This window comes from Mizuhopecten yessoensis, unplaced genomic scaffold (genome assembly GCF_002113885.1).
Source record: "Mizuhopecten yessoensis strain PY_sf001 unplaced genomic scaffold, ASM211388v2 scaffold10479, whole genome shotgun sequence".
NCBI lineage: Eukaryota > Metazoa > Mollusca > Bivalvia > Pectinida > Pectinidae > Mizuhopecten > Mizuhopecten yessoensis.
In genome coordinates, this window is record NW_018408567.1 from 921039 (window position 1) to 993127 (window position 72089).

At 35.6% G+C, this 72089-nt stretch overlaps 6 protein-coding genes across 12 annotated transcripts in view; 3 read left to right on the forward strand and 3 right to left on the reverse strand.

Annotated features, from left to right (window-relative positions):
• The window catches only part of LOC110460768 (cilia- and flagella-associated protein 77-like), a 15335-nt gene extending 8632 nt beyond the window's left edge, over window positions 1–6703 (reverse strand). For 5 of the 6 annotated variants that reach the window (XM_021513888.1, XM_021513887.1, XM_021513886.1 and 2 more), the window contains exons 1-4: window positions 6471–6703; window positions 6013–6115; window positions 1189–1441; window positions 591–693 (exon numbers count right to left, since the gene is read on the reverse strand). In XM_021513888.1, coding sequence (XP_021369563.1) covers window positions 591–693; window positions 1189–1441; window positions 6013–6115; window positions 6471–6572 — 561 coding nt within the window. In that variant the 5' untranslated portion in view covers window positions 6573–6703. The remainder of the gene's footprint in view (window positions 1–590; window positions 694–1188; window positions 1442–6012; window positions 6116–6470) is intronic. The other variant, XM_021513889.1, reaches the window with a different exon arrangement.
• Window positions 6704–8666: 1963 nt separating this feature from the next.
• LOC110460785 (zinc finger CCCH-type with G patch domain-containing protein-like) lies at window positions 8667–39751 on the reverse strand. Its single transcript, XM_021513933.1, has 13 exons — window positions 39503–39751; window positions 37900–37996; window positions 37227–37348; window positions 34975–35199; window positions 33912–34006; window positions 33394–33456; window positions 32908–33065; window positions 32430–32596; window positions 31327–31435; window positions 30715–30903; window positions 10881–11008; window positions 10590–10672; window positions 8667–9796 (listed from the first exon to the last, which is right to left on the reverse strand). Exons 1-13 carry the CDS (start codon window positions 39548–39550, stop codon window positions 9658–9660), a joined length of 1623 nt encoding a protein of 540 aa, XP_021369608.1. The 5' UTR covers window positions 39551–39751; the 3' UTR covers window positions 8667–9657.
• Window positions 16823–29729, forward strand: LOC110460784. Its single transcript, XM_021513932.1, has 2 exons — window positions 16823–17650; window positions 25175–29729. The coding sequence occupies exon 2, from the start codon at window positions 25210–25212 to the stop codon at window positions 27415–27417; it is 2208 nt and encodes a 735-aa protein (XP_021369607.1). The 5' UTR covers window positions 16823–17650; window positions 25175–25209; the 3' UTR covers window positions 27418–29729.
• Window positions 39752–45170: 5419 nt separating the features above from the next.
• Window positions 45171–60302, forward strand: LOC110460753. Of its 2 annotated transcripts, XM_021513864.1 has the most exons (10): window positions 45171–45302; window positions 50488–50826; window positions 51055–51133; window positions 51796–51969; window positions 52167–52197; window positions 53677–53739; window positions 54510–54584; window positions 55141–55194; window positions 59384–59443; window positions 59906–60302. In XM_021513864.1, exons 1-10 carry the CDS (start codon window positions 45264–45266, stop codon window positions 59946–59948), a joined length of 957 nt encoding a protein of 318 aa, XP_021369539.1. In that variant the 5' UTR covers window positions 45171–45263; the 3' UTR covers window positions 59949–60302. The 2 variants fall into 2 exon arrangements, with proteins under 2 accessions (XP_021369539.1, XP_021369540.1); XM_021513865.1 differs by lacking the exons at window positions 54510–54584; window positions 55141–55194 and having other exon boundaries at window positions 45174–45302.
• Window positions 60303–61570: 1268 nt separating this feature from the next.
• On the reverse strand, window positions 61571–67941 carry LOC110460810. Its single transcript, XM_021513969.1, has 4 exons — window positions 67773–67941; window positions 63819–63953; window positions 62618–62671; window positions 61571–62427 (listed from the first exon to the last, which is right to left on the reverse strand). The coding sequence occupies exons 1-4, from the start codon at window positions 67907–67909 to the stop codon at window positions 62277–62279; spliced, it is 477 nt and encodes a 158-aa protein (XP_021369644.1). The 5' UTR covers window positions 67910–67941; the 3' UTR covers window positions 61571–62276.
• A 2762-nt stretch (window positions 67942–70703) lies between these two features.
• LOC110460804 (neuronal acetylcholine receptor subunit alpha-2-like) overlaps window positions 70704–72089 on the forward strand; it is a 4559-nt gene continuing 3173 nt past the window's right edge. The window contains exon 1 of the mRNA XM_021513961.1: window positions 70704–70792. Coding sequence (XP_021369636.1) covers window positions 70720–70792 — 73 coding nt within the window. The 5' untranslated portion in view covers window positions 70704–70719. The remainder of the gene's footprint in view (window positions 70793–72089) is intronic.

Here is a 72089-nt window from a genome sequence, read left to right on the forward strand (position 1 = left end):
TGATACATTCCCAGTGAGGTTAAGACTGCTGCACCATGAGATTGACATCAAACATATTTTACAACTGTTGTTACTGAGCAAAATACAAAATTCATGATTGACAGTTAACCCTTTCACCCCTATGTAACTTTAGAAGACTCTGCCATGCATTGATATGGATGAGTCCATTTTGATCTACAGTGGTGAAAGGGTTAACTTGGTGAATTCCAAAAGTAGGTGCTGTTAACAATTTTAAATGATTTTACTTTATGTCAAGTATGGCACAAACAGACATTTTTTTAAAGACCCGAGCCCAGCTTTTAATTTCTGCTGAGGTGGATCGACTAATAAAATTACCTTAACATTGGTGCTGCATAGATCTGTGAGAAAGACCTACTTCCCACAACCAACAGATCAGATGGTAAATATAAACTACTTCAGATTGAAATTATAAAATCTTGCAAAGTACATACGTAGTATAACTGGTCAATCTCTGAGAATTACTTTTCCTAGATAGAAGTCCTAAAATTAATGGCGGTTTCAATTCTGAACAAACATAATGCTTAATGCAAATCACTGGTGAAATTAATTACACATATCATATCAATTACCTTGGACTCTTCTTGTCTCTTTGTGAGCTCCATTTGACGACGAGACATCAACCACTTATCTTGGTATTTGTGTTCTAGGAGGTCAAAAATTGGTGTAGAAGGTCTGGAAAATAAATCATCCATGAATATATGTGTTCATTTTTTCAAAATATAAAATTATCAATATCAACATTGTAACACTAGAATAAAAGAGGACTGGGTAAGTAAACCAACAGAAGGCACTAATTTTGACATCCTACAGGTTATATAGTGGTCTGTGGTCTTTGGTACAGGAATCGGCGGTGGATACCAAGAGTATTCAGTACAGCTCCTCCTATGTGAAATGAACACCAAGGATTCCTTTTCTGTAGATGATTTAAACAGTTCCAAGGAAGGTTTGCCAATACCTTACAAAACACATTAAAGCAACAAAAAGTCAACTGTAACCTGAACACATGTATAGCTATTAACCCTTTCACCACTGTAGACCAAAATGGACTCATCCAGATCAATGCATGGTAGAGTCTACTTCAGTTACATAGGGGTGAAAGGGTTAAACAGCAATGATACCTAGTAGTACTAATCACATATACATGTATATATCAGCATCGTTATATACCTTGTGGAGATTCCAAACACCATTGTGGGGGGTATCCTTCGTGTACGGCTTCGTGTGTTTTCATCGCCAGCTGTCTTCCTCCTTACATCATGAGTTGCTCTGAATTTGTAGTTTTCTGATGAAGTGACGAGACCAGCCTGTACAGCAGCTTTGTTCAATACCATGAAATCTCGGTCAGTTTTCTTCTCCTTACGGCTGAAGGGCAGTGTTGTTGTTGCCATGTTTGGTCTCATTGGCGGCCATCCATGTAAAGCTGGAAAGAGTTGGAGAACAAATTACATTTACAGGGTCTAAAAGTCTATAAAATACCAGTGATTTAACATCACTTAACATTAGATTGACATAATGCCTCAGACGTTAAATTACAATTCAACAGTGCATAAACATGCACACACATTGGAGAATTGCTACTTTCTGTTATTTTTTAAAAATGTATTATGTGATGTCTGTTAACATTTTAAATGTAATTAGGATGTCAACAAGATACAAAATGCATTGCAAACCAATGTCACCAATTTAAAAGAAAAGGAAAAAATTATTGAGAAACCTATGACCTTTTAACCCTTTCACCCTTAGGTAACTTTAGTAGACTCAACCATACATTTATCTGGAAGACAGTTATCAAAGATTTATAAGCCGGCCCATACATAAAACACACTGCTGTTGATCTTTCAAAAGGATAATTCTTGTTTACAAATACCTATTCCAATGAAAGGTCTCGACTTATGTTATCAATTATATTACAGTTTGTAAATCAAAGGAATAGTTGCATACATATCTAGTTGCCTAGTAATATTCTTTCTCATGACTCATAATACAGCGGGAAAGTGTCGTACTGTTATAAAGTAGGAAAAGTTACTGCACCAATGTAACAAGTATTTTAATAATAAAACTGTAAAATCTTTATTTCTCCCCTCAGTATATTAGTTTTAAACATCTTTATAACTTTCCTGCTTAACCCTTTCACCCCTATATAACTTTAGTAGGCTCTACCATGCATTGATCTGGATGAGTCCATTATGGTCCACAGTGGTGAAAGGGTTAATGTCAAACTGAAGAAAAATGGTGATCATGCTCTATGCTGTTAAGTTCCCCTAAGGCCCTCCTATTGGTTACTTTAATAAAAATAATAAATAATGATAAATCTTGAATAGGGACATGTTGGAAAGAGGGGAGAGTAGGTTGACTTAGATAGGTACACAATACTGTATTGACACTGTACTTATGGACTGATATATATATATACTTGATAAAGCTGATAATAAGTTTGGAGAGGCATCATATTTCAAACTGTACTGGGAGCAAAGTAAACAGAATTACATTGACTATGGGGATTAGGGTGTTGACTTTTGCTTTTAACATGTTGATCATATTTACTGTAAGTATTAACTATCACAGTTTTAGATGTATACATTCTTTGTATACTTTTAATTCTTTTTTATTGCAACAAATATAATTTGGTTAAGTTGGATGGAGGAAAAATCTGCATAAAGACCTAATTTGGTATTTAAGGTATATATATAAAATTACTATCCAGGAAATGATATGAAAACATTTTTCATAGATTTTGTCAAATTCAAATAATTCATTTTTCGTCTCAAATGTGTTCTAAATACAGCAAGGTCAGGTACTTTTTATAATTCTTAGAAAGACACACCGGTAGTCATTCAAATTTCAAGGTAGGAGTCCAGATATATTTCTCCTAGCTACATGATTTCAAGATTTTAACCTTGTTTTATCTGTTCTTAAACATTGTAATATACTCTCAGTTATGAAAGCAAAAAATAAGTATGTACATGTATGTAACTAACCAATGTAAAAATAGCATTTTATAAAAATAATCAATATCTGGTATGTTCAGTGAAGACAGTATTATGGTATCCCGTGATGTAGTTTCCCCACAGTTAACCTTTTTTCTCAGTTTGAGAATGAAAAATATGACTGCATCAATTGTATACATCATAATTTCCAAATGGACCAACAAAAACAATGGTTTTTTTTCTACTGTTATACATCTCTCTCTCTCTCTCTCTCTCTTAAATTTCTTAACCCTTTCACCACCATAGACCATAATGGACTCATCCCAATAAATGCATGGTAGAGTCCATTAAAGTTACCTAGGGTTGAAAGGGTTAACTACTAGATTATGAATAGAAAAGATCATAATGGGATACTTGTCAAAGAAACATCCACATAAGAGAAATGACAAGGAACCATCTAAATGTTTGCAATCATCAATATCTTGATATTACAGGTTAAACTTTGATATTATTCTCTCATAATTGTCCTTGTCTCATGATTGGTGTTCCTATGACGTGAAAGTATCAATCTTGACTGGAAATAGCAATCATTAAGGCACAAGAACATACTTATCCGTAGATGATACAATCAGGTGGCATTGACTAGACTTACAAGTTGGAGGATTGAAATGAACTTCTATTCACAGATAAATAAAAAGACTTAGGGAACCAGTGTCACTACTAAACTATGGATAACAAACTTTCATCTAATGCTCATATAGCTGATTTTTTTTTTATAAAGCCAATCCAATTATGCAAGTGACTAGAAGAATGATGGAATATATGGACTGTAGTACATTCGAAGCAATATATATACAAATGACTACAAATGTCAGGTCTACCTCATTTGGAATATGGCATGCGACCAAGTGTGGAGCCTGCATCTAATTAAACATATTATAAAGTTAATTGAAAGGGTCCAGAGAAGGGCCCCTAAGATAATACTAGGAATGGCAGACCTGCCCTATGCAGACAGACTTAAAAACTCTTGCAGCTCCCAACTTAAGTTTTAATACAGACATATCAGAGGAGAAATTATGATCAAACTTATTAAAATCCTGACAGGAAAATATGATCCTGAGGTGACCAATTTCATAATATGCAATAAGAATATTACTGCTGCAAAGAGCCATGAGCACAAACTATACAAAGAGAGAACCCGCGTCACCAGTAAGTTGGATACATATCTTTATTAGCTGACTAGTAAGTTTCGCCTCTTGGTACGAGGCTTCATCCGGATACTTTTACACATCAATCTTCCCCCGAAGTACTTTTTGGGGGATTCAGTTTGATTTGTGATGTGTTATACGATAGGTGTGGTTTTACAATTGATATGGGCAGATAACCCCCCTTATTCATAATTAAAACTTTACAGGACTATTCTTTATCTGTTGATTGCTATAGAATTTTTGTGTTAATTAATAAGTTCATCTTGTTAATAAAATTTATGTTAATAAAATGGTTCATATAATAAATGTGTTTTTTCCTAATTTTTGGCAAAGTTCTCTCTTCACTTTTAGTTCATCTTGGCATACTGTGGCATTGGGTACAGACGCAGGCGCCAAAATCTAGTAATCCACCCATACTTCCAGTAGGTCGGTTGCACTATTGCTTGCTATAGAGGTGTCAAAGGATGAGTCATTGCTCAGCATCAGGTCTTAGGATATCCATAGGATCCTTTTGTACATTAGGAGGCACGGTAGTCTAGTGGTAGGACGCTGGGCTTGTGACCGAAGGGTTGCGGGTTAGAGTCAGGGTACGGCACTGTGTTGTATCTTTGAGCAACATACTTTACTCCGCTTGTTCCAGTCTACTGTAAATGAGTATGTGATTGGGCAGTGCTAGAATTGTTGAATGCTAGCTGTAAGCGCCGAAATGGCAACTCCGGCTGTATGCTCCCCAAGGAGTCGAGAAAGGTATTGGCTGGTTGCAAAGGCCCTATAACCACAGATAATAATTTGTGAACCACTTTGAGACAACCTACGAACTAGGTTGTGATAAAGCGGTATATAAGAACCTTGAATTATTATTATTATTATTACATGTGCAGGTTTCTCACATTTTGGTTCTGGTCCCTGGATGGTAGTGTTGGATGCCGATCTAACTAAATTTAACGTTTCCCAATGTTACTTTGTAAATGCCTCAATAGGCTTATGCCATTTGTTCGGTACTGCAGCTTCCTTTCTGATGTTGTCCTTGATGATCTCTGGTTCGAATCTGTGGAACGATTGTTTCTCTACGAGGTGATGGTCGTAGAGATCCCCCGTCCATAAGTACGTCTGCACATTTATAGCAAGTGCTGATTTGGTTTCCGTGGATACGGCTTGCATGTCTTTTTAATGAGCTTTGTGTACGTAGGATGTGAATCCAACTTTCCTCTGTACGTAAATGTGCTGCGACTGAATTTCGTTCATCTTCGCAGGCTATATCATATATGTGGTTTCGTATGCAGGTGTTAATAGTAGTTGACATTTAATTTATCCTACATATTGTAACTGGAATTTCTTACAACTGATGAGATAGATTGCATTGGTGGTGTGACAGTCTTAATCTTGTGAGATTTTTGTGTGGTATAGCTAATATACAAGTCTTTAGTGTTCATATGTCTACATATTCTACAGTTTTTACTGCACGGGAGGCTGCCCGAGGGTCCGTGTTCTTTAAACACATTGCTGTGGACCAGAAAGTTCCTCAGTTTTCCGGGCTTAGTATATACATGTGTGCTACTATTTCGAAGTAAAGGACACGTGTAATGACTTGAACTGTCAATACTTACATCCAAACTATTATAATCTGTCATTCAGAATCACTGCTGAAGTGACATGTCCATGATTATGTAACAATGATTATATACTCATTTGTCTTTAATTGTACTGAGCCGACAGCAGGGGATTTTCTAGTCCTATACAGTAGTCAGAATAAATCTTTGTATCTGTATGACACAGTCACACACACCCAATCCAGTTTCAATTGACATCTTAAAAAGTGGAAGTTATGAGAGGACAATTTAAATGTGATTATTTACCATCATCAGCACCTCCTAGACGGGGTTCTAGGGGTCGACCGTAAACAAAATGGTCTGGTGGAGCCGAGCTGTATCCTCTTCTTTTGGGTCTTCCTAATTGTGTCTGTTAAAGAGAATGTTAATAAAACACAATGTCATCAAAAGAAATTTACCATCAATAAAAATATGTACATTTCAAGGAACAAACATGTTGTGCATTCCTAGGTTTTTTTGGATTGCACATTTAATGTTTCTAATATATATTCAAGTCGGATGAGGAAGACTGTCTAGTTCTGGAAATAAAGACAGAGTAACATTTCGATCAGGTGGGAATGGGGAAAAAAGTGAAAATTCACATCATTATACTCTGATCGTAATTACTTAATCAAAAAGCAATTCTTTAGAATATTATATCATCATGGTCGATCTAATGATTGAACGAAAGCATCTGTCGTGATCCGTGAAAAAAATAAACTTACTCTTAACAACAATTCATTGCTTAGCATCGTGTCTCTGTTTTCTCCAAGTTCTCCTGTCGCTGTGTAAGCGAAGGGATTCTGAGACATAATCTCCGCTGCCATGTCTGATATTATCTGTGAAGTTAAATGCCCTCCTGTTGTTAGAATGATTGTTTATAGAAAATATTACACCGTACAGGAAGCCATGTACATTATCACCATAGTGACAATAATCAATCTCCAACTTCCGGTTGAACGCCACCTGGCTGAATCGCCGGTATATGAATCCCGGTATATATGAAGGGGAGTAACTCTAGATCTGCTAAAACCTATCGGGGTGGTAATACAGAGAAACCCAGCTAACATCTCTGCTGATCTGTCAGCAGGCTTTATATATTTATTGTGTGACAGGGCAAACACTTTAATTGTTCCAACCACATACACAATGGAGTTAGCAGAAAACTTTTAATTTACGTTTGCAAATTGCCCTAGACGATATCAATAAACATTAAAGAGCACAGGAGCCTGTTAAACATTAATAATTACAGAATCAAATACAAAAATACCTATAATATGCTAAACAAATAGACGCATATTATAGGTATTCTTTGTATTACTGTTAATATTAATATTTGACAGAATTTCAGGCTCCTGTGACAATAGGAGGCTTATAGAATCGCAACATTTAACGACGAAAAGCTTTTCGGCAAGGTTATTCAAATCAGAGACGTATAATGTCCCTGTTGAAATACACGTAACACGGTTATATATGACGGAATACTCTGTATCATGCTTTTTAGTGTTCAACGTAGAATAAAAAGATACCATGATGTAAAAAAATAGAGCTTCTAAATACGAAATTACAATTATAATTATGTATATTTATATTATGAGATGGCTGTAAAAGGATTGTAATTCATGTACATATTTTATGTATGTTGTCAGAACAAACCTGTGCATCTGTAAATATAAGATATATTTTCTATAAATCAAATATATCCAACGACATAAACTTTTAACACATTTTGGGGAACATGATAGGTGTACATTACAGACTATAACCTATAAACGTTCACACTAAATACAAACAAAGACACTTTGCTCGTGTTATTATTGTTTATCCAAATAAGCCTTCTAAGATAATAATACTCCACGATAATGACATCATGATTTGCCCATTTCACCTCCGTTAAATATCAGAAATGTGTATTAATGTACAAAGGATTAATTACCTCGCTCCGAACTGTGTCGCGATGATGTTCGAATTATGTCAAATATATGCCACTTATGAACACAACTCTCTATGCCAAATGTATGCCACTTATGAACACACCTCTCTATGTCAAATGTATGCCACTCATGAACACAACTCTCTATGTCAAATGTATGCCACTTATGAACACAACTCTCTATGCCAAATGTATGTCACTTATGAACACAACTCTCTATGTCAAATGTATGCCACTTATGAACACAACTCTCTGTGTCAAATGTATGCCACTTATGAACACAACTCTCTATGTCAAATTTACTACTCATGAACACACTCTGCTTAGTTGTTGTCCAAACTGCGCGTCTTTTATAGGAAATAGTTTCTTCCTTATAACTTTGTTGTAAATATTTGGTGTTTATTCTATTGTAATACATGCTTGACTGCATTGTTTTTTCAAATACAATCGTACGTAAAATGCATTTTGGAAGATCCTAAAACGTTTTTAAATAAAGTTATTACTAAAAGCACAATAAACATCATCAGTTGTTATATAGATATATGGGTGGTCGGGTGGTGCAGTGGGTAGCGCACTTGCCTTTCACCAAGGCGGTCGGGGTTAGATTCTTTTGACATTGAAAATGAAAGGCTAGTGATCTGTTATCTAGTCTAAAAAGATGTGAGAGCAAATCCACAATGTGTAACAACTATTCGCCCAATACTAGTTTATGTCCAGTGCATTAGCCAACAATTCCCTGCTTAAAGTTTCGCGTACTATATCATACAGTCAACTGTTTTGCTGACATGTATAACCACCTTTTAAGTATATGATTCTGTAAATGTTTATAGAATACATTTTCACACCTGTAGCGACTTTCATTTACTACACAACAATGTATAGAGATGCACACATACAACTAACCTGTAATGCGTTCATGATACACACAGGTGACTAGGTCGCCATACTCAATATGTTCTTTACAGAGGCTAGGAAGACTAAGACCATTTCAAGTTGATTTTATTTACACATACATACATTTAAATTACGTTTACTCAGATATATAAAAACAAAGCACCTATACAGTCAAAATCTTTTCCATACAGTTCTTATTTCTAAACATCCTCACATCAAGACAATCAATATCCCATCCGTTACCTTTTTACATTTTTTCTCAATACTGAGTGTCAATGTCAATAACATATATTTTTTGTCTTTTTTTTTAATGTGAAATATCCACGAAATAAAACAAGAAACGTTGACAAAAAGTGGTCATCTGGCTGTTGTAAAGTTTTCGTGTGATCTTAAATATCGAGAGAAAGAGAGTAAAAACATCAATAATTTCCAGTATGGGAGTCCCAAGTGTCATTGATACTATGTGCTAGTAAGTCGTTGATGGAGTTCAAGCTTTGGAGTACGGCATGTTCTCGTCATAACGTCGACAGACCTTTGTCAAGTCTCTGTTAAAGATCTCAGTACTGGACCAATGAGTGTCGTCCTCACCAACTGTTTATAACATTACAAACAGGCCTTTGTTAAAGTTCCCATTATGGAGTGTTCTCATTGACAGTTTAAAATTGTGGCAGATCTTTGTTAAAAGTTAGTAGTACAGGATCAGCGAGTGTTTTCAAAGACTTGTATAACGTCATTAGGTCTTTGTTCAAGTTCCCAGTATGGCACCAACGAATGTCCTCACTGACAGTTTATACACATTGCAGATAGACGTTTGTTAAATGTTATAACGGTGACAGTTCATTGATAAAGATTCCAGTATGCGACCATCGAGTGTTTTCATCAACAGGCCCAGTATGGGTAACCAAGTGTATTCATCGACTGTTTATAACGTTGGCAGGTCTCTGTTATGTTCCAGGTAAAGGACCACGGAGTGTTCTCACTTCACTCTCATTTAACGGAAGCCGAGTGTCTCTTATAACGATACAAGATACTTAGATAGTATTAAGACAATGAGAAACTATCTTCACCTAGACAATGAAGTCCTGCTAAAAAACTGTAAGCTTTTTATGATTGAAGCGATTCTGTTTGTGTTGTTGGATAGCACTGCCTGACGTCATCAGACGCTGTAGGTAGTTTTCCGTCGACGTGATCTTTTGTCGGACCCTGCTGGCCATGTTCTTGTCTCTGTAAGTAGACAACATCACCGATCGCATTTACACACTACACATAGACTTGCTGTTAAATGATTCAAAGAGGGACCGAGAAATGGCCAAAATGACAGAAAACCTATCACCAAGTACCTACTGCTTACTGACTAAACCACCAAAAGATGGATGCAAATGAATCAAAATCCATTCAATCCTATACTTAATCAAGTTGACATGACAAGTTATTGGAAATTTGGCGGAACACTTTTAACCTTTTCTCAGTGTTTCATAATGAAGTGTCAAGCGTATGTGACCTCAAATACGTACCTACGCCGACTTATCAAGTAAAAAATTTATAAAAGAACGCTCGACCAAATAAGTTTCATCTGCTGTCGTGAAGGACGATTCCTCTACCACGATAGTGAAAGGGTAAATGCTCGGGGTAGGAGAAACTAGGACGGGGGGACATACAACAGTCATTTTAAACTGGACGATATATAGCGTCAATGTTGTAAGGAATTCACAATCATGGTTGTTCAACACTATTTCTGAAATTTTAGAAACAACAAGAACTCTTACTTTTTTTTTTTTAAATTTGAAAACCTAGTGTCTTTATACAGTTTGAAACTTACTTAACCTTTTCACCCCTGTGTAACTTTAGTAGACTCTACCGTGCATTGATATGGATGAGTCCATTATGGTGTACAGTGGTTAAAGGGTTAACAAGAGTTAGATAAACATGATAATCAACCATTACGAGTTTGGGGAACTTCTATTTATCTCAGTCATGTACTTAGTGGTGGCAATAAGCATATCCAGATTAAACGTACCTTAGTTCGTTCCGTGCTAAAGATACCTTCAACTTTTCTAATTCCCTTTTCACATTTTTTATTTCTTCGTCTGTTTTCATCAACTGAAAAATAAATATACAGTATAGCAATGCTGTTCTCCTAATGACTGACACGAATAGCCACATACTACACGTAACTGGGGTACGCGTCGATCCAAATGAATGTATACAATACACGAAGCACCGGATTTTATAAGTTTAAAATCAGAAAACGGAGAAAACGAATGAAATAATGGTTGAACGATAAATCTGCATAAAAAGCACGACTTACTTGGATGTTTAGATGCCTCTCAGACTTGGCTTTAAGGTCCTGCTCGGATATATTGCGGTTGGCGCTACTGGAACTTGACTCACTGCTGGGTTTATTCTGATCATGTGACACCAGGTCCTTCAGGTTTCCTAGAAAAGATATATACGATTAAAGGTTAACTAACTCGAAGTCTGTTTGGTATGCTTCCGGATGCTGATTGCAAGGTGCCCAGTGTTCAAATATATGTAATGCCGATAGCCGACAATCGAATCGTCATAAAACGTGACACCAGTCCTGCCAACCACCTAACGCTACGACTATAACACCACGAACACGTACTTTTCTATACAAGAGTATGTACACAGCACACAAATTAGTCTGGTTAGCCTCAGACTCGGGGGGGGGGGGGGGGGGGGGGGGCACAGATTGTTATCCATTCTACATATTTAAGAAATTCGCCAACTTTAAAAAAAAAAAAATCGAGAAAAGAGTTTTAATTCCCCAGCGTTGATTTTCTGTCCTTAATTTCAAGACGACTCATCGGGTCATAATTAGGACTCACAATACAGGGTCTGAACTACATATACATACAAAGTGCACGTTGAATAACATATACTTTTAAACTGTATGACGGACTGTTGAACACTATTTATATTGTACATTGCATGAAGTGCTTTTGAGTATTTTCATAAAGTATAAAGGGCACTAGGTAGAAGATGTGTTAAGTTCTGTGTCACTTCAATTTTGTCCTGTTTTGTTTTACTGTGTTATCATATGTTTTATAACAAATAGTCTGAAGACAATACAGTCCGTAACAGCAAGGACAGTCAATATATTCTCCCACACTTCAAAGATGCATTCCAGCTTTGCTAGTGGAAGGACAAACCTGCTCTTACCTACTTCATTAAGGACAGTAACACGCGTAATTATTCTTAAACCGTCATCATCGCGTTATCACTTTGTGCAGCATAACCAGGTTCGTATCATCAAGTTTTTAACCAAAGCATCATCCTTAACTTCAAAGTATTCACCCTCGGGTTGAGGTTTCTCTGCCCACATCACCTAAGATTGATATATTCTATAAGTTACACTGGTGCAGTCAGCAATAGCAAGGACTAATATACTTAACCCTGAGTCTGTAAACAACAGCAAAATAAAAGGACAAGTAATTTGGTCGCATTGACTCCCCACACAATACAAGGAAAGCCATAAGAGCGCACTGACTCTGTCCTCAGGAGTTGCACAGATAAGTAAAGTAAAGGATATATAGTAGCACTGATTCTGTCCATAACACCAAGGAACAGCAGCACTCATCCCACTTAGTACGTTAAACGTAGATTGCAATGAGGGTCTGGTACTTCACATACATATCTGAACGTCCCAAACTGAATAACAGCACGGCGTTAATGTATTCCTGTCTGCTGTAAGGTCTCAAGCTCAGCAGATTCATGTAACAACATACTATCGCGTCTGGAGACGTGATCCTTCCGAGATAAACAACACCTCTCCGAGACAATGAAAAAATGAATTTTCCAAAGCAATGCTAAAAATTACATCTCTACTAGATAATGAGTTAAATAACATCGCTCCGAGATAATGAGATAGATACCGTCTTGATAACATCGCTCCGAGATAAAGAAATAGATACCGTCTCGCCTAGATAATGAGATAAATAACATCGCTCTGAGATAAAGAGATAAATAACATCGCTCCGAGATAAAGAGATAAATAACATCGCTCCGAGATAAAGAGATAAATACCGTCTCGCCTAGATAATGAGATAGATACCGTCTTGATAACATCGCTCCGAGATAAACAAATAGATACCGTCTCGCCTAGATAATGAGATAAATAACATCGCTCCGAGATAAAGCGATAGATACCGTCTTGCCTAGATAATGAGATAAATAACATCGATCCGAGATAAAGAGATAAATAACATCGCTCCGAGATAATGAGATAGATACCGTCTCGCCTAGATGATAAGATAAATAACATCTCGCCTAGATAATGAGATAAATAGTATTTCGTCTATATAAATAAGATAAATTACAACTCTCCGATACAACATAAGTTATATCTTAGAAATGATTAAAAGGAATAAATGTCAATGTGAAGCCTGTCAATATAGATAAAATAGGACATTATCGACCGCAGCTTTCATCCTTCGAAGGGCTCTTCAGGTTTATTTCAGAAGGGCAACGTCAGGATACCACAGTTACGTGTTATCCCACTACAATAGTAACGTGACGTCACAATGTACTTATTTTTTAAGTAACAATACAATTTACAACACCACAGCACCTCAAGAGAATGAAATAAGAAACACTTCGCCTAGAAAGGGAGACTAAAACACTTCTAGGAGATAATAAAATCAACAATATCTCTCGGAGATTGTGTGAGAATAAATAACACCCTTCTAACACATCCCTTTTGAAATAACACCAAATAAAGAGGCAGCAGGCAAAATCTTTTAAGACATTTTTGTCCAAAAATATCTTATTCATTCGACGCTTGTTTTTATTGATCACTAAAGGAACCTCATCTCATTCACACAAAACAACCACGGGTTTGCATTATGTATGTATCTTATATAGAGTACGCAATCAACAGCATAACGGGATTAAATATTCATTGATGTATGACTCGGTGACCTAATTAGTTCAAGTGCACACTGTTGTAATATGTTGGCATACTATGGCTCAAAATGTTACCCCATATCACTACCACAATGGCCAGTGTTCATATTGGTGGCAAAATTAGTCGTTCTGTTGCCTTATCTCATTATTCCGGGGTTTTCACAGCAATAGAGATTGCAGAACGTTCCCATAAATATTTTTTAACAGTCAGACACGGGGCGAATAGCGCATGTACTGGCCAAATACCACAACCCAGGGATTTAATGAACTGTAAATATAGCCCACGTTGGCATTTTACCCTAGCCAACGTTCGAAGTTGACATTGAAACTCAACACAATAAAAGAATAATAAAAAAAGGTTTGTCTACATAATATACCTAAGTATGATTTTTCTAGACATTGGTTTCCGTCAGTTAATGTTGTTTGTCAAGGTTAATTTTATTAAGACACACTTAAGTAATCCATCAAAAGTACCTACTAATGGCTAAAAGTCGGGATCCTCGGTATTATGACACTGAAGATTCTTTTTAAAACCTTTAACCTTGTAAAGCCCATGTTGACTTTTGACTCCAGTCAGCGATCTCTAGATGCTCGAAATCAATTCCTAAATTAATATCAACTACGATAGCTATCCTAACCGTTTGTTTCGGCTGCACTCTATTATCCCCCAGTTTTCTTATCGTGCGCATACCGTGCAGACTTGCTCCACACACCGCATATTGGGGAATGTTTTGGATCCAAAAACTATAGATCCTATTGTGAAAGTCTTTCAACATATTTGACCCTTGTGACGTTGAAAATAGGTCAATGTCATATATATATAAAGCAAGTTTACAGCAATCCATCCTGCTGGCCAAATACTCTTAGTGTTATAAAACTAAAGAAGATTTAAAATTTTATACTCTCTATAGCCATTGTTGACCTTTGTCCCAAGCAAGCGCTGGGTGTGACCATTTACAACCAATAACTAAAAGATTCACATTGCTGATCTACATATGGTACGATAGTACCATGGCTCTACACCGTAGATATTGACTCTGGGTATTTTTGTTTTCGTGCCAGGCGAGCTGAAACATTACATTTTGAAGCGACGTTGTTAGAACGGTAATATTGTACCTTGCGTTTCATCTGATAACACCACGAGTTAATAATTGCTCAAGTACATGACAAAGAATCATAATTTATTAAGTTATTAAAAGTGCCGATCACCGTTACACACATATTCAACTGTAGCTTTTTCAATATTGTCTCTTCCAGCGGGTAAAAGGCCCAGACAACAAACTTCAATATAAGCGACTTTCATTTGCTATCTCCACCGATCCATTCTTTATGATTAACTTACATAAATGTATAGCAACATTTCAATGGGTTATTATATATCCCCAGTGGTAAGGGAAATTCAATGCATTATTCTAGACAAACATGCTCACTCATAATTTATTCTTCACAAACATACAAAGGTATACAACACAAATATTCGTCCGTCTACGTTTACATCACAAAGAGGAACAAAATCAGTTACCTTGATCTCTAGATATCTATTAATGTTGTACAACATTAAACTACGTTTTATGAGCCAACGCAATACAGTGCACAACCCTTTACTTTGATTTAAAAGGAGATACAATGTATTCATGTTTGTTTACTTAGAGACAGGATTTCTTTTCATGGGAACTTTCCTCGTGTGAATGAACCAGGACAATAATGCGAAATTAAATATATAATACCGAGCAAAGTCACTGTGAAATGACATTTTCGTACGCACTACTCATCTTGTTGTAGCTAACATGCAGTGTGTCTTCAGAACATTCACATTGCAACACGAATCGTTCTACTGTTTTAATATTAGAGTATAATTCGAGTAAGCTCACTTGGAAACATTCCGATAATTATGGAAAGTTTAGATAATATATTAGGATTCATCTCAAATGTAATGGGGATGACATTTCATCGAGGGATGATAGCACACAATGTAGCAGGCTTTAGATTGTTAAACCACATTCGGTTAAAATATTGTACATATTTCTCGTGGAACTGTTAAATAACAAGGCACTACAAACGATACAAATCTCCTTGCTTAAATAGAGTGATTACGTATTAGATACATTGAAAAGCACTTAACTAAATATGTATCACAAGGTATATTAAGCTTCATCATCTGACAATAAAATCCGTATTCCACTATTTGATCAAAATCAGTTCACAAAATATTTTCTAAAAATACTGTAGCAATGACTTTGACCCTGGTCTTGACCTTGATATCCTTAAAAATTATTCATTTTAATACACTATTGCCTGACAAAGATAGATACAAATCTGTTCAAAAATAAAGTCACTAGAGAGGCAAAACTTTTTTTGATGAAAAATAACGTTGCTCTTAACCTTGACATTTTGAAACACAAACTCGTCCGATGTTTACTTGTTTTGATATTTTCATGAAGTTTTGTAATCTGTTCAGAAATTAAGTCATTAGAGCGATGACAAAAGGCACACATAGATAACATATACGAAAGGAAAGCCTCGACGACCCTTTCGCCTCGGGAATTACATAGCTCATTATTTAATAATAAATAATACAACATCCACCATTATTGGGAAGAAGGAAAGGAAAAGGATACTACACTGTAGTACCCAGCTGTAACTACCAAGATACCAATTGTAGTTTTGCTACCATATATACATCTTGAGGAAAACACTCAAAATAGAACTGCTGACAACTTCTATACGGTATCAATGATAACGCTGCTACAACGAAATTACTTCGAAGATTGAGAAGCGTTAGACTGTAAGTAATGGCACCAGCATACAGCCTCATGATATATGTATGTGGCAAGGGCCGTTGTACCAAACCGTTCGCGCGTGAACTGAAGGCACTGACTGGGGAGCTGCAATCATGCCAACAACGTAGTCGATAATCCATTCACAGGTTAGGTGACAGCGTAAAAAAAATCTATGACTGCCTTCACACTCCTTGAATGGCTGGATTGATATGATATTATTTAGAACGCTGTTGAAACCTCTGACCATGCGGTTTATTGTGTTGCCGAATAAACAGTGCTACAGATAAGGCCGACACCCTGTAGGAATCGTCAGTTCGGAGGAATAAGACAGAATGCCTAATAACATTTATATTAAACGGATACATTTTGATACAGATTGGTTCTTTTGCTTGCTTGATTTCCCATGCATACTTTGCACAAACCATTGTACTGATGGGCTCTCTCTAACGCACAGACAGACCACGTACCCCCTATCTCAGCAAACAGTGCAAACGGCTTGCATTGCGACACACAGCTTTGACCAATGGATAATAAGGGCCAGTAGCCGAAAACACATCCAGATACACAGGATACCGTGCTGGAGACCCAGGAGACATCATGGACTCAGTGTTTCTGCTTCCAGGTTATTATGTATAAACGAATAGATTCAATCATTATATCTGGAGATGGACAGTGTGGTTATAATGTACTGGGTATTTATCGCTGGTAGACGCGTTCGACGCTTTGCACACACACACACAACACCATGCTATATTGATGTAAACCGCCCGCTCATACTCAGATGGCTTCGACAAACAGCGCGGACATCGTATATATTTATTACTTTATTACACATAAAGCTTAAGCAAAATGGACATCACCGACTTGGTCTACCTATTGGACGCGTAGGAAATTTATTTTGCGTTGCATTATCCTGACAAGTATGCTTTTTACTATGTGGAATATCATCTTACAGTGATATCGACTTTATGTGATGTCATAAGCTGTCGAAATACCTTATGCCAACTAGGATTTGACGATCATCATTTGTTTTAATTCATTGAAATATCATGAAAACGACGAACAGACAGATCACAACACGGAAGCAGCCGACTGCTCACATTACCACTGTGGATATCATCTGGGAACAGCTCGGAGTGCACGGAAGCATGACAGGCCTGTGTGCCACCTGTGATGTTCCCTGCTGCAAGATCCAGATAAGCGGACGATCACTTTGTTAATACTAGCCTCCAGTATTGACGTGTGATATTTATACGTCAACGTTATACCATCACATTGAACGGGCATTCTATAGGATCTGACTCCGGACATAGGCTTCTCAACTCCTATGATTCCGTACAGGACGCAGCAGTCACGGAGTACTTTAGATTAGGTAAGAATAGTGTTTGATCAAATATACATAAAATTGTTTAAGTGTTAAAAATTCTTTGATGAATGTAATAAGTAACAGGGTGCTTATAATGTCTACGTTAAGGTGTGTAAATGTGTACATTTTATTAAGTTTGTTCTCTCAGTGATGATGGGCGTGTCAATGAGCGAATATACTGGATATTACATTGACAATCCTGCTAGTATTGACACTTATGCACAGGGTTACTAAATAACCCAGACTAAGTGTGGTATTAACCAATATCGCACATGACCATATCAATAATAATCAATACACACAAAACGAAGTCTGCGACGCAGTAAAGACTTTGCCCAGCATTATCTACCGGAGATGCCCCAGCTCGGGTCACAACTGCTACTGTATATAATCATGCAGTGCAAATACGGGGGACGACATTAATTTTGCCGTCTTGTTCTAGTGGCAGGTTTACATTAAAGAATCTTGTTCTGGTGGCAGTAACATTAAAGGAATGAAGCAAATGAAGCAAATATATTGAACGAATTTCGCCCGACACTCGCAATTTGTTACCAGCAAGTATCAATGACGGGGGAAATCGATAGCTGTTCCCTCTATATATAATCTATTTCAGGCATTCTTTCACCTCGTGATTTAACATATAACATGGCTTGGGGAATTGTGAAATATATAAATAAATGTCACAGAACAACAGTTGATTCCAATGAGATAGTGATAAATATCAGACACGCCATATACGTGTATTTCAATATGCATTTACCTCCTTAGCTCAAAAGTGGATTAAAATAACGCACAAAATATGGACTTGCTTTTGAAGAGACAAATTGAAAGTAAAATACGTCTGGGTAAATATTAAATTACACCTTAAATCATAATTAATTATTCCACGGCATCTGTAGTCTTTCATTTGCGGTACAGTCTGTGTTTGAATAAGACATACTGACGTGACTAAATAAGCAAACACGCACAAGTTTAGATTGGAAAGCCTGATAAGCAGCAACTACGGAAATAAATGATAAAAAAATAACGAAATACTATCAGCGTGGAGCGACAGTGAAAAAATTGTCAATTGTATCTAGAGGCGGATAGAAGGATATATTACAATCAAGGATAGATTACGTAAAACAAGAGGCCCAATGGGCCTGCATCGCTCACCTGTTATTAATCTAACACTTGTAATCTTAAGATTTCATAAGAACCTAGTAAAAGGTTTAAACATATGACGCCTCTGACCTTGATTGTCGAACAAGGACATTAGGTTGAAAGTGGATCAAGGTCCTTCATTTGAACAAACTTGGTAGTCCTTCATCCAAGCATGCTACAGGCCCAATTTCAGTACCCTGGCCCTTTTGCTTATTGAAAAGAAGTCGCTTGAAGAATTTACGACATTTGACCCATGTGACCTTGAAAGTTGGTCAAGGTCATTCATTTGAACAAACTTGGTAGCCCTTCATCCCAGCATGCTACAGGCCCAATATCAGTACCCTGGGCCTTTTGGTTATTGAGAAGAAGTTGTTTGAAGATTTTAAGACATCTGACCCCAGTGACCTTGAAAGTGTGTCAATGTCATTCATTTAAACAAACTTGGTAGCCCTTCATCCCAGCATGCTACAGGCCCAATATCAGTACCCTGGGCCTTTTGGTTATTGAGAAGAAGTCGTTTGAAGATTTTATGACATTTGACCCCTTTGACCTTTGAAGGTTGGTCAANATCAGTACCCTGGGCCTTTTGGTTATTGAGAAGTTGTTTGAAGATTTTAACATATTTCAACCCCTGTGACCTTGAAAGTTGGTCAAGGTCATTTATTTGAACAAACTTGGTAGCCCTTCATCCAAGCATGCTACAGGCCCAATATCAGTACAATGGGCCTTTTGGTTATTGAGAAGAAGTTGTTTGAAGATTTAAGACATCTGACCCCTGTGACCTTGAACGTGGGTCAAGGTCATTTATTTGAACAAACTTGGTAGCCCTTCATCCCAGTATGCTACAGGCCCAATATCAGTACCCTGGGCCTTTTAGTTATTGAGAAGAAGTTGTTTGAAGATTTTAACATATTTGACCCCTGTGACCTTGAAAGTGGGTCAATGTCATTTATTTGAACAAACTAGGTAGCCCTTGATCCCAGCATGCTACTGGCCAAATATCATCTTCCTAGGCCTTTTGGTTACCGAAAAGAAGTTGTTTAAAGCAAAAAGTTGACGCCGGACAGACGGACGACGGGCGCCGCACCATAACATAAGCTCACTTGCCCTTCGGGCAGGTGAGCTAACTAGTTTGATTAACTACATATGAATTACATCTGTATACCCCAAATATGGAGATATTACTTCAGTTCTCTATCCTATAAGATAGAAAATACCTAGTACTTGATTAATTAATTAAAGCTAGACTTGACGACAATAGAGAAAGAAAATATAGTATTCCAATAGTAACCTCACAAGTGATATATTAGGTTCCTCAAAACAGGCCCTGTGGTCAACGGTAACCGCTATCAAGTTAACCAAAGTTCGTAATTTCAAGTACACTAGCTCTTTTAGAAATTACCCATTTTGAATTGTAACAATCATCAAGAGTTCACATTCTTTTTCTTCTTCTACTTTTACAAAGCTATCCTGTATTTTACTAAACAAAAATTCCATGCAATCAAATTTGTAATATCGAAATCCAAGTAAAACAAAGTTTTCCGATGGTATAAACGAGTGTACAGCATATACAACTGTATGCTACCAACTACCATACTATTTTCAATGGATATTTTTTCCGCAATAAATGCTTTTTATGCAATTTATTTATCTCCTGACCCAAAATGATAATATTTTCGACAGTGTACCAAGGCCATGTCTTTAAATGGATGTTTTATCAGTATTTGATTATCTAAGAATTTTGCTTTCATGTTTGGGACATAACAATTAAATCACTTTTTTCGAGTTATCCGGGTCGAGTGTCCTGTCTGATTGCAATCTATGTATAGAAAGAAGGAATTGAAATAGAGGCATTCAAGTTAAAACTACCAAGTAGATAGTTGAATATAATTATAGTACTGCAACTATAACGGCTGCAGTTTTATAAATTGAAACAAGGAAATGCATTGTACACTCTATATACTAAAATCTTCTAGTAAAGCTACATTGGCTTTGTAAAACGTGCAGGTCTACGAAACGACTTTACATACATATTCGATTATAAATACATGTATAACTAAAATTCTATCTAACATCAAATAGATACATGATATATGGAGTTTACAAGACGTTAAAATGGAAATCAAGATGACAAATAAATCGATGACATGTAACTCTAGAAGTAGTTCATCCACTGAATGGCTAGCAGGTTCCATTAGATCTCTGCTGCGATGTGAAGCGACGTCATTAAACCATGGCCAGCCATCGTAATAAAATATATCATAGGGTTGTTATACAATTAATTTCGATCCGGCCAACTGTACAGTTGGTTACGAATGGAATTAGCAGCTACTAATTTTCTCTACAGTTAGAAACATCAGGCTAACGAGCCTCCTTTACATTAGGAACGAAAGGCCAACGAGCCTTCTCTACGTTAAAAACGTCAGACTATAAGCCCCCTCTTCATAAGGGACGTCAGACTAACGAACTCTCTTTCTAAAGAGCCTCCTCTACAGTTAGGGACGTCAGGCTAACAAGCCCTCTCTCTGAAGAGCTTCCTCTACATTAGGGACGTTATGCTAACATATCCCCTCTTTACTAGGGACGCTAGGCTAGACATTTTCTCTCGGGCAAACGACACTTTCCCTGTAGAAGGGATATGGGACTACAGTGACATCATCTAGGAACGTCAGGATAACGAGATTTTTTCTTCGTTAGGGACGTTAGGTTAACAAAACGTTCTCTACAATACGGACATCAGACCTACACGATTTTCTCTTCAGTAGGAATGTCAGTCTAACGAGATATTCGCCGACAGCAGGGACAGGCTTATGGAACGTTCTGTACAGTAAGGATGTCGAAATAAGATTCTTTTAACGGTGAGAAAATCAGCCTTACTGGATTTTCTCTTCGTTACGATCGTAAGGCTAAGGAGGAGGTACCAACGTCATGCTAACATGAGTTTGCCTTCAACAGGGCCATTAGGCTAACACAATTTTCTCTTGTGTTGATACATCAGACTAACGATACTTCCGCTATAGAAGGGCGATCACGATAACAAAACAGTCTCTATAGTAAAGACATTTGGCCAGACAGTGCTGTCACGAGAATATTACAAAACAAAAACAAAAGCCATGTCCTTATTGTATTGCTGACTGGTGATCTAACTGTAATAATTACCAGCTATGGTCACTGTAATGGCAGTCAAACCTATTAAATTACCATCCAGAGAGATAATCATTTCCTCAAAAATCCATTCCAGATTGACCCATGGGAGACCGAATATCTCCCGTTCACAGAAAAGAATGACGTAGTACAGACCCATTTAGTGATAATTGGCGTTTTCTGTTATCCTTTATTATCCTTTAACAGTGCAGGATGTTTACATCAAAGGTTTAAAGCAATTTTACATAACCTTGGTGGAATGGGAGTGTGAAACTCATCAGACGTTTAACATAGAATATGAAAAAGTCAAAATACAGTTCATGTGCTTTTAAAATCAGCATAGAATCTGTAGGATAATGGAAATGTCTGCAGAATAATGGAATATCATGAAAACATTGTAAAACCCCAGTAATGAATAAAAAAGTAAAGTTTCATGGAGATTATTAATAACTAACGGGAACAGTGTGTATAGGTCCAGGAATTCCGTAGGAATAAGCACTTTAGTGGCGACACTCGCTATGTAAATATAGGTTAAGTACAAGTAATGCTGCGTCCTGCAAATGAGATCCGGGGTACAGATAACGATGCTACAAGGCACAATAATCCACATAATAAAAAGCATCGCCCTTTTTAAAGGGATGCCATGTTTAAGAAAGGGACAGTTCACGATCGGGAAATCGAAACCAATACTCTTCTCGTTCATCGCAATAGTAAGCCGTCTCTGTTGGTCATCTGGTTATAAAAGAGATCGAGTTGAGCAGCTGTCGTGTTATAACAAAATGATCGGTTCGCCATTTGCCTGTCTTGTCAGAGAAAGCACCCATTATAAGAAAACGAAGGTATGATAGTTAAAAAATTGAAAAGTCTATAAAGTTCTAGGAGAAGGAAACACGATTTGAGGTAAAGATGCTTAAAATTGATCAATTGTCATTTGAGACCGTCTAACAACACACAATCAATTCCATGTCTGGAGTATACCTATTTTCAATACGAGTGTAACCTTTATTCAATGGTAGTAAGAATAATATAAAAACTGTTGATGATAGCCTTAAAGCACCTTGCAGATCTAGAGATAATAAGTTGTTTAATATATATATGGATTCTTGTGAAGTTTGATAATCCAATACTAAGGAGACAGTGTCGGATGTTTATCATTGATCGGTATTTGGAAAGATGACAACACAGACGTTTGATTTGCTAGCTAGTGTTTTGCCTGTCAAAACTGTAATAGCTTGGCACTTTTAGGAAAAATTGTTCAAAAGAAACAATGCATTTGTACCTTTCATGTTCAAAGATATCATTTCATACACAAGATAAGACAGTAACACAAAAGACAATATGTCATTTTACTCGGAAATGTTTTTTATCTCTCTTTGTCATTTTATGAACATGTCCGATGGGTCTGTATCGCTCACCTGTTTTTCATCTTGCATCCACGACATAGACCAGTTCGAATGTATTCAAATAGGCTAAAATAACCCCTACTTTACAAATTATAGTTCTTTGTTTGAAAATCGTACTATCTGATAGTTTTACACTTCTGTGGAAAACGTTTACTTTCTGTCATAATCTGACCTTCATAGATGGTTTGGGTCATTCATCCAGATCCAATACATCATAGCTACAGGTAAAACATAATAGCCTTTGGACTCTTGGTTACTCAGAATTGGCCGTTTAAAGATTTAAACACATTTGACCTTTGTGACCTTAAAATGTGTCAAGGTCTTTCAAAAGAATAAAGTTGATAGACATCTAATTAAAAACAAATAGCATCACCCTATGTCACTTGGTTATTTTGTCGGGCTCCATCCTGGAAGCTAGCTACTTAATATCATGCCTTTAAATTCTTCTTAAAAAGTCATTTAAAGGAAAAGTTGACGGACAACCGACGAACGCCACGCCATAGCACAAGCTCACTTGCCCTGCAGGCAGGTGTGCTAAATGTACTATTCTCTCACTGGTATATGTACTTTTTAATATTTAAGGTTACTTGTGACGAAAGTTACACACAATGGACATTTCTGAATATAATTATATTGAAGAAATAAAGATGAACCTTAAAGCAGTAAGGATAGACATCAGTTACAGATCAACACACTTTCAGAAAAATCCATACCACTATAACATACATGAAAAGGGTTTCACGAATCTCCGATATAAACAGCGTGAGATATTCAGCATGTGAATCTCCTTACGAAGCTGGGATAAACTTTCTCTATACTCCGAGTTATGTAAAACTGTCAACAATTTGTGGGCGAAAACAAACTTATCACTACATCATATTTTGAATCCAAATGTTACAAAAATGAAACCACGATAAAACGTGATGTGCATTCTAATATTTACATGCATGCTTGAAATGTCAACAGGAGTATTAAGCATGCATACAAGGGGGAGTTTGCACGTCAATAGGAAACCTTTCTCAATAGTAACAAGATAGTACGTAAATATTAACTCTTTCATAAGCATTTGTTCTTCTCATTTGTTAACGTGTTTATAACCTAATTTACTGCAGGGGAGGACATTAATAACAAGGCATTTTAACTTGGAATCAAGAATCATCGACATTTTTCCTACACAGAGAAATCCCTTTATGAACAGTGGGTTTAATTTAGGGGTTTTACGTACCTGTCACTGTTCCACCGGTAGCTTTAACTATTTTAAGTTAATTATAATATTGCATATATTGTAATTATGTTGTATGTAATGTACGTCTTTTAATATGCTTGACCATATGGGAAACGAGTATTTGACTCAATATGTAAACAAGTTTAAATAAAGACTATTATTATTATTATTATAAAAAAATTATGACGTACTGCCTTTCAATAGATGTCTCGGCGTGGGAGTTATTTCGGTATAACACGTTGACAGTTTTAAGCAATCAACGTCAGTTTTGATATTTAATATAGGATCAACAGAAACACGTTCGTATATTGAGTACAACAAGGTATAAGACGTACAACACACCAGCGAAATCGATGATTTCACCATTTAGGAAGGAATTACATTCATGCTATTGTTCCATAGTAAATAAGAAAAAAAGATATTTTAGCTTTAAGAAAAACATACACATTGCTTATCAGAGTATGATCACCCGCTTACATTTTTAAACATTTACAATATTTCACTTAATTTTCATCATCAAAAAATTCAAACAAGTAGTAACTGCCATCTTTGAACGATTTATATGAAGACATTAATTGTAAAAAATTTAATAAGAATTTTCATTTCTCTTTGTAGTCCGTTTAACTGGGAGTTCATCTTTCATAAACAACATGGATCACCCGCCAACCTCCGACCCCGGCTGTACAACTCCTCCATTGTCGCAAATCATCTGCTGCAAACTCTGCTTCAGCGTCTATAAAAGTCCCAAGCTGCTTCCGTGCCTTCATAGTTTTTGCTGTTTGTGCCTGTCCAACCACTGTGATCGCAATGTCTCCCAGGGCAAGGCCACGGTATGTCCCTCTTGCTCCGAACCCTTCGATGTGCCGGAGCAAGGCATTGCCAGCCTGCCTAATAATGTGGTGCTACAGAGGGCAATTTTATCAAATGTAAATCAAGTGAAGATAAAATCGCCCCCTCACTATAGAAATCGGTCAGTCACCAATTCTGACTCGTTGACTTTCAGTGATACATCCATTGGGTCAGAATTAAAAAAATGTTCTTCTAACAGGGGCAGTACAGACATCATTTCAGCTGAGGGAATGTTTCAAAGGGAAAACTCTTCGGAAAATGCTGAAAATGATCAGAGTGGAAAAGCAGCTGAAAACGACCTCGTTTTCATGGAAAATAGTGTTGTTCAACATGATAACGTTACGACAGTGTGTCAGTCAACACAGGAGAATGATAAGTCAAAACTCGAAGACAGAAGACAAACGCCAAATCAATCGAATCTTACATCACCGTCTACAGAAACAGACGCTTCTTTGTTTCAACAGGAACACCAAAAGATGGTTAAAAGTTGCTCGGAGTTTAGCAACTTTTCAATAGGTAGTCTAAAGTTTGAGCCCCCACAAGATTATGCGGACATTACAGAAGATTGTTATACAGATAATGACAATACTGCCATCTCTTCAGTAAACCACGACCCTATTATTGAAGAACATAAACAACGCGATCGAATAAAGGATGAGTTGGCAGGTTTTCAAACCGAAGCACTGGGCATTGTTTATTCCATCGACAATTTGAATAAAGAAAAAGAAAGATGTATTCAACAAAAACAGAACCTACATTATCAAATACAACAGCGGTCAGCTCGCTTACAAGGCTTGATAAAGGGTTGGGAAAGACAACTTCTGCTGCAGGTTGAGGCCCATTGGCACGATATAAATATGACTGAAGTCATTGAGAAGTACAAGTCTTACATGCACAACAGATTAAAAGGCATACTAGCTATGACAGACTTGGCCAGAATGTTACTTGATCACGGTCTCAGTGAAGAACTACCTGTATTTGAGGAAATGATTAAAAACAGAAAGCAAAAACTAAACGGACAGAAATTATCGTTTGAGAAGCCTTACATGAAATTCAGTATACCTGCAGATGAGGATGTGGTTGTGGAAAATCTATTCGGTAGTCTTAATGTTCTGAGGAAATCTGAAAGCTATTGGGAGTTCTGCCCAGCTACCCAAATCCCAACGGCAACGTCCGGCATTGATGAACAGGTGAACAACAGGAGCATATCGGAGCCTATATCCGGGAAGATTATATCACAAACAGATTCCCAAACATCAAAATCTGACATTAAGGGCAAATCCGTTGGTTCTACATTAGCATGCAGATCACCGTCAATAGAAAAATTAAAAGAAGACCGACTTTCTACAAAACGAAGTAGAAGCTCATCAACAAGACGAAGTTTCTCGAAGCAAATGAGCCCTTCTCATCCCAGAAGCAGACGACAGTCTATGGAATCACCAACATCTGAGGATGTTAAAATTTCAGGTGGGCCGTTTACTAAGCCTGTCCTACATGCAAAAAGTCCTGTACGTCAAATGCACAGAGGAAACTCTAGGGGATATCAAGTGTCAGATCAATCTGTGTTTTCACCTCCCTCTTCTCCAACTAAGCTAGGTAAAACATCTGACTGTACACTAGATTTCTCATCAGGAAACCGACGAAATACCGAAGGAAGCATTCAAATTGACTGGGAAAGAGACTTTATAAACACAATTGAACAAGAAGCAAACCGCTATTCTGACAGCAGTAGAGACACTGCTGTTTTGAATGAAAGTGATCGACGTGGCCAAATTGATGACGATGTCCAACACACTCGACGTATGCTTGCCATGTGCAAAAAACAGCTTCTGGAAGCACAGACGGAGTCCAACCCTTTGTTACAATTTTCATCACACGACGTTCACACTGGAAGTCTTCCCTCATCTCCAAGAGAACGTTTCGATCATTTGAAATTTTCTGCTCGTAAAAAGTCTATTAAGTGGAGATCAGAGTCACGTGACAGTATATCCAGTCTTGATGGTGATTAAAATAACGTATATAAGTGTACTGATGTATGTTGACAAAGAGAGCATTCTGTATTATATTCTTGTATACAGGTAAATTACACATGATTATTTACTGCGTTACATGCTTCATGCTTTAAAGAACTAAATATTTCCTCTCAAATTAATATATTCTCAAAATATTAAAAAATATATTAAACAGCACACAAAAAATTATGTATTTTTAATGTAAAACTTCTCAAGTGCCTAGTGCAAGTTATGCTCTTTGCAATAGAAATTACTATTTATCATTGATAGTCATACAAATCAATCCGTTAATGTGCCAAAAACCGATCATAACCAAAAAGATGACTTTTTTTTAAAAAAAATATTGAAATATTGAACTTAATTGAAAACATCTGAACGAAATATGTTAAAACCTAATACCAGTATCAATATTAATTCCACTAAGTGTATTGATCAATGTTGTTGTTTTCAATATTTTACCAGCTTTTTATATAAAACAAATAAAGCAACTAAATAAAAAAAACTGTTTCTACTATGGGTCAAACTGATATTTGACTTTTAAATACGTTGTTATCATGCTTTTTATACATGAAAACAGGCAAAGACATAATCAATGCATTAATGACATGGTAAACTAGTATTGCCAAGTTGTGGTTTTATTCTTTTGGAAATTATTGTTTTACTGGTGGTGTTTGTAAACTTCTTTGAATCTGGATAGAAACATATAACCAATGCACTTTCTGTATGTTGGATAATGAAATATTGCCGGAAATCTCACCCATTCTCCAGTAAAACGGTTATAACACGATGATTATAATGGGATCACATCCTTAGCCATATTATCCTTGAGGAAAAAGTTGATGATTATTTTTCAAGCTATTTCACCTCTTTTTGTTAGGATCTTATAATTTTCATACCATCAAACTTACACCTATCCGATGATATTGATTTGAATAATTTTCTAAAGGAATTATACAAATTGTCCCCAAAAGTTTTGTTTTTTTCCTCGAACAATGTGTGTATTATACTATATTATATTATACGTTTTCGAAATGGGAATGGGTAACTCAGGTGCACAGAAATTCCCTATATTGATAAAGCATGTTACCACGTTTTCATCCATAAAGAGAACTTGATACAATTTGCTTTTGTATTCATTATTCATACACATATAAAATTGTATCAATACTGAGCACAAACCAAACAAATACTTGCAATATACTTAATTCATCTACTTCACATATAGTCAAATCCCAAACTTTTTGATCATTGTATTTCTTCAGCAAAATAGAAAATAAGTTACTTCATTCATTGATATTTTTTTCTCGTAAAAATATTCAATGTGATGGTGTTTTTCTCAGCAAATGGAAAATAAGTTATTTCATTTTGCTATTTTAAATTCCTGTAAACTAATTTGTTTTTGTTAGTTTACAAAGCATGCTTTCCTGTAAAGAAAATCAATACGTAGTTCCTTAAATGATACGATGTGAATGAGTACTGATTTCGGATGTAATATTCAGACAATCTGATATCATCAGTAACTCTATAAAGTTGATCATTTCTGCATGTGTAATTTTTTTTTTCACTATTGGAAAACATGACCATATCAAATTAAGATGTGTGATGAGTCTACAGTTCTACTATGTGTACTACAACAGCTAATACACAAGATAAGGTCATTTTGATAACGGGGTGTATTTCACGATGTCAAAACAAATAGCGGAAAATTATTGGACCATTTACTTCCAGGTGATGCCATGGGTGTGTATACGTAAGTGTGTACGTTATTATTACACCTAGGTCCTCGAGAACAAAACCAATAAAGTGGTAGTTTAAAGAAGGTATTGACAATTTTCAGCTAATAGAAAATCTTGGATTTACAGTGTTTTCTTAAATTGTTTAATTAACTGTGTTTAAGAATGATAGTATCTATCTAAAATCATTAACCACCTTGAAACTATTTTGCCTATCTGCAGATTGTAAAAAGGCAAAATTCTTATATTTGAAAAGGATATTAGCCCGAATATTTTAGAGAATGATAATGAAAGAATCCCGTAGTATAATGATATAAGTAGATACATAATATCATACTTTTTACAGTTACTAGTTTTAGTACTTCAAAATATATTATTAAATAAATAAATACATGGGTGTTATTATCAACCCTAACTAAATAAATACATGGTGTTATTTTCAACCCTTTCTAAATAAATACATGGTGTTATTATCAACCCTTTCTAAATAAAAATACATGGTGTTATTATCAACCCTTTCTAAATAAATACATGGTGTTATTATCAACCCTTTCTAAATAAATACATGGTGTTATTTTCAAACTAGTTGTTTGTTGTTTTATGTTTTGCCAGAGGTTTGCAAAAATGTAAAATTCTAAATGAGAATCATCAATCTAAAAAGAAAATGTAGTATGTATATGACTTGTTAAGTGTTGTTGAATATTGAATGTATATTTAATTCACAGAAAATATACTTCTGCAACATTGGTGACCTTACAAAAGGCGTGAGATATAAACCCTGTATTTTTCGCCCTTCTGAGTGGACGGTGAACAGGACTTTTGATTTTTACAATATTCCATGAAATATAAACACCCTAGAGTTTGCGCAAGGAACAAAAATTTGGAAATTTGGATGTAAAACTGAAGCACGATTCTGGTATCACAGCCAATAAGTGTTTCTATGTTATGTTTCGATGACTAGTACTGTATGTACTCTGTCACTTTCAGACAAATGACCACAAAGGTGTAAAATGTGTACGAGTTGTCCATAGATCAATGTTGATTTTGCTATGCTAAAAGCGTATGCACAATTAGTTATCCAATCCACAAAGTATTGGACAGAGAGAGCAATCTGTCCAAGCAACAGATACAGGAATCCATCTGGATACACTGCAGTGGGCCAGTTCTAAATCAAGATGATGGGGCTCATAGACTCTCGCACATCTATGACCAAGTACTAAACAAAGTTTAGCTGAATCGAGTCATTTCAGTACATGTATAACAACTACCTCGGTAATTGTACATACGCTTACAGCGTAGCCAAAACGACATCAATTTGTTGACAACTCGTACACATTTTACACCTTTGTGTTCATACGCTTCACTGGTCATTTGCCTGATGAAGGTGACAGAGTATATACCGTACTAGTCATCGAAACATCACATAGAAACACTTACTGGTTGTGTTACAAGAATTGTTTCATAATGGATAATCATGGATTAAATATAAAAAAAAAATGTCTCCCCTCTCCTTTACCGGGATACTGATATTCTACATAAAACTGTCTAAACAACACAATACCTTTCTTCCCTCCCAGTCTTCTGTTCATGAAGTCGAAAACATTCTGGTCTTCTGTTTTCATTTTCTCGTAGGCTTGAGCTTGTTTCTTCTCCTGAGCTTTTTGTTTCTTTTCCTTCTTCTTCATGACATCAAATAAGTCCTGTTCTCCAGCCAGCTCTTTTAGCAGCATAATTGTATCTAGAGACTTCCCTGCAATAGACAATACGGTTACAGTAAGAGAGTTAAACTGACAACGGACACATAGAGGTGAAGATGAAAAAGCCTCCAGAAAAAAATTATAATGGAATTTGATGGTAGAATATTTATACCAGCAACTGAAAACAAGAATCTGTTTTCAAACATTACACAAAGGCTCAATTTTATATACGGATGTTCTGTAGAGTTGATTATTTTAGAGTGATCATCTGGGAAAATAATATTTATCGTTGATGCTATTTTTAAGTAAAACTTTCTTCTCTATAACCAGTAAATACCATTTCTTTAAATTCTACAAGTAACACATTTCTTCCCATCTTCCAAATCATATTGGCAACAATATATTTAATTTGATGCCTTCTCTGGAGTATCTGAAGCAGATAAAGTCTTGGGGCAATATTAGATAATGTATACTACCTGGGGGAAGCAGCTGTATCGGAACAGGTTCCACACGACCATCTTCCCTCTTCCCAAGACCCTGACCAAGGACATATCCCATCTTGGCCATCAGTTTGGACCCAATTCCCTGAAATAAGTAATGATAAAGCTCTTTAGAGTCGCCTATTCTGGTTAGATAGGGCCCTTTATCAAATGTTGTATATTTAGCTGTATATTAATAAATGTGCTTACCATACCTTTGCCTAAGCACAGCATAGAATCTTACTATTTTCAGGTTACTATATATCAGTAAGAGCCCTAATCAACAATCAGTGTGGTGCAGATACATGAATAAACACTAACATATCAATGACCCTGATTAATTATACTCCAACACTTCCCAGGGACATTCACAGAGAGAAGATAAAACTGTTTTTACCTAGATCTAGGGAGAGACAGTTCACTTGCGCTATTATTCTGAAAATGTCACCATCTTGTGATCATTTTATGCAGGGTAATTAGGGTAGAACTTTGTCACACATTTCATACACTCTTGATGATGTTGCAGTTTATTATGTTCATCATTACAACATAAATAGGAAAGTGTTGGAGCATCGACACCAAGGATTGCGCCGTAAAGGTAGGTTTTATTTGGTTTACATGTTTCGGATGGCTAGGCCAACCATTCTCAGAACAATTTTACAGTATCATTTACAGAGCTAAGGTGCAAATTATGGTTCGCCATGTGACGTCATAGTAATTGTTAAGTAATCATGTGATATACAATTGTAAAGTTACAGTAGGAAAGTGTAGGAGAAAAATGAACAATCACACAGGCGTGAGAGATTCTATTAATCTATGCTACTGCTACACTTACATGTGTATAAAAGATAAGATTCTTTGCTTTCTGAAGTTGTCCTTCAGATTTGAAAAATTTGGTTTAGGTTCAGGTTTATTAGGCAAATGGATAATTGATGCATAGTAGCTCGAAACTCAAGTACAACACTACCGGTATATACTGCTACACTACAGTAGCTTGTGGAGGATGGTGCTTCAATTGTTTTGTTGTTACTGTAGTATGTTTTTAGTAAAGCTGTCTGATGTGTGTCCCCTGTCCCTGTCAGATTTAAGTGTGTAGTAACCTTTGTGTGAGCTTCCCAGTTTCCCAGAGTCTGTGAGGATTGTGGTGGTTTCCAGAGGTACACAGGTATGTCAAGCTCGTCGTCATCTGATAACGCAGGTGAGGGTACTGCTGATCTGATATCATCCTCAGCGTTTTCCTCCTCATCTGACATCTCTTCTGATTGCTCTAACATCGTAAAGAGAAATTTATCAAATCAAAATAAGAAATCACATGGGCCGTTTTCAGTTAAAGCTATTGAACCTGTCGTACCACAATTGTTCGTTAAATAAATAAGGTCGGACCTAGTAATCTGATGCTACTTTCAGACAAGCCTTGACAAAGCCTTGCAAGGCCTGCATAAACATTTGCAGGTCTGCCAGGATTTATATCCAAAATTGTTACATTTAAAAACGGACAAACCGGTTGTTCTGCATAAACAAAAAGGCTAATGATTAAATCAATAATCTGACTACAAGCTTTTCAGTAACAGTTATTACCTAATGGGATAATGTGTTTTAGGTCCAGTTGGTGAACTCCCTCATATGTATCCATGGTGACACTATACTGGTGGTCATCGTGAAGGTCAACAACCATTGCCTTGTACCACAGGTCATCGTCATATTGAGCAAGACAGCGACTTCCTAAGGTCAAAGCACTACAATGGCAAAGCACAAACTCATCCAAATATTTAGAGGATAAATAGTTGTTTCATTTCAGTGCAATATTGTTTGATCCGTTGGAAACCTCCATGTCAGTTATCAGCGTCCTAGCACAAATACTGAAGATCAAAGTATAGTGAATTTCAGCACCAGGTATGCAAAAACTTTTATCGAGAAATTTTGGCAAAAACAGATCAAAATCTTGCAAAAAAATAACCTTCTCCCACCCTATTTTGACTACTTTGCGTCAACACTTGGCCCCTAGGGAACCTAATGGCATCACACCAATATGCATGTATAATGTTTAAAACTCTTTGTACATACCTGTAATCTGGGTCTTGGAATTCCCTCAAATCATCCAATTCCACTATATGTCCATGTGAAAATCTGATAACCAAAAATAGAGAAACATTTCTAAGAACACATGTACTGAATTTTGTTTGTTTGTTTACAATCTGATATAAAGCTGATGTTGCTGAATGGCCTAGTGAGTAATTACTCTTTTAACTTATGTCCATTCATTCACTATCTCAAAAGTCTGTGACAATGAGATTTGAAATGGAGGGTTAACACAAGCAGCAATTAAGCAATTTGTTCATAAATTCTTGTCAATTCCAAGATAGTATTATTCTTTGTGTAAGATAATAAGATATTTTCAATAAGAAAATTGAAAAACCAAGTGATTAAGATATATTTTCAATAGAATTTTTTTTTTCATCAATCACTTACACATGCTTTTCTTAATTTTAGTTTATATTACAAAAAAATGGAGGTTAATGCTTTAACGTCTTGAGAAAACAAAATCATCAGACTAAGTTGTCAGTGTTAGTTTAAGTACTTGCCTGCATTTCTGATCGGAGAATTTACAGTTTCCCTCCAGGTGGTAAGTACACGGCAGCATGGACATGTGAGTAGGGTTGCAGAACATCACCGTCACCTGGGTGACAAGTACACATACATGACTTTACATCAGAGGACAGACACATGTACCAGGTGATGATCAAGAAATTCATCACCCATGTCATTTTCCCCAATCTATTTCAGTTACAATATTCAAATGAAATTTACAGCAAAAATGTCCACACATGTACTTCAAAAAGGTACATATTATTTTTCACACAAATGTAGAAAAGGAATTTTGTACATCTTTAACTTTGCTAAGCCTTGCAACATACTCATATCCACACCTATCCTAGGTATGAATGAAAATGTGTATGTGACATATGGTATTGATCCTTACTTTCCAGAGTGGAACTTACCACGGGGAATTACAAAATTTACAGTTTTTGGCAATGATTATCTTGAACATCAAACATGCCCATATTCAAACTTATCTAAGGTATGTCCAAGACAAACACATATATGGAGCTTCATCAAAATCTATTTAAGAAATATGACTGCTACAAGAGTGATGACAAGGAGTGTGATATACAGACAGGCTGATGATGGACAGACAGGCTGATGATGGACAGACAGATGGGGAAAAAATAGTAAGACTAGAAAATGTCTAAGACATAAATACCCCCGCTCATGGATGGGACGGGACGGACATGGGCAACACTATATGCCCCCCCATTTTATGGAGGAGCATAAACATATGATATGAAATAGACTATTAAGCACTTCCTGAGGAATGTAATTTATATTTTACTTGTGTGGCGGAATATTTAAATTTTTCAATTGTGATGGCACACTATTATATGTAAGTAATATTCAAGTATTTTGTTATACTTGTCAAATATATATATTAAGGTATTCTATGAGAAACCATTAAATATCCTTATAGCTTTGCAAAGCCTGTCAAGGCCTGTAGATGTATTTACAGGTGGATCACAGTAACACAAAATCACCACAAGTAAATGCCACACACTGAATAAAGGGAGATAACCAGACAAACATGCATACCTTTGGCATTAGATCTGTGGATGTAGCAGGTATCAATCCGGATATGATGGCGTTGTGGCAGCTGAGGGCTCCCCACTCGTGAACAAATGGAGCCCGACACTTCATTCCTATCATCTGTTTTAACTCTTCATCAGTCTGCTGGGGAAGGGCCACATGTCCTGGGGAGTCTGATGCTGTCTGTGTTGAGTTTTCATTAGGATCGCTCACATCCTCTGACAACATTGCCTTTAAGGAAGATAACAGGACTATGTTGCTATCAAACATCAATAAATCAAAGCTCATACCAGGAACATATCTCAGCAATATTACCAATACCATACATGAACCATACCTTGACAAATAAGGAATGTGACACTGTACCAATACCATACATGAACCAAACCCTGACAATTAAGGAATGTGACACTGTACCAATACCATACATGAACCAAACCCTGACAAATAAGGAATGTGACACTGTACCAATACCATACATGAACCAAACCCTGACAAATAAGGAATGTGACACTGTACCAATACCATACATGAACCAAACCCTGACAATTAAGGAATGTGACACTGTACCAATACCATACATGAACCAAACCCTGACAAATAAGGAATGTGACACTGTACCAATACCATACATGAACCAAACCCTGACAATTAAGGAATGTGACACTGTACCAATACCATACATGAACCAAACCCTGACAAATAAGGAATGTGACACTGTACCAATACCATACATGAACCAAACCCTGACAATTAAGGAATGTGACACTGTACCAATACCATACATGAACCAAACCCTGACAAATAAGGAATGTGACACTGTACCAATACCATACATGAACCAAACCCTGACAATTAAGGAATGTGACACTGTACCAATACCATACATGAACCAAACCCTGACAAATAAGGAATGTGACACTGTACCAATACCATACATGAACCAAACCCTGACAATTAAGGAATGTGACACTGTACCAATACCATACATGAACCAAACCCTGACAAATAAGGAATGTGACACTGTACCAATACCATACATGAACCAAACCCTGACAATTAAGGAATGTGACACTGTACCAATACCATACATGAACCAAACCCTGACAAATAAGGAATGTGACACTGTACCAATACCATACATGAACCAAACCCTGACAAATAAGGAATGTGACACTGTACCAATACCATACATGAACCAAACCTTGACAAATAAGGAATGTGACACTGTACCAATACCATACATGAACCAAACCCTGAAAATTAAGGAATGTGACATTGTATACTGCTTCAGTGTTGAAGAGTTAAGTTTTAAGGAACAAATTTACAGGGTTTTAAATTTTAGAAAACAACTTTAATAGCCTTGTTAAATAAATGAAGTAATGAATTAATAGCACAGAGTTCACTTTTCAAAGTATTTCACCTACAAAACATATTTTACTTGACAAGGATAATCAATTAACTTTATATGTTAGCAAGAGCTGCCAATATAAACCGCCCCTGATACTTAAGGTTTGACCTGCACCTAGATACCAGCAAACCAAAGTCCAAAAAGCTGTCAAATTTTGCATCTGTTTATGATAAATGTTACACAATAATATGTAGATGCTTTTTATCTGTTCACCATTATAGCTTTATGTTAAACGAATTCAAAATAGATCCTTATAGGTCTTAGAAATACACTTTCCATCAAGTTGTGGTTGTAGTTAATTACCACCATGAGCGTAGCCCAAATAAATTTCACTTTCAAACCTGTTGAAAAGAAAAGCTATTTACTTTAGAACAATGTTTAATATAAAGGTCCAACTCAAAAAGCCAAGCGCTTGACAGTAAAACTGGTGTTTTAAAGAATGTAAACATCTATAAAACTCACAATCAGGACCGGGTTTTACTAATGGTCGTAAGTCCACACGTAGACGTTAGACATAGACATATGCGTAAATTACGTCAAAAATCTGTTTTACTAAAGGTCGTAACTTTTAGTTGCGTGTAAAGTTACGTGTAAGTCTACGTCTGCCTCTGAACACACGCAAGTTCACACGTAAGGCTACGTCTAACCTTACGATTACATTCGGGGTTACGACTTTTCATAAAACTGACCTTACCCCCACGTAACTAAAATCGTAATTCGACTTATGTCTACGTTTGCGTCTGGACCTACGACATTTAGTAAAACTCAGTCCTGGACATTATTGGGCTTAATGACATAGTTACCTATCAACTTTGTATCATTAATAGTAGTATATAACTCTCTGTACCTGGAAAGCAGCATATTCTGAATCCAGATCATTGGAGCCGTGTGGAGTTTCTTCCCCAGTTACATGAGCGTCTTCTTCCAAAGATTTTAATATGATGCTTTTCTTCAGTGACAGCAGTGATTCTATTCAAAGCATTTATTTTCTTACATTACAAACATAACGAAATAAAAAAAAATAAGAGTTGTTAAAAGTACAACATGATGAAGTGAAGACGTTAAAATGACCAGTCTTTTTGTTCATTTAAAATCATTACAATTTTGTACTATCATATGAATTTTTGTTTTTATATCAAGCTACTTGATTAGGAATTTGAACCATGCATTGTACCTGTTATCCATATGCAAACTATCAATTATAATTTCATGTAGGTATATTCAAGATTTGGACATATACCAAGCTTAATGCCACAAATCAAAAATGGACAGATGAACTTCATTTACAAATTATATTAGTTTATTCATTTGTTTTTAAGAACTTAAATTTGATGAGTATGTTTCATATTTATGACATTTCATACTTTTACATTTTGCATTAAACTGTATAACACAAAATAAATCATTCATTATTATATTATGGCAATATTATTATTGAATTTATTGTATTATTAAACATGTGCAATGTCATGATATATACATGCAGTAAGTTTTAATTATTGCACATACAAAATCAATACCTTCAGTGAGATGAATGAGTTCTTTGAGATCGGACTGCAACTTCAGTAAATCAGCATTTTCTCCCGAAGCACACAAGGCCTGGTCTACTTGGGAAAGCTATATAGAAATACATGCAAATAAATTAATCTACATAAATGCAGTACAGATAAATGTGCTAATGCTGAACTTGCAGGCATGTATATACAAGTTAGGATATGTTACTGAATCAGTTATCAATATCGTATAATTACTATACAGTAGATCTCGACTCACAATTTTTTTTCAGTGTAGCTGAACTATTCAAGACATTTTAATGTTTGTGTAAAATGAGAGGAAAACTGCATAGCCACACCCGGGTTCGAACCTGGGTCCCCCCAAACTCTAGATGGACACTATTCCGGTTCAAATGCAATTGAGCTACCTGGTCGCCGACGAACAACCTGTGGCTAGTCAAACTCCGCTACATTCCTCCCTCCTTTTTCTAAGTCTTCGCCCTCGAAGACACAACTGTTTACAACCCAGGTTCGGGTATCCCCTTGTCAAGCATACATGTGCACCCAATGCTTGAAACAAGAGTTGGTCACAGGCACCACTGTAACAGGAGAGGAAAAATGCACAGCCTGGAGTCACCCAGGGAACTGTCTTAGATCTTAATCAACGACTTGCCATCATCAGTCTCATCAACTACATGACTTTTCGCAGATGACAGACTTTCAGACAGCCTGATGTACAGGAGGATCAAGTCGCCAGAGGACCAGGACATCCTACAGAGAGACCTCAACAAGCTTCAACATTGGGAGGACCAATGGATAATGCAGTTCAACACGGATAAGTGTGAAGTGCTGCGGGTTACAAACTGGAAATCCCCACTGCTTGTTGATTACTCGATCCATGGCCAGGTATGTACTGAACACGTCGACTCTGCAAAATACCTCGGCTGGACATTTCACAAGTCTCAGCTAGGACATGCACATAGACAAGATCACCAAAAAGGCTGACTCAACCTTGGCTTTCCTAGGCAGAAACACCAGCCGATGCCCAACCAACATCAAGGCGCAGTGCTACTCCACGCTAGTGTGACCCACAATCGAATACACCTCTAGCGTTTGGAGCCCAGCTAAGAAGGAGAACATCACCAAAATCGAGGCCATGCAGCGTAGGGCAGCTAGCTTCGCTACTAGAGATTAAGTATACCAGCGCATAAGCAGTGTAACATCTATGCTACAGCAACTCCAGTGGCAGTCACTCCAGACCCGCCGGGTAACAACCCAAGTCGTCATGCTATATAGGATAGTCCATAACCTTGTGGACACCCCAGCAGATAGCTACCTACAGAAGACATCACTGCAGACCTTGTGCCATACACTAGGTCTACAAGACCTCCTCTTCCTCACAGCCATCAGGCTATGTAACAGATTGCCAGGACGAGCGATGGAGGCCGAGAGCCTGAACAGCTTTAATAAGCCTTTAAGACCCAGCTGTCCAGGGCCACCGAACAGTAGACGACTCTATGTTTTTAACATTGTATCCATTTTAGCGTACACTGTACATAGACGCTCACCTCACGCGGAGTGCGAAATTATTTTATTGGTGTTAGACTGAACCGGAAGAAGAAGAACTTACTTGACTTTTATAAAGTTCCAAAGAAGATTCAATGCTGCTTTCATCCATTATTTACGACGCGTTCCTTGGGGAGATGAATTATTTTAAGTTCTAAGCTTGTTTTCCAATCCCTTTGTTATCATATGTATGCAATCAGCATGTTTGAATATTGAATAATTACGATGTAAACAAGGCCTAAACTAACCGACCCGTTAAAAAGTTGTATTTTACATGGGCGCCGCCATATTGACAAAACTAGCAATTACTCTGTTATATGATTAGTTTCGCATTTCAGTCGGGGATCTGCTAAAGATGTGATTTCCAGGTAAATAGTCATGAATAATATGTATAGTCCAGTGTTAGGACAATCACTACCCAAAGTTGTCATTTCTTACACTCACTCACTCACAATATTTCAATATATAATTTCATATTGTAAATTTTATTGTTATTATTGACTAAAAATTGAAATGTTGTCAGTGCAAACGAGATTCAAAGAACATCACAACAAGATACAAGAAGCTTTATTTAACGTCGACTATGGTGAACATTTTAGCGTAAGCTCTCATCAGCTTGTATTTGGACAAACATGATAATATAAATAACAGTAAATATGATACAAGCTAAGACAAACACAATAGATGAAATACAACAAATATCACATGAGCATATATATATTACCATTAAAATGTTAGTTACTCCTATACTAGCCTATAGTATAATTGAGCGTGTATATATAAATATTTTAAATCATACATAAACCATTATAACAAACAAGTATTTACAATAAAATATAATGTAAAAGCTTGATTCATTGTAAATAGTTTAATCCCTGCGCAACCGGAGTCCGTTGCTGGCAGGCTATTCTGCTAGCAACGTATATATACGTATCAAGTCAGAAGAGGAGATTTACACGTCTCCACAAGCTCAAGCTTCCGATCGACGTTCAACAACAACAAATTATACTTCAGCACGTGTTGCATCAAGTGTCCAAGGGTTGGGGAGCCCTCTACCAGCGAGGTCTGCTTAAAGTTTTAACTTTAAGTACTGTATGTGATGAAATTGATATGTATATCTTTCTTAAACTACTGTGATGTGCGCATTAAGACTGGACTTGTATGCTTAAAATTTAACAGAATCAAATTGAGAAAAAAATATGTATTGAACACATATTTTGTAAAATATAACTAGATCTAGTACTGGTAAGATTGTGGTAAGATTTGAAAGCACTAAAATTCATGAAAATATTTAAAAAGTTAAAAAGTAGCCCATAATTTATCACAGATTTCAGGTTATTTTTTCGGTACAGTACTATGTACATGACAGGATAGAACGTCCAGACAGGGTAGACAAGTTTGCAAGGTGTGTTACATTACACACATGGAACACTTACAGCTGAGTCCGTCCCACACATGGAGCTGTCTACGGAAATCCTTATAGTTATCAACCTTTCTTAGGTCGTTGGGCAGACAGTTCCAGATTTGTCTCAAATGTTTTTTATAACTATTCGAGGCGGGCGAAGAAGCTTCAAATCGACGCTGGTCATGTTGCGTTCATAGCCTTATGGATGCAATTTCTTCTGGTAATGCTCAATGAGGAACTTGCAATGGAAATGTAAATATATAAGGATTTTGACGGCGTAGACGGCAGTATGAACGCAGTCAGCAACGAATTCTAAATAAAGTATTTTCTGCATAAAAGTGAACGCTCAATGAGATTCTACTGAATGCAGTTAAAATTTATAAAATCAACCACTAGACCAGGAGAACATTCTTGTTGCAAGTTTTGAATTGTACACATGTACATACATAGGATCACGGTCGCCTAGCACCGCACCAGACGGAACAATCGGTAGAGCAGCGGACTGGGAAATCGAAGCTGGGGGTCGCTGGTGCGAACTCTAGCTCTCTTTCCTCTTACATTCTTTATTACAACAGTAGTCATATATATGTATGTGTGTGTGTATGTGTGTGTGGGGGGGATATATGTGTGGGGGAATATGCGTGTGTGGGGGGATAAATGTATGTGTGTGTGGGGATATATGTGTGGGGGGGGTATATGTGTGTGGGATATATGTATGTGTGTGGGGGGGGGGTATGTGTGTGTGTGTGTGTGTGAGGGGGATATGTGTGTGGGGGATATATGTGTTTATGTGTGTGTGGGGGGGTATATATATGTGTGTGTGTGGGGGGGGGGGTATGTGTGTGTGTGTGGTTGGAACATTGTGTTAAACATGTTTTGTACAGCAAATGGATTACTAAAGAATTAATGATGTTAAGTTTAAATGACTAAAACGTATATGTAGTAATTAACGTTCTTAAACTAAAAGATATAAAAAACGTAGAGAAATTACTATCGAAAAAATAGGTATTGCTATACACGGTAAATGTTTTGGCCCAGATGGTTTTACTACAGAATTTTACATCAAAATTAGTTATAGATACAAATGTTATATGTTAAAATCATTAGGGATATGTGGATCAGATGTGTCATTGGGATCTACTAGTTACGTAAAGGAAACAAACTTTGCATTTTACTTATATTTTTCCATCATGGAACACACACACTGGATTTAATAAAGTTTTGCACATATCTAAAAATATTGTGTTAAGGTCCACGGAAAATAGTGAATTGCCAAACAAAAGTATTTAAAACTTTACGCAATATTCAAATTATTTAAATTTTGAACCCGAATTCGTATTTTCGTTTAAATAGGTGTGATTTGTTGTAGGACTATAATGTGTTTAATAATTATTACGACGTGGTCATTAAAGCCAGATAACAACTAAACATCGTGCATTGCTAAAATGGTAACCATATGCTTTAGTATGTTAATGCTAGTACCAAACAATCTTTGTAATTGTCCTTAAAACGTCCACATTTTATCCTAAAAGATAAATGGATTTCACGTCTCTCGGTTGTCCAGACGAAGTTTGAAGTTGGTGTAGAAATGACGCTCTCCCTCTATTTCCAAGATGAACGTAGCCCACATTTACAGGTAGCTACGCCTTTAAAATTTGGTAATAGAAAAGGTATGCCAAAAATGAATAACACTGTCTCATGCATGTGTTTCGTCGTTTTAGGACTCATCGGCAACGATGCTAACTCTTAGGGACGGCCAAAAAGTTGGAAATTCAAATTGTCTAAAGTATAGTTGGTAGAAGGGCAGGTACGTAAAAGTAAAACCCCATGCTATCAAAGAAAAGTCTTGAAATATTGGCAAATCGTAATGACCTATAAAAAAATGAAATCCGAAAAATGGTCAGTTAACCAATTTTTGGAATCTGATTATGAAAATGAGTACAATTGTTTGGATTCAGAGCATAAGACATTACACCATAAATGCATTCTGTGGTATAGTGGTGGCTAGTTAATTTATATTTAAGTGAATGCCATTTACAAACGAGAAAGTTAATTACAGTCGGTAGTAACGACCATAGCACGCATGTCTCCAAAGAGATTTTATTTCATATTACACACGAAAACATAATATCAATTAATAAAGAATGCTGTACGAAAACATTTAATCTTTTGTTTTTAACGACAGTCCTTCGTTGACAAAAACAAAATATGCCTTAATCTGTGTTGTCGTCTCACATACACACAACAATACTAACACCATTTAGAGAGCACCTGCCGACTCTTAAAACATTAATTTTATCACATGACACATTCACGAACAACATTTCATCACGTTTAACAGTGACTTCATTATAAAGTTAATTACTTATGGAGCAAATGGCACTAAAAAAAATAACTTTTAATGTGGAAAGATATATTACTGTTTATAATGGATATCACACGACCGGAAAAAAGCATAAGTGTGAACAAAACCGCAATTCAAATGCAAAATCGACGAAAATCTAAAAAACAAAAATGCATACAAAGTTAATATTTACACGGATACCGTTGTGAAAATACCAAGATAATCCGATCAAATGTTCCAAAAGGGAAAGCGCTTTTTGCTTCATCGACAACTGTAGGTCAAATACCCAAGTAATGTCACGTCCTCTAAACGAAAAACCAGTTAAGTCACAACAAAACAACAAGGAACGCTAACGAGCATCACCAAAAACTTCGATATTAATCTCGTACAAGGAAATAGAACAATTCCCGATGAGATCATGATACCGACCAGAAAACAAAGCAATTGCCTTTTCTCAATCGTCATCTCTGGTGGCCCTATGTTGTAAGCCACCGATATATGTCCATCAGCAGTCGACATCTATTACGTCAATCCTTGATATTTTGAGCAATCTATTAAATACCGAAACAACTGTGGCATATAAACATGTTTACCGGGGATCCAAGGATGTAACTATCAATAAAGGGGAAATTCAAGGTAAGAAATTCGTGTTACATAATGCCTGATAAACAAGAATTAAGGGTCAATTTTATATACATGCAGATTAATGCATACACACTTTAAATTGTTGTTATAGGAAAGAACAAATTCTTCAATAGAAGCCATTGATTTTCAAGTGTCAAGCCCAAGATATCACAAAATAAATTTATTCAATGTAATCCATTTCAAAATTTTAGATATTGAAAAGAATCCTTTCAGTCGGTAAATATTTTTCAATTAAAACATGATATTCCAAGCATTACAAAGAAAAAGAACTTCAAACGTTCAATTTTTATTTATTCTTAGAAAATTAGTACTTACTCTGGTTGTCGCACTCTCTGTCGTTTAAAAACTCATTGCATTTTTTGTTCTTTTATAATTTTAACTGTAATTAAAATAAGTAGATATGATAAGTTACTTGCATAATGCGTCGTCCGGTGATAGAAACTTTAACAATATGTTTTAACTATAATGTATGTGAATTATGATTATTTTGTGGTATAGTCATGTGAATTGCAATGTATAATGTGGAACGATCATATGAATGAAAAATTTACAAATTTGGATACTAAGATTAATTACCAAGTACTGATGTTCCGGGTAAAATGAAACACAGAAAGGAACAGTTACTATATGTGTCGGGTATATAAGGACATACTCAGAATTAAATTCATGTGCAAATATATTAATAAAAAAGCTTACCTGCATAAAACTGTACATATTTTAGTGTTTTACATGTTTTTATTAGGATTTTGAGGGGACAAAGAACAGTAAGTATTAACAGTAGCACCAGGAATATTGTAACAAAATAGACGGAAATCTGTTATTAAATGATTAAAAAGAGTTCAAATTCATTGTGCACAATAGAAAAAGAACATGCATTAATATTCAGATGACATATAATATATACATGTAACGTACTAAGAATGAAGTAACAACTTATAGTGTAACATTATTTTTTATGATGGTCACATACTGCTTTAGGCAGACAACTGTCTATTACGACTCATACAAATAACATACTGCAGGTAAGTTTATGTATATACACTCCCGTAACGAGATGTACTGGAAATAGTACACTAAGGACTTTCACATAAAAAAGTACCATAGTACATATGTGGTTATGTCTTATTACATATCTTCCATACCTTTTATCAGATATTTACAACCACTGTGCATTGCAAATGACAAGCCATTATCTTATCACTTTCTTTAACCCTTTCACCCCTATGTAACTTTAGTAAACTCAACCCTGCATTGATATGGGTAAGTCAATTATGGTCTACAGTGGTGAAAGGGTTTACGGCACTGCCAGTTCTGTATACAGTTCTGGATATACTTACCTGTCTGCGGTGTGGTACTGCCGACGGGGAGGCGTGGTCTAGGAATCAGGACGGTACATATTCTATTGTCCTGACAGACCGCTAGCATTGATCCATGAGACGACATCTGCTCAAAATGGGGAAGAGTGTTTTCGTAAGTATATCTTTAATCAGTTACACTTATTTTCTCTCTTATTTTTAAAATTTCAAACATTCATTGATGTAATGATAGTATTGTAATTGTTTACCTCAGCAACGTACCCCGCATGCACCATTCTAAAAAAAAATGCATTAACTTAATTTTTTTTACAATAGAACTGAACAAACTCGACCTGAAATGTGTGCGCGCTTACGTATACTAGACCGAAATACAAAAATATCACCTAGGGGAATTACTTGAAATCATACAACTTTGTATTCATAATAATTTAAGACACTAAATTATAACACTTAAGATTTTCATTTAGCATGTTTCATGCAAAAATCTAAACATTAAACGTCGCCGTCAAAGTAATAGATTTCCCCCCACAAAACGTCTATAATAACCATTTCTATACAATAAGCACTTTTGCAAAGCAAAAAAAAATATATTCGAAAGCATTTCAGAATTCTTTATAATAATCCACTAATGATCAAATTAAAGACGTTGTATCTAATCTGTTAGAATTCGATAACACGCTTAAATTTTAGTCCGTTATAATAATTTCTTTTACAGTATAATGATGTTGGAATTATTTGTCTCCAATTGCTTGAATAACATGTATGTTGCTGCTGTGCATATGCTACTCGTTGATGAACACTAGTGGTACAAATACACTTCCAACAGATGCAGAAAGACAAACAATTTTTTAGAATTGAATTTTCTCCAATCTCTGTATTATTATTATTTTTGTCACGCTGTTAATATAAATTGGTAACAATTGATTTACTAATGCACTGTAATTCCAACGTGGTTTTACAATACTATTCGGCAAATACACTTTTATATATATATGCATCTTCGCTAGCCAAGTGTTCGCTTCGTATACACTTATTGGAGTGTATACGAAGCGAACACTTGACTAGCGAAGATGAAATATATGAAAAAGCATTACAGTTATATTTTTTCCAGTTTGAAATTTTGGAGATAAGCTCCAGATTGGTATTAATGATACTTAAGTAGTAGAAACTGGTTTTGGATGTATGCTGGGCCTATGATAAATAGGTGTTTTAAAGCTAACAGTAAGTAGAACATCCTTCATCTGTCAAGCTATTTCTAGTATTTCTTCTATTTACAAAAATGGTAAGTAACAGTAACTGACATATTATGTTTAGCCTGTACACATCACGCCGTAGATAAACCATGACATCCCTCATTTTAAAGTAGACCCGCGCTATAAGACCTTGATAACTGCACTACCCATCGGGATGGGATTTCGAAATGTTTCACTGTTTCAAAACGCAAAGATATTGCTATGTATACTGTACTATTCATTTTTTTCTAAATTAATGTACAACAACAAGAAAAGTATTTGGTATAAAGCTTGAAAAAACCAAAAAATCAGAAGAAATACATTTTCATTGTTTGCGTAATTATATATTTCCACTTTTTTTGATCTAAATAAAATAAAACATAAAACACGTTTAAGAACTGTTTTCAGCATTTTCATCATATATTTGGCTTGGAATCTTGATATAAGAACTAACATAATTTGAATAGATGCGTTCAGTGAACAAAAAAAGACAACTTAGTCAAGGTAACCTATCTGAAAGGCTCCGATATACGCTGTAGATGTTTAACGGTCCTGCTCATTACCAGATTTCTAGCTATGAAAAAAAAAATCACTGTGTCTTATATTGTTGTTGACCTCCTCACTTTCCTGGACTTGACGCGAGATATCGCCTGAAGTTGTTTGGTGTCTCCTCGATTCCTTTTGCTGTTTTTTTTGTATCGGCCTAATGTCCGCATTTGGTCCTTGTGTGTTAACCTTAACAAGAATTGTCCTTTCGTGTTGGTGTGTTGACGCTGTGATATATCATGTCAATGTGTAATCTCGATGTGTAATATCCGTGTCCTGGTATGTTGACGCTGTGGTATGTTGTTTCCTTCAAACTTTTTTCGTGATTTATTAGCATGGTCATTACCGCAGACAAGTTGTTCTGATAATATGAATGAAAATTATTTATTTCAACCGTTATTTTGCCGACCTGTGATGTGATGTTTTTATTGATAAAGCGATACACAAACCCAAAAACATTTCTTGTTTCTTCATAACATATTATAGAATTGTCATGTCAGAACATGCTAACACACATGTACTATACCACTTTTATTGCTCGGCAGGTGTCCCAAAACTGCATGGATCCATCAATTATACATATGTATGCACTTTGTTTCGTCTTATATCCAGACAATCCTCGAGTCTATGATCGATTGTATACATCTAGGTCAACTCTATCAGAAACCATTAGCATGCTGCATATTTATAGATTAGGTGGCGAGGTCACACTCTTACTATTTACTATATCAAATACACAATACTTTCCTTGATATGACTTGATGTATCATGACAGGTGCTTCGTATGGCTAAGGCAATTATCACACCTTTGTTTCTAATAAAAGCCATTCTGCACCTGTGATGCCAGTGTAGTTTGTCATAGGTAAGGCTTAGTCTCCTCCCCTCCCTCCCCAACAAGAAGTTAGTCGATTCGGTTTATTTCTTGTGATTTATTATAAATAACACTTTATATATTTGTTTAAAAAAAATATAAACTTTGAAACTCTTATTTCAGCCCATGGATTGATATCAAGGTCTAGGGATAATAGCACAATTGCATTTTTTGTAAACCTGAATTCGGATTAGCCGAATATTATAAACAGTTTCGCCTCCTTCCTCGCTCAATCTGATGTCATTTGATTTAGTTTTGGGTGTTAATGATATAATTTTGAAGTCATCGACTTTATCGATTGTTTCATATGAGATATTATTCATTTTACATATTTGTTTAAGAAATAAATTCTTTCTTAACATTCTTATCTACTTGCAAAAACAACAAGCAAAAAAACAACTTATTCAAAACCGAAAGAAGATAAATGTGTAGCCATCCCTTGAATTAATATCAAAGTCTCGGGATGATAGTATATTATCGAAATACATGTAGTCACAAATCAAAGGCCTGACCCTTCATGTCCTGGTTTTGTAGAATATGAATTCGGATATTTTGTGGTCCCAGAGGAGCCTATTAACCACTGGTATTGGGATGCAAAATCCAACGATAAATATTTTTAATAACGCATTGCAAATTCATATATTATTTACTAGGTATACTTTACATGCATTTAGATTAGTTTATGTAACTTGGTATCATCGGTGACGAGTTGACATACTTTAATAACAATTTAATAATATAATCTAACCTTTAAAGAATAAAATGTGAAGTTTTAAGATAATGTTTTAAAAAATCTGTTCATCACTCGCATTTTACACAGCAATTTACCACAGGTAGTGAATACAATCTCATGCATACGGAACATTATAGTTGGGTTTTTTTTTCTTCGTTCTGGGTAAGCTCTTCCTATTAATTGTGCTGTCGGCTTAATAGGTGGGCTGTGCTTATTTTTGTCATGAACCATTCATTCATCGTACGACTTTGCTGTCCTAAATTGCTGATATAATAAAACGATATACGAACACCGATATATCAAAAAAACTTGGCTACATTCAGAGCAAAATATTTACAACAAACAAATCATTTTAGCAGTAGATACACTACAGTTTAATGAAATATAAGTTTCTGTGAAAAAATATTGAAAGCATCTAATACCTATGACATAAACCCTATTATTCTTGTTCTCAAATCAAATAGTACGCGTATCAATTAGATCATTGGGTCGCAATTCCATTTGTTTTCAAACATTAAATTTATCGTTACATGAGCCATAATCTAAATCTACGATATACATGAAAGGGCCCAGCATTGTACTTATTGTTAATCGATGCTATTTCCGCTAATAAGATAAATATAATTCAAAACCAAAACATTTAAAGCTGCCTTATTTGATACTATCATCACATGTTTCTGCATATTCCTTTTGATCTATGGTAATACGCCTCTGCATGAAAGGTATATTAATTACGGTCATTATACATCTGTCATATGACTCCTATCATCATGTCACGATGTCCATATGCTACGTTCGTATATCTCCGTGTTACCAGCTCGTGTGTTTTATCATGCTTCTTGTGCCTTAAGACGTTTGTCGCTAATGAAATGTCAGAAAAAGAAGAACGAATAATACATTGCTGTCGTGATTATTATGACAGAGATAATAATTATCCCCCGTGACGGGAGCGTGTCCCCAATTAATTTCCAAGTGAAATTATACACACACATGCACAAACTAAGCGCAAGTTGTATATTATTTCATAATGTTATAATTATGTTGTTTTTTTTGTTTTTTTTTAATTGTTGTTGACTTTATGGTTATGTGAGAAAGAAATATTAACCAAGAGGAAATCTCGTGGTGAATATTACTTTCTGTCCAAAGATCAACCCAATTTACAGAAAAAAAGCATTCTTAATTGTTATATTAGATTAGAAATTATGTTGTTTTTGTCATTTAACAAAGACATTAAGAAAAAGTACTGCATTTGGCAATGAGCCTTAATTGTGACGTTACTGACCTATTTTTTCTCAAATAGTAACACGTTCACGTGATATTTACATGAGTATGATCCGACCGAGAAGGAGAAGTAAAAATCATCTAATATATAATGTTATATTTTATAACTACTATACCCAACTATTTGCTATGGTGTGAGCTATTACATACGACTCTAAGGTTTCAGAACTAAATTGTTGTATGGTGAGAGTAATTGAATTTACTCTGAGATAAAGTCGCAGTTTCCCAGCATTACAGTTTATTTGTTAAAATCATATAATTTTTTATGTGAATTTGAATTTTCCTGTAAGTCTTTACGTGTAGGAGTTGTCGTTATTTTTTCCATCTAAATAATAAGTGCATTAGGATGACACTCTTGTTAAATTAAAGGTTTGTTTTCTTCAGTAATTCATTCTTTAACTTACATTTGGGTATATCACTTAATCTTTTTTTCTCAAGTAATTTACAACATGTATGTTCTATTTTAATCATGTTTGATGTTTACCAGTTTTATTCTCAAACAACAAAGATTCAAAAAAAAAGAAAAATTTCAGACCAATTCATCGTGATATCTTTTCGGAATTGCGTTCATCGTCGTATATACTTTTTTTACATGAAAGATATAGAAATGTTCTATAGAGAAATTTACTCATTTGTATATTGCCTTTACATTGGTTTGTTTTATTTTGTTCCACAGCTACTATTAGTGGTAGTCGTGGTGGTTTCACAGGCTCAGTCGCAAAGTCTATCAGCACGATCGGGTCGTCTACAGGGGCAAAGTAGGCGACCGAATGGCCCAAGGCTTCAACAGGGCAGTATTGTAAGAGCCGCTTCTTCCGGTGCGCGGAAGCCATCTGGTGCCGAAGTAAATGTCAAACCAAATATCAAACCAAATATCAACCCAAATGCCACACCAAGTGCCAATCTAAGTACCAGACAAGGAGCTAAAGCACAGCCCCGTAGACCAAAGCTCACAGCAGGGAAAGCCCAACTTTCAGCTTCTGCCGGCTCCTTCGGATTCACCAAGGAAAAATGCGTTAGTATTACTACATGTTTACTGTAATACAAAATAACGAATACGATGGTTAGATGATCTGTTAGAGGACATTGCAAATGAAATGTCATCCTACGTGGTATAACCGTAAACGTTACAAGTCAGTGCATACGCTCTTCCATCAACAAAACAACTGCAATTGTAAAAACATATTTAAAATCACAATTCGTTAAAACGGTAAGCTGTTTAATATCTTCATATGTCTTTTAGAAGGGAAACTGCAACTTCCCGGCAGAGGTGTGTGTAAAGAAAGCTAAGTGTGGAGGACCATCATGTTTCTTTTGTGCAGGTAAAATTAGCACCCAAATCTGGTCTTCTATCCGTTTGTCTAGTTAAAAGCCCCTCCGGAAATTTGGGAAATTTAAGTTTTAGTTCTTTAGAAAAAATTGGTATTACACTATTATCATCACTGATAAGCACAAAAAAGCGGTTATGTATCACAAGCTCTTAGCTTGTGTTTTAATATATAATAATATTTAATTGGTGTGCATACCGAATAAATGTGAGATGAATAACTTTAAAAAATGCAATGACATATGCTTCTCGCAAGCTATTACTATTTGCTTGTGTTAAAAATGTTAATTGAATTCCAGGAAGTATTGCTTTTCTTGTTTTACTAACATGTTGTCGTTCTTCGAGTGTTTTCCAACTAATTGATATACATGTATTTTAAATTTTCAAAGTATTCTTCTGCTTGTATAACTCTTATACCATACGTCTATAATGAGAACAAAGTAGCATTACTGATATTCTGGTATTTCTATTGCATATTACTCATAAATATGATACTCTGATAACTTTACTGATATCCTAGAATCACTATCGCATGATACTGATTAATTGAATACCATATATTGCATTCAACATGCATTGCGCGTTACAGGTTTAGTGAAATGTAAGATGATTGACTGAAAACATCGTTGAGTCTCTTTCATGTTTCCACTTCGCTAGAAACTAAAAGTCTTCCAAAGTTTATTGAGAAGAAACCCAAACCGTCGCCCACTCCTCCTTCGACGAATTTTGGGTTTGGCGGCATGGACATGAATAACTTGGGAATGTTAGGCATGCAACAACAACAACAACAACAACAGCCGACGGATTTCTTCTCGGATATTTTCGGATTAGGTAAGCTTACGAGAAGAATTAAAACGTTACATATTGCATGTCAGGTCATTTTATGAAATATTGTCCTTTCCTCCTTTTTTAAGATTGCAAATGTTCTGTATACAGATGCAAAGTGAATTAAGACCGAAATTCAAACTTTATTTAATCTTAATATATTGGCAATCTTTAAATAAAATTTGACATGTCTTGTTTTATAGGTCCAAGCAATGGAGGGGGATTCGATATGTTGTAAGTAATGCCACCGATGTTTTTAACTATTCCTGATAAAATATAATATTAACCAGACTCATCTCCCTCGGCAGTAGATATCATTCGTAGAAGTTACCTATGAAATAATTGATTTTTTTTTCATTTTCTTTTAAATCCATATATTCATCATGCTGTACTTTAATGTCTATTTCTTAAAAGAAATAAAAATTCCTAAAACCACAAGTTCAGTTCAGCGTAACATCATATATTAAAGGGAATGAAACCTGTTAACCGTAAGCTTAAGTATGGTTTCTTACGCGGCAATCCAGTGTTCTTACGTTATCGTAAATCATTCATGTCCCACATAATCCATGATTGCTTCCATTTAGACGCTTGTAATCAATCGAATTTAGTGTAGAATGTTTAAAAAAAATGTCAATATTCATTAGATTTTAGCGACTGTTATATCCGTATTCTTTAGATTAAAGTGATTGTACAAGACACTATAATCTAAAGGATATGGATATAACGGATATCCATATTGATTAGACTATAGGTTTGTTATAAAGTGTTTCGTGTTGAAAATATAACAAATAAATACCTACTTTTTACCACTAGCTACCATTTTACAATAATATCTTTAAAATTTTCAAAACCATGAGTATAGCTACTTTGCGAATTTACTGCAGAAAACCTGAAAAGTACAAACTCTGAGGGTAAGGAAAGACATTTTCAATGATTTGATATTAATTTCAGATAACGTGTTAAACTTATTTATTCTTGAATTATGCCGAGGGATCAGAAACACGAAACAAATATGTTTGTTTGCATCACCTGTAACTTTGAGGAAGCTTTATTGATGTTGCATACCATACAGTGGAACATACACAACACTATGCTCCATTTCATCCTGCTATTCCAAATATGTTCATACGGTGGGGAACATATATACCGGGTACTGGCTTATTTAGATCCTCAGTATAGTCAACCACCACGTCATTGTCTCGTTAGGTATGGAAATCATCACTATATAACACCATAGGCTTTGGGCATTAAGCTTTTATATCAAATGCACTAACTTTCATTGTAATATCCCTTACTTGATTTATTGCGAGATTTTAATAGAAAAACATATATTCTAATAATCATAAATAAATTCATAATACCATGTATTACTACTCTTTTTTAAATTGAGAGTATTTGTCATTGTCTCATTAAATACGGAAATCATCACTATATAACACCATAGGCTTTGGACATTAAGCTTTTATATCAAATGCATTAACTTTCATTGTAATATCCCTTAGTTGATTTGTTGCGAGATTTTAAAAGAAAAAAATATATTCTAATAATCATAAATACATTCATAATACCATGTATTACTACTATGTTTAACAATTGAAGTTAATTTACAGTTATGCTTCATTCAAAGGAGAAAAAAATCAGACTTAATATAATTACATGACAAAACAGAATATTTTGGATTGTGGCATTATTTGAAGTTATTTCATTTATCAGCGGAACAGGACAGACACAAATGGGAAACCAACAAGTTTCGTCAGGATTTCCGAATAGTCTTTTGTAAGTAATGTGCTTATTGCTAGCATTGACTAAATAACTGACACTAATTTCCTGATTGATATCTATTACAGACGCTGATTGATACTGAAGAAAGAACCGTTATATCAATTTATTATAATTAGATGATTAGAATAATAAGGATATGTTTCTCCCATAACTACTATGTGTTTTCTCACTACCAAGCCATCAAAAAACAAACAATAGATTTGTTAAATATGTCAAAAGCCACGTTGGGAACATGTTGGAAGCATTGTTTTTATTTATCATATTTGTAATGACCTGCAAATGACTGTGATCACGCTTAGAAGCAATGCCAACGTCACACTCTTAAATGTCTTTGTTGTTGCGACGCCATGAATTTCAGTAAATCTATCGTGTGTGAATACAGACATTTCCAACATAGTAAGAATGCTATGGGAGAAACAAGTCCCATGATGGTTGGTTACAATGTTTAACACTCATGAGCTACAGCAAAATGACAATTATCCCTCGCGTGTTGTTGAACGTCCGTCTGTCCTTTGATCCAGTAAAATAGTCTGGTATCACATTTTCTGATCATGAAAAGTCTTGATGAAGATGACAAGAGTTCATACCGTACTAGTCACCGAAACGTCACATAGAAACACTTATTGGTTGTCTAACAAGATTTTTTTCATAATAATTCATACTTACCAACCTGAAGAAAATGTTTAGAAAATCAATAATATTGATATTCAATTTATTTGTTAAATAACTTTTACTATCCGATTATTTGTTATGGACCTACCTAGCTCCACAAATCCGCTAACATCCATCCCGGTAGCTGGGTACCCGTCTTTTCACCAAATGGATTTTTTAAATTCGTTGTAAGTAAATTATATATACGCAAAGTTTCTGTTTTAAGTTACGTTAACAAGATTCAAGTGAATTCAGTGAGTTAAATCGTAAATTGCATTGGAAAGTAAAACAAAAATGATTGTATATGATGATAAGTGGAATCGTACACGTTGTATAGCGAACAGGCCAGTTGATAAATGATACGTTTGTATGTCGTGGGGATTATTGAGTTCCGTTTATGACTTGAAGAGAATTTATTTTCTGGGCAATATATCGGCAGCAGCAAATATCAAAATACACTAGTGTAAGTAATTTGGCAGTAATAATAGCTGTGTCAAAAACGAATATTACTGAGTTATTTTTCAACAACATAATCACTAATATCACATTGCGCTTCTGTATGGCCATTGCTTATTGTACTTTTAAAAGACTGGTTGAGTATAGGTATATGCAATATCATAATCATTAAAATAAACACTTCAATGACGAAAACTTTGATTTTGATTTTAAACAGTAGTAAGGTACTAATCTCGACAACTGATTTTAGAATTATTTGAAAATAACATTTAACGTTTCAAACAATAGCTCTGGAAACTCCCAATCTTCAAGTGGACCAAGTATTAACTCTCCTTCTTTATTGTAAGTATATCGTTTGGAGCAGCAAGAAAAATACATGATATCCTAGTCATATCTGCGCACAAAACTTTTTATCGACGCTTATTATCAAACAGTATGAGATATATTTGGGGTTCCCGAGTAGTAAATTATGCTAATTTGTTCACACTTTCTATGTGAGTACCAACATAATTTATGGTACTACACCTGTCACTGAAATGTTGTATTTATGATCTTTATGTGTTGTCTATATGAGGACACTGAATGGTTGAATGCACACGCGCCTCTTTATCTGCATATTAGTGTATAGCTGTACAATTGTTTGATCAAAGTATCGGAAAGTCACTGTAGTGTAGCATAGGGGTATAGGCAAAAACGGCGGACAGTACGAAAGAAAAAAACATTTTTCCTTTTGTATAGATTATCGATAGTAAATGCATAAATATTATGCAGTTTAATATTAAAAACCAACATCGCACAGTAAATACCATACACATGCTATATACAGTATACACAGATTTGTTATAATGTTAAACAAATATACAGATATCATACAGTTAAACACTATAAATGTATATCAATAGTGAAACACCATACAAAGATCGTTACAATTAAACATTTCACATATATAGCAAATACAATACAAATATATCATACAGTTGAACACCGTATCCATGTACCATACAATAAAACACCATGCACTGGCATCATAAAGTTAAACGTCATGCACCGATATCATATTTACACACTTTATACAGACATAGAGCTAGAAAACTTTTACTAAAATAATTTCGAATTTTAATAGATACTTTGTAGATGATAAATAAAAATGAAATATTTAGTGTCAAGGTGATAATGGTTATATATGTATAGTTATATAAGTGACGATTCGCGGTTATATAGGTGACAATTCACGGTTATATAATTATACAGGTGACAATTCACGGTTATATAATTATACAGGTGACAATTTACGGTTATATAACTATATAGGTGACAGTTCACGGTTATATAATTATACAGGTGATAATTCACGGTTATATAATTATATAGGTGACAGTTCACGGTTATATAATTATATAGATGACAATTCACGGTTATATAATTATATAGATGACAATTCACACAGATTTAGTGAGAAGTACTGACCAATTGTCTGTAGACAATCAGAGTGTACTATGACACCAGGAGATATTACTGTAATACAAATATGCGTAGGTCTTACATGTCATCTAACATTAACGTCTCTGTGGAATACATAAAACACAATCAATAAAAAGCGCGCGCCTATTATTGACAGGGCCAGGGTAAAGATAGTATATGTGACACTTTTATGAATCTTTGATCTTGACCTTTTCCTATAGGTGTACATCACGATTGCGTGGAAAACCATCTGTGTAACATGTACATGTGTATTGTACATACATTCTAACAGCTCTTATATTATTATATATTATAGATGAAATATATATTGCATATCTGGAAACCTTCCCCCTTTACAAATATAATTATTTAATTAAGCTGCCTTGATTGATTCGCGCTCATTAAAAGGGGCAAAAAAGGTGAAAATTAATCTGTGGCAAAAAAATACTTGTTTTAGAGTTGAGGTTCATAGTTTTTCAGTATCTCAGCTTTTGTATCTGTTATTAAGTTAAAGCAAATACTAGTATATGTTTTACATATCTTTCTATCTTTACAAACCAAACATTTCTATATATGATATCGCTTAGTTAATAACCCGAATATTGCAGTGCCCTTTCGGTCATATCTCGGACAACGCTTGAGAAATGATAAACAAAATATTGTTTAGAGATAGAGACATTCAATTTTTTTATATCCAAATATTGTTCATAGTCATCGAATATTTGAAAAATCAACAGAATTTGTTTTAGTATTAAGTGAGATGTTATCAGTAAGTTAAACTAAAAAAAATGCGACATGTGTAACTATGGAGATGGGATGATATAAGTTATAATGTATAACAATGTCAGCCAATACTGATAACTGAGATAACATATTCAAAAATCGAATTCTCAGTTAATGTAAATATGTCGGTGATAAATTCTAATTTTTTAGTCAACAGAAAAGTTTAACTATGTAGTTATTATAAACTAAGTTTCGAGGCATTAGTACAAGGTAACAATAACAATAAAATAATTATGTCAACTGTCAACTGTTAACCTTTAAATTATTATTTAATTAGACCTGAATCCTCTCAGGCGCCCTCGTCTACAACCCCCACCTCCCCTATGTTACCAACCTATAACTATTCCGTCTTTGCGTATTGCAGAGTTATCTTCTCTTGGGAGCAGGTATTGCTTGTTACGTCACTTGTTTGTGAGAGTAACGTCATCAATTTTTGAGAAAACGACGTAATTTTCTCGCACAAACCAATGACGTAACAATCAATACCTGCTCCCAAGAGAAGATAACTCTGCAATACGCAAAGACGGAATATACTTGGCAGCTATGTTAACTTAATAACACCATCATATAATCAGGCTGATACATACAATGTAATAACACCATCGTATACTCAGGCTGCTATACAATGTAATAACACCATCATATAATCAGGCTGATACATACAATGTAATAACACCATAATATACTCAGGCTGATATACAATGTAAAAGCACCGTCATATACCCAGACTGCTGTGCATTGTTCTAACATCATCGTATACTCAAGCTGCGTTGCAGTATAATGAAATAATCGTATCAATGTTTGAAAGTATCATATGTAATATCACTTAAAGTGCATTCTCAAGACAAAATACAGTTACACCATTGAACGAATTAAAAGACTTAACTGGTGATGTTTTCCTTAATGAGTCACAAGGGAAATGCTCTGTCTGAACGTATGAAAATAAATCTCATTCATTCCCATTCCATTCTGAATTTCGCTTCTCATGCAAAATCGGCTGCTGTGATGCTAATTGTAACAATCAGAGCTTTATGTCTTTTCAGCCAGCTTACTTCATGTTTCAGAGAAAAGTTTCATATGTTTTTATTTTAGGGGAAGCAGGCCGGTGATTTACCAGAGTTGTTATGTTGAGAAAATGTACATGTTGTTCGGTGGCGGTTACTTCAAAATTGTAAACAATAATATTATCATATTTTAAATATATTTGATTCAATTAAATCTGCGCTTGTTGTGTGTTGTTGTCCCAACTAGGCAACACGCTAAACCAATATATCTTACTCACCGAGTACTACCGGAAAAGACGATTACGCCGGGCAGCATATATAAATTCGATATATAAATGTTGGATATTTTTGACAAAAAAAGTATGTCGCATACGTCATTTTATGTAAGGGTAGTCGGATGGTGTTGAGAATTAATTGAAAACGTCAAGGCTGTGAGTTTGACTGAATACTAAGTTATATACTTAAAATTGTGCTGGGTTCCGTATGCATATCATATTTCAGAGAGATTGCAAACATTTCGCAAGATAAGAATAATATATTCTTTTGTCATGCTTTCAACTGCAAATGAATCCTCTCCGAATTTAGATATTTCCTCGGCGGAATCGTGCTTTATGGTAGTAACGGGTGATACTGTTTGTACCGTTATACTGTTGTGTTACTGTAATAAACCGGCGAATTTGTTCATTGTTTTACGACGAGAACAAATGATTCTAAAATTCAATGAAACAGCATTATCGCTGTTTTATGCGTATGAACAGCAGATTTCCATTCACAACAGAGCGATCATAGTTTATTTATGTCACATATTTTGGTACTTTTTAAATACCTGTCAAATATATGTCATGGACAATGTACATTACTTATAATATTTTGTATTAGAAGCGCATTCTTTAAGCAAACATCGTTCATTGTTTTAGAAAATAATCACGCATGCCTATTTTATAAGAGCTACTATTCCATTGTTAAAGATATTTCATGCTTTGCTTTGAATCTGTATTGTGGCAGATAGTAGTTACAGTTTAAGCTCCCATGAAAAAAAAATGCGATAAAAATGTTCTTCACGCTCATAGTTTATATAGACAAACTATCTACTATTTCTCCTCTATTCATTCGTATTGGTAATTAATACATGTGTCAAGCTGACTGATGCCCAGAGATATGCAATTACTGCTTAGTTATAGGTCCATTTCATTGATAATTAATATGTGTATCCGAGATATGAAGTCAATTGGTAATTACTACATAGGTGACTGTTAATTAAAAGCCTTATACTTTATTAACAGTGGCGGATTGTTCGGGGGAGGATCAGGAGGGATGGGCGGCGGCGGTGGAATGAATCTTCTGTAAGTATAATTGTCTAATGTCATTGTTAAAATATTACTTTTCACTCTTGATATCCGGGTGGACGCGCCAAGTGGGTCTTAATGTGGATAAAACCAGAAAACCCATGCGGTCTGACAGGGTGTCACCATACATTTCCACGTCCGTTCGGGGAGTGGTACTCCGGCCGCCTTGGTGAAAGGCGATCGCTTTAACCACTGCGTCACTCAACCAACATTGCCATCTTGCCAATTTGTTCGTAGCTCAACATATGCATAACAATTGCTTTTAGTTGCAAGACCTAAATTAATTATTTCCCTTCTGAATGAACAGTTAACAATTAGTTTTCAAACGTACACTGACATAAGGATACAATCCAATTTAAATACGAATTATGACACCCTGTGACCTTTACTTTATTGATATTTATATATATGTATATATCATTTATGTATCTTTATAAAAAAAATATCTTTATTTTTCAGATCCATGAGCATGTTTGGAATGGATCCTTTTCAGTTATTTTAAATAAGTATTAAAACGTATCATTCGGAAGTCACTGTCCTAAAGGAATAGGAACGTCCCTGGTGTACATGAGAGACATTATTCTTGCCAGTTCCCACCGATCCATGTTACGTTCACCTTAGCATGACAAGCACCAGTAGGAGATCATGAGAACACAGTGGAGATTTTCTTAGATGCGACAGTCAAACTTTGTAAAGCGACAGTCCAACACTATTCGCGTAATACAGTCTAGTTTGTTATGCCAGCGAGAGGCCATGTGGTAGAAATCAACAGGCTCTCGGTTTATAGCCAACATTCGCAGTTATTGTAGTTCATTTGTCGAATATTTTTATGAAAAATAAATCATGTTTTACTGTTTTTGCTCTGTTTCGTGTTTTATCTGCCATATTGACATTGACATACTTTGTGCGTGATCAGTGCAGGTCTCTACAAATTCAAAACCGATGCAGTCTGATACTCACGACATTTATTACACGAGAGATAACTCTGTCAAGCTTGATTTTTTTTTCATACGGATACCCATCTAGTATGAGAAGATCCTGAAATTAAACTCCGGTGTGAATATATAGTGGGCTATTAATTTGCTAATTTAACCGTTATATAGTTTACGTGCTGGTAGTTCATTTTGAACGATAGTACATTTGTAATTAAGATAACTTGTACATATCTATTTTTGGAGAGTTATATTTTCAGTCTTGTTTAGCCTTCGGAATGGGCAGCAAACGGTACCTGAAATCCAAAACTTTTGCAGTAAAATGTCAGATGTTGACAAACTAATGAAAATCCAAAACCAACATTATTTTTTTGATTCTTAGCCAAAAAATATGTAATAATATTAAAAATATAATGAGGCTAGAAAAAAATATCTAAACAGCATATACTATTGATGTCTGTGCCGCGCATTAAAGGAAGACGACCTCACAAAGGCTATCTACAAAGAATTTACGATGCTAGCTCATAGTATTTTGTCAGATCAACTCGATTCATGTAATCGCATTTTATTTCTTTCACACCAGTTGCTTCAAGACTAGTTAGCTTACCAACTAAACACACAAAAAGCATTTAAGTATATTAAAAAGGTAATGGAGAAATTGCAAATGTTCACCTTCAGATAACACAACAGTTCTTGTAAATTTTCAAATTGTCATATTTTCGTTAACAATTCGTTAAGCTGATATGACTTGAACATCAGGGCGTTGGGCCCGTGTTTATGAAACCGTTCTCATGCTCAATCGTGGATTTTGTGCCATATCCGATTATTTATTTTTTTGACTCGCTTAAATCATGTAGTATTCTTCCAAGTCGTTGACAAAATGTGATTTCCTTTATTCATTTATCACGGGAACAAGAAATTGAGCAAAAAATCTGAGTTAGAATTTGAAAACCCCTCGGTTGGAATTTCCCTATCCTACACCCATGGACATGAAATATACTTATAATATTATACAGTTCCATGTGTTTGTTTAATATACTTTGCTACGGAATGACAATACTACATTCAAAGATGCACATAACAAACCCGCAGGTGATTGCACTCTTAAAATTTGGTAGTAGATACAGAATACCAAAAATGACATACATTGCTTTATACAGCTCTTAAAGTAATTCATAAAGAAAAACAAATCACAGTTTATATTCAGTTTTTATTAAAAGAACAAGCTCAAAATGACACAAAGGAAGCATAATGGTGTACCGAAAGCTTGCTGTGTTAGAATCGACTCACTTTCTTCAAAAGGTTAAAAGCGATCATTGAAGTTGACTTGAATTAATTTGAACATGTGTTTATTTCAAGCATTCTTTAGTAAACATGGAAAAATTTAGGAAGGAATAACTAATAATTCTATTATCATATTAAGAATACATTACATGTTTCATGAGAAGGTGTTCTCCTTAAAACATAAAATATGGATATTTGTTTTGTATTTAATGTAAGTCAAATATATTGAAAACTTTGCAAATTTAATTTCATATAGGAAGTATAAACCCTTTGTGATATTGACGTAAATCAATGGAAAATAAAGTCTTAAGCCTGTTTTCAATGTAATTCTTTTAGTGTAAAATAAAACGAAATAAGTCTTTTTAGAAATTACCCCAGTTTGATACATGGTATGGTAGTATCCTTATTCTCAAATGTGATGTTGTTAAGGAGGGTATAAGTTAGGTATAAATCTTCAATTGTTTGTAGAACACAGACTGAAATGGTTATATGAGAAAATATTAAACGAGTATACATATTTATGAAGCACACGAAGTATTAGGCTGCTTAATCTTCATTCAAAACCGGAATTAGAGCCACCTCCCGAAACCTGAAGGGATCCGATACTGTTACATTTAACAGCTGGCAAAGTTCCACATCGCCCTAGCCGCGTGTATGCAATTGTGAGTAAAAAGGTTGTAATTATCAGCAATGCCACCGGCTCTGAGGAAACCATTGACAGTCTTGAAACAGCTCAGGTATTTTGGGCGTCGATCCCTTACCCACCTGAAAGGTCAATTAAAACAGGGTCACGTCAAAATGCATTAATCATGTTCCAAATATCTAACAACATGGAACATCTGTTTTATACAATGAGTAGTTAACAAATTAGATAAACTAGTCTCAAAACATGCTGAAATCGAGTAATGTCCGACTGCTGGTTATACTGATGACAATCTAATAAAAATTGACTCACTCTGAAGACATGTAGTCCGCATCTGTGATTACGGTGTCTGGATTTGTTCCAGTGCTGTGAAAAAATATAAACCTTTGTTTACTTAGGGGTATCATGATTGAAATACTGGATACTGAATATGATAAAATCAACTCAGAGGAAAATCGACACATATTTGATTTAAAATTATCCTACAAACTAGACTGAAAGAAACTTATAAATGCCAACAGGAAACTATGGCGAACTATTTAAGACACATGCTTTAATACATAGGGATGTATGAGTACAGATCGCTTGTTCAAAGCATGAAATGAACACATATTGTACATCAGCTATAAAGAATACTATCAATAAAATATAACCACATAAATGTAAGAATAATATTAGTGGGATAGAGAGAAAAATCAAAATAAAATTCTAGTGGAATTTTCGATTTTTTTGGGGGGAAAAAACAGCTCTAGCTGAATGAATGGATAGAGAGTGGCGTAGCATACGTGTATGCTGTATGCTCAAGCATACACTAAACTATTCAAGAAGATTCATAATTTTTTTATTAATTAATTATAAAAAAAAAAAAATCGATTAAGAGCCGTTTATTCTTATAATTAGCAAGTAAATCTTTTACTTGTAAAGATGTTCCCAGAACACAGGAGCTTGCTTCTAGGGCAAAGTAGATTTTTTCCAGCTATACATGTATGTACGCATTCACTTCGAAAAAAGGATTTGATACGCCACTGATAGAGACTTCAGTAACGATTAGCTTGCGGAAAATTAAGAAAAATAGAGCTTGATGATTTGACGGAAACTTAACTGAAAATATAGTTTGAGGAATAGACGGAAATTTAACTAACAATAGAGCTAGTGAATTGGATGGAAATACTGTAGAAAACGGAAAAGACGGAACTAAACTAACAATTTCACCAGCGGATGGAGGGAAACTTAACTAACAAATAAAAATGACGGAATAGACGGAAATTTAAGTAACAATATAGCTAGTGGAATGGACGGAACTTTAACAACAATAAAGGAAACAGATTACAGCAGGAGGTATAGACCGAAACTTAAAAACAAATAACGTATCCAACGTTCAACAGCTTAAAAATATAATAAACATAAAAATACATCGTCAAGTAATAGGTAATTAGAATAACGGTAGTAAATGAACAAGGCATTAGTAGCAAAGCCATTTTATCTTTAGAATGTGTTTATGATAAAGATTTACCTCCAGGAGCCCCTGTGGATCAACCATCGGTCTTGGCCCAGGACGCTATTTGCCAAAGTCACGACAATGCCATGATGCAAACGGCTGAGGGAACGCTTCCTTTTCCCAGAAGAGCCAAAAGAGCCAAGCAGTTGTCTACAAAGAACAAGTTCTAACGATGAGGGCGATCAATGCTAAAGTTACACTGCACCAAACAAACAAAAAACAATGTACAGTTTTTCATTTTATTAGAGAAGCAGAAATATTTATTATGTTCCAAATGATACCCAAGATATTTAATGTGCAGACAACCCTAGTCACGCAATCACATAAAGGTCGAACACGTTTAAGAAGAAACTCTGAAAACGATGTCAGCTGAGAAATGTGAATATTTAATAATAAGAAATTATGTTTTTTGTAATAGTATTATTAGTACACAGGTTATGGGAAATGTATTCAACATATTCTAATAAAATACAAATTAATCAATGGGCCATGCATCATCAAAAATGTTAATAATTTTTTAATCTCAAAAGATTTTATTAACTTTGTAAATGTCAAATGTACATCAGGCTAGGCCAATGTTGATAATTACGAACTTAGATATCAGGCGACTTGGTGATACAACATTGAATGACATTAGCTCCATCATTCTTTCCTACAATATTGTTAAGAGGTATGTTTTCATTAAATGTATATCTTTATGACAAAGAAATATAAAAAAAAAATAAAAAAATATATGTTTTGTTTATGTTAAACAATATAGCAAACACTATTTATGAACAGACTTGTCTACATAAGCATTGCCACACATTGCATGCCAGACAATAGGAGCAAAGTGCCTCTTTAACTTCCTTCTTGATAATCAAGATATGGCAAAATTTAACTGCAGATCAGAGTCTAAAGTGATCCCCAAATAGCTTAACATAATTAATGATAGATGATTTTGTATTAACCTCTAACATTAATGAGTATTTCCTAGACAACATTGCTTAACAAAACTGAGACTTTACATCTTCCTTAACAGACAATACTAGTACATGTGACCTAGATGGGCTGCGGTGGTAGAGTGACCTTCTTCAAACACTAGTCCTCCAATACTGGATCGCGGGTTCGAGGCCTACGTGCAGTCACCATTTAAGGGTCGCAGGTCGGTGGTTTTTCACCGGATGTTCCGTCTTTCCTCTATCATCAAAACGTGTCACGTCCTTAAATGACCATAGCTGGTAATGGGACGTTAACATCACACACAAACCAAAAACCTGTGACTTACCTAAAGATTTTAGCTCTGATCTGCCTTACCTAGAGTAGTAATCGGCTCTGATCTGCCTTACCTAGAGAAGTAATCGGCTCTGATCTGCCTTACCTAGAGTAGCAATCGGCTCTGATCTGTCTTACCTAGAGAAGTAATCGGCTCTGATCTGCCTTACCTAGAGTAGTAATCGGCTCTGATCTGCCTTACCTAGAGAAGTAATCGGCTCTGATCTGCCTTACCTAGAGTAATAATCGGCTCTGAACTGCCAAATCTAGAGTAATAATCGGCTCTGAACTGCCTTACCTAGAGTAGTAATCGGCTCTGATCTCCCTTACCAAGAGTAGGAATGGGCTCTGATCTGCCTTACCGAGAGTAGTAATCGGCTCTGATATGTCTTACCTAGAGTAGTAGTAATCGGCTCTGATCTACCTTGCCTAGAGTAGTAATAGGTTCTGATCTGCCTTACCTACAGAAGTAATCGGCTCTGAGTTGCCTTACCTAGAGTAGTAACCGGCTCTGGCTCTGAACTGCCTTACCTAGAGTAGTACTCGGTACGATCTGCCTTCCCTAGAGTAGTAATCAGCGCTAATTTGCCTTCCCTAGAGAAGTAATCGGCATTAATCTGCCTTACCTAGAGAAGGAATCGGCACGGTCTGCCTTACCTAGAGTAGAAATCGGCTCTGATCTACCTTGCCTAGAGTAGTAATCGGCTATGCTCTGCCTTACCTAGAGAAGCAATCGGCTCTGATCTGCCTCACCTAGAGTAGTAATCGGCGCTGATCTGCCTTACATAGATTAGTAATCGGCTCTGCTCTGCCTAACCTAGAGTAGTAATAGGCGATGATCTGCCTTACCTAGAGGAGTAATCGGCTCTGATCTGCCAAATCTAGAGTAATAATCGGCTCTGATTTGCCTTACCTGGAGTAGTAATCGGCTCTGGGAGTAGTAATCGGCTCTGATCTACCGTACCTAGGTTAGTAATCGGCTCTGATCCGCCTTACCTAGAGAAGTAATAGGCTCTGATCTGCCTAACCTAGAGTAGTAATCGGCGCTGATCTGCCTTACATAGATTAGTAATCGGCTCTGATCCGCCTTACCTAGAGAAGTAATCGACTCTGGTCTGCCTTACCTACAGAAGTAATCGGCTCTGAACTGCCAAAACTAGAGTAATAATCGGCTCTGAACTGCATTACCTAGAGTAGTAATCGCCTCTGATCTGCCTTACCTACAGAAGTAATCGGCTCTGATTTGCCTTACCTAGAGTAGTAAACGCCTCTGATCTGCCTTACATAGAGTAGTAATCGGCTCTAGTCAGCCTTACCTAGAGTAGTAATGGGCTCTGAGCTGCCTTACCTAGAGTAGTTAGCGGCTATGATCTGCCTATCCTAGAGAAGTAATCGGCTCTTATCTGCCTTACCTAGAGTAATAATCAGCTCTGAACTGCCAAATCTAGAGTAATAATCGGCTCTGAACTGCCTTATCTAGAGTAATAATCGGCTCTGATTTGCCTTACCTGGAGTAGTAATCGCTCTGGTCTGCCTTACCTAGAGAAGCAATCGGCTCTGATCTGTATTACCTAGAGTAGTAAGCGGCGCTGATCTGCCTTACTTAGAGTAGTAATCTGCTCTGGTCTGCCTTACCTACAGAAGTAATCGGCTCTGAACTGCCAAATCTAGAGTAATAATCGGCTCTGATCTGCCAAATCTAGAGTAATAATCGGCTCTGATCTGCCTAACCTAGAGTAGTAATCGGCGCTGATCTGCCTTACATAGATTAGTAATCGGCTCTGATCCGCCTTACCGAGAGTAGTAATCGGCTCTGAACTGCCTTACCTAGAGTAGTTAGCGGCTATGATCTGCCTATCCTAGAGAAGTAATCGGCTTTAATCTGCCTTACCTAGAGTAATAATCAGCTCTGAACTGCCAAATCTAGAGTAATAATCGGCTCTGATTTGCCTTACCTGGAGTAGTAATCGGCTCTGGGAGTAGTAATCGGCTCTGGGAGTAGTAATCGGCTCTGATCAGCCTTACCTAGAGTAGTAATCTGCTCTGGTCTGCCTTACCTACAGAAGTAATCGGCTCTGATTTGCCTTACCTAGAGTATTAATCGGCTCTTATCTGACTTACCTAGAGTAGTAATAGCCCCTGATCTGCCTTACCTACAGAAGTAATCGGCTCTGAGTTGCCTTAGCTAGAGTAGTAATCGGCTCTTATCTGCCTTACCTAGAGAAGGAATCGGCTCTGAACTGCCTTACCTAGAGAAGTAATCTGCTCTGATCTGCCTTACCTTGAGTATTAATCGGCGCTGTTCTGCCTTACCTAGAGCAGTAATCGGCTCTGCTCTGCCTAACCTAGAGTAGTAATAGGCTCTGATCTGCCTTACCTGTAATCGGCTCTGATCTGCTAGAGTAATAATCGGCTCTGAACTGCCAAAACTAGAGTAATAATCGGCTCTGATCTGCCAAATCTAGAGTAATAATCGGCTCTGATCTGCCGTACCTAGGGTAGTAATCGGCTCTGATCTGCCTTACCCAGAGTAGTAATGGGCTCTGATCTGCCTTACCTAGAGTAGTAATCGGCTCTGGTCAGCCTTACCTAGAGTAGTAATCGGCTATGATCTGCCTTACCTAGAGAAGTAATCGGCACGGTCTGCCTTACCTAGAGTAGTAATAGGCTCTGATCTGCCTTACCTAGAGTAGTAATCGGTACGATCTGCCTTACCTAGAGTAGTAATCGGCTCTGGTCACTCTGGAATTGAACAAGGTCCGAAGACAGGGCCGTGTTCTACAATCTACACCAAACACCACCGCCGGCAGAACCAGCAAACAGCACAGCAAAAGTACCTCTTTAGCGAACATGCTGACCGCGCACTCATGTCGTCCTTGCACCACGCATGCTATATATATATGGTTTTTCTTGAGGCCCCGCTGGGGTCAATGTTACAAACAGGTTTTATCGTGTATGTTTCTGTTAAAAAACACTGTAATTAATACATTTCAATGGAAAATATCTATGTTGTTAATCTTATATGATTTTACATCTTCCTCTTAACCGCATTTGTGTACTAGTAATTCACTAATCTATACCATATAAAAAGGTACAATTTCTAGATTAAATTAACCATACCATCCCTCAAATTAGACGCAGCCTATCGTTTGATAATATTACGGAAGCGTTCACTTTAAATCGAGCTAATGTATATTTAGATAAATGTTAAGTAGATACAACTGTATCTAATTCATCTGATGCACAAACGTACTAGTATTTGAACTATGAAGTTGTTATTTAATATATATAATAAAACTATTTTGCTCTCAATTACATAACTATATCTCAAACTTGCAAGGACACATTCAGTTTACTAGGCTACATTTGACCCTCATAATCGCCCAGTTTCCAAGTGGCTGGTTGTTTGTATTTTCCCTGTCTTGTTTACTTGTGGCATTTCGTCTTTTAGATGCTTGCGTGCATTTCATTGAGGTCTCATTTCTTTAATATTAATAGACTTTTGTACAATGCTTTTGCATTTTGATGATCGTTCTAAATTGTTTTTATAGTTTTCATATATATTGATAAGATTTGTTGAATTCCAATTTGCTTTCTGTCATTCTGATGTGTTTTCTTATATTTTTTAGTTTTATTTATCGAGTTGATTACTTTCCTATTTATTGGCAGTTACTGGCAATTTGTGCGATTTCCTGTATGAAATTAACATATCATATTGTGACATTCTTTTTATTTCTTCCATTTAGGTATATTAACATTTGCGCTGAAACCCACTATATGAACATTACCAGCAGAAATGCATTTCATTTGAGTATGAATGCAAAACCTCTTGTGACGTAACACGTGGTTCAATAATGACGTCATAGATTAACCTTGTCGAATGAGAGTCTTGTCGCTTCGCTTCGTATAACATGGAAAAAATGCCCCTGCGACAAACGCTTTAAAAATGACTACGGTTAATTATTGGCGCCAGTTTTAGTGAAACAGGGCTATTCCGCCAATGCCGGTAAGAACGCAAATCGGTTACAGCGGGCTTCATGCATTATGGATGTCCCCGATTTGCGTTCATACCGGCATGAAAAAAAAAAAAACGCCGTTCAATCCATATGTGATTTGTTTGACATTCTTCGAGCCTTGATGCATTTTTGACATGCTTTCTTGTGTAATGATATGTTGTTTTTGTTTCTTTTTAATTTTGTGTCATTTCTTGTTTTGCTTTCTTTCATTTTTAGTAAACTTTTTGGCATGTTGTATGTTTCTTAAATTCTGTGACCTCTTGCATCTTGTACTTACTTTAATTTCAATATGTAATCTGATTTAAAGTGTATTCCATGGATTTAGGTCGGATTCTTGCAAATTTGTTCCTACTTCTTGATGTTATGATTGCATTTTCCTAGCAAGAGCAAGCATATGGTAGGAGAAAGCAGTATTGTAAAGTCAATCGCTAAAAGGAAGACAAGATAAGGAATACATCTTAAAATAGACATGAAAATAAGTTGAAAATAACAGAAAAATGCGCAAAAAAATAGAGAAAAGAAGAAAAAAAGGAAGGAAAAAATACAGAAATGAAACAATTTATTGATATGTCAGAGAAACTAACTCAAACCTTGGTCTCTCTTTTCATAGGTATCTCACTGACCATTACCTTCAGGTTCGGTGAAAAAATGGTTCTACTGTTTCCCTCTGCATTGTCGTAATAGGCGCCATATATGGGACCCCTTCAGAATCGGGGGCTTGCTCCTCTGTCTTCGGCTAAGGAGACATAGAAGAGTAAACACTGAGGAGTAAACAGGGTATGTTTATTTGTTTACCCAAGTTTTTTCAGCCCATATTATGACGCGTTGGCTATGATTTTTTTATGACAGTGTTGATATTGTTGTGATAAGCGGGAGGCGTACCTTCGGTGGTATTTACGGTATTATGTATATCACTGTCAAATTAACTTCCAACATGCAACTTTACCTCCTCATGGACATTAAAATACTACCTCGCTGATCATCCGCGTACATATATAAGCCAGTGGTTAACCATGACTAAGTTACGTGTTGTTATTTGTAGTTCTCTAGCTTTTTACCGAGCTGACAGTTTCTGGTGGATTTTTCGCTCGTACATGGTCATTTACTTGGCGGCATCCAGAAAGCAGAATCGGTATATCCCTCAAACATTGTGTTTCATACTCAACAGGTAGTTTGTGGAAGCTGCATTGATGAGCAATTTTAAACGGTATTGAAGGGTTTGCGTTTGCCGTACTTTATATGATATATAGACCTTACTTACATATAAGTTGGTTTGGTTTGGTTTAGTATTGTTTAACGTCCTATCAACAGCTATGGGCATTGAAGGACAGTACACCTATCGCCATACCTTTAATCAATCAAATTTAAAAATGACAAAATAGCAACACGAAAGATATTTAATATAAAAATACTGACAAATAAATGTAGGGGGAATTATGCCATCATCCCATTAATCTTGCTCTGATTTGAATATCAGGATCCTGCTTTTCGTGGCAGCGACCTTTTCAACATAGAAATAAACGTTTATCCCTTTAACGTCAAAAACAATTATGTAAATTTTCCTGAACCAATTTTGCCAAATAAGACATGTGTCCATGTTTTTAAATGTCACCTTTTTCATATAGCAAACATTCGTAGACTAAAAGATGGCGGCTCCGTTGTCGGTCGTGTTGCTGTGGGGTACTTTGTTATGGCGGATCTCGAGTTCTTTCCAACATGGTAAGTTTAATTCAACATGTTCAGCACGTGCGATATCAAACATAATATTGTTATAAGATTTAAAGTAACGAAATGATGTACTGACTGGCAAATTTTAATGGTAAAAAAGCCTTGTATTTTCTGTAAATGTTAAGTGTCTTTTTGGTTCTTAAACCGTGTGGTTTTCGTGGAAATTGTGTTGTATTACAATCTATATTATACCACATAAGAGATCGCAAAAATAGAAACATCTATTAATGAAGTAAAAATATCTTGAAACGAAATAAACCACCCTGAAGATAACATCAGCATATGAGTAATGTAAATTGTTTATAAGACATCTTATGATATAAGATATCTCAATTTATTCAACGTTGTCTACGCTGTATAAGAAGCTTTACTGAAGACTTAATTAAGACAGCAGATTTAATGTTAGCCTTTCACTAGACAGCGTCCGTTAGGCAGGTAGACACATCCAGACACAACGGTTAACAATTCATAACTATAAAACTAGTATTATGAATAGTACATAAAAGCATATTACGCGCAGAGAATTAAAGATTAAAACAATAGCAATACAGTGATGTCATACTAAATAGTACGTATCTGGATGTAAGTGGTGTTGGTGCATGGGTATTATACAAAGAAGATATAATTCCTCCATAACTGTTGTGGATGTAGAGCCAAATTAACATTTTTTTCAAGGAGCAAAGTCGATCCCGAATTTCGTTAAAATACATAAAATATCTTATGTAGTATATGATATATCTTGTATAGTATGAGATATCTTATGAAGTATATGAGATATCTTATAAAGTATATGAGATATCTTATATGATATACATGTATGAGAAATCTAATATAATATATAAGATATCTTATATACTATATGAAATATATCATATAGAAAATAAATTACAGAAAATAAAATGAGACATCTTATACAGCATATGAAATATTTAATAAAGTATCTCATTTAAAGTATATAAGATATTTCATTATATCCTTTAACTTCTCTTATGCACTTTATAAGATATCTCATATAGATATAGTTATATGAAATTCGGGATCGACCATGCTCCTTGAATAAATGTTAAGTTTGCTTGCCATAATTGTGTGTTTCATCAACCCATCCTATTTAATAATTGTGACACTTTCATATCACGCGCTTAAATCTGACCTTTAAAACGGATTTCAGAATAAACTCACTCGAAGTGATAAATGTCATATAGTTAATATTCACTCGATAGTTTCAAAATGTAGTGTTTATCTTATAATAAGTGATAATTGCATTTTAACAAGAATTGGGAGTTTATCA

What these genes read in the sequence shown, in the direction of transcription:
- LOC110460810 (XM_021513969.1), bottom strand. Translation starts at nt 67,909, where the DNA reads ATGTTCGCTAAAGAGGTACTTTTGCTGTGCTGTTTGCTGGTTCTGCCG. An exon ending in AGAGCCGATTACTACTCTAG is followed by an intron (nt 63,954 to 67,772) that starts GTAAGGCAGATC and finishes TGTTCTTTGTAG; the next exon opens with ACAACTGCTTGGCTCTTTTG. An exon ending in GCGGACTACATGTCTTCAGA is followed by an intron (nt 62,428 to 62,617) that starts GTGAGTCAATTT and finishes TTGACCTTTCAG; the next exon opens with GTGGGTAAGGGATCGACGCC.
- LOC110460785 (XM_021513933.1), bottom strand. Translation starts at nt 39,550, where the DNA reads ATGGATGAAAGCAGCATTGAATCTTCTTTGGAACTTTATAAAAGTCAA. An exon ending in AAAACACATTATCCCATTAG is followed by an intron (nt 32,597 to 32,907) that starts GTAATAACTGTT and finishes TTACGATGTTAG; the next exon opens with AGCAATCAGAAGAGATGTCA. An exon ending in AGAGGCATCTAAACATCCAA is followed by an intron (nt 10,673 to 10,880) that starts GTAAGTCGTGCT and finishes TTTATTTTTCAG; the next exon opens with TTGATGAAAACAGACGAAGA.
- LOC110460753 (XM_021513864.1), top strand. Translation starts at nt 45,264, where the DNA reads ATGAGACGACATCTGCTCAAAATGGGGAAGAGTGTTTTC. An exon ending in AAATGGGGAAGAGTGTTTTC is followed by an intron (nt 45,303 to 50,487) that starts GTAAGTATATCT and finishes TTTGTTCCACAG; the next exon opens with CTACTATTAGTGGTAGTCGT. An exon ending in ATCATGTTTCTTTTGTGCAG is followed by an intron (nt 51,134 to 51,795) that starts GTAAAATTAGCA and finishes CCACTTCGCTAG; the next exon opens with AAACTAAAAGTCTTCCAAAG.
- LOC110460784 (XM_021513932.1), top strand. Translation starts at nt 25,210, where the DNA reads ATGGATCACCCGCCAACCTCCGACCCCGGCTGTACAACTCCTCCATTG.